Source organism: Equus quagga, chromosome 18 (assembly GCF_021613505.1).
Source record: "Equus quagga isolate Etosha38 chromosome 18, UCLA_HA_Equagga_1.0, whole genome shotgun sequence".
Classification (NCBI taxonomy): Eukaryota; Metazoa; Chordata; class Mammalia; order Perissodactyla; family Equidae; genus Equus; species Equus quagga.
The window spans coordinates 46935920-47007435 of NC_060284.1; the positions used below are offsets into that span (position 1 = coordinate 46935920).

General features: G+C 46.8%; 2 protein-coding genes and 1 long non-coding RNA gene across 8 annotated transcripts in view; all 3 read right to left on the reverse strand.

The window, feature by feature from the left end:
• Nucleotides 1-9554: 9554 nt before the first annotated feature.
• LOC124230096 (uncharacterized) lies at nt 9555-10829 on the reverse strand. Its single transcript, XR_006886065.1, has 2 exons — nt 10170-10829; nt 9555-9914 (listed from the first exon to the last, which is right to left on the reverse strand). It is a non-coding gene; the product is annotated as an uncharacterized LOC124230096 (long non-coding RNA).
• A 3093-nt stretch (nt 10830-13922) lies between these two features.
• Nucleotides 13923-48730, reverse strand: CD58 (CD58 molecule). Its single transcript, XM_046645365.1, has 6 exons — nt 48549-48730; nt 35346-35654; nt 27427-27693; nt 21102-21176; nt 18605-18668; nt 13923-14241 (listed from the first exon to the last, which is right to left on the reverse strand). The coding sequence occupies exons 1-5, from the start codon at nt 48616-48618 to the stop codon at nt 18643-18645; spliced, it is 747 nt and encodes a 248-aa protein (XP_046501321.1). The 5' UTR covers nt 48619-48730; the 3' UTR covers nt 13923-14241; nt 18605-18642.
• A 3546-nt stretch (nt 48731-52276) lies between these two features.
• Nucleotides 52277-71516, reverse strand: part of IGSF3 (immunoglobulin superfamily member 3) — a 93181-nt gene continuing 73941 nt past the window's right edge. For all 6 annotated transcript variants that reach the window (XM_046645182.1, XM_046645186.1, XM_046645184.1 and 3 more), the window contains 4 exons: nt 65440-65850; nt 61791-62198; nt 57493-57978; nt 52277-55388 (listed from right to left, as the gene is read on the reverse strand). In XM_046645182.1, coding sequence (XP_046501138.1) covers nt 55138-55388; nt 57493-57978; nt 61791-62198; nt 65440-65850 — 1556 coding nt within the window. In that variant the 3' untranslated portion in view covers nt 52277-55137. The remainder of the gene's footprint in view (nt 55389-57492; nt 57979-61790; nt 62199-65439; nt 65851-71516) is intronic.

The following is a 71516-nucleotide window of genomic DNA, read 5'->3' on the forward strand; positions in this document are numbered from 1 at the left end:
ACTGCAGTTTGACTCGGGCACAGCCAGGCTTGCTGGTTTTCGTGTTGTCTGTGGCCTCTGTCACTACCATAGCAGAGCTGAGCGCTTGCCATGGAGACTCGAAGGCCCACAACGCCTGAGATGGTCACTCTCTGGCTCTTTGCAGGACACATTTGCCAAGCCCCACTCTGAAGTACTAAGACAAATGACACAGGGGGTCCAGTTGTTTTTCTTTTTAGAAAGATTTTTTTTTTAAAGATTGACACCTGAGCTAACAACTGTTGCCAATCTTTTTTTTTTCCCTCCTTTACCTCCCCAAATCCCCCCAGCACATAGTTGTATATCTTAGTTGCAGGTCCTTCTAGTTGTGGCATGTGGGATGCCGCCTCAACATGGCCTGACGAGCGGTGCCATGTCGGCACCCAGGATCCGAACCAGCGAAACCCTGGGCCGCCGCAGTGGAGCACACGAACTTAACCACTCGGCCACGGGGCCAGCCCCAAAGGGGTCCAGTTTTTAACGTGTTTCACACACATTCGTATTTAACACTTGGAACAATTTTTGAGACTAGTATGTGTCCCATTTTACAGCTGAGGATACTGAGGACCAGAAGGTGACGGCTTGCCCAAGGTCACCCAGCTTGTAAGTGGCAGAAACAGAACTTAAACCAGATCTTTGGCCTCTAAGCTAGGATTTGTGGACCAGATAAAGCTGCTCCCAAAGGGCAATCCATGAAGCCTGGAACATACTCCTTATTCATCCCCATCAGGGAAGGCAATGCCAGCACCTTGGTGCCAGCGTCTGATACAGTCACCAGGCATGGAAAGCAACCGGGCCGACGTGTACAGAGACTCTTAAGAGTCTCATGAAATCCTAGTGTGCAGAGAATATCTCCAAGGCCTTTCTGTGCACAAGAAAGACTGCAGGCTGGCGGTCAGCAGGAGAGCTGTCCCTTAAAATCCAGGTTTGGCTTCTGTATATATTTAACAGGTAGTCACATCACTGTGAAGAGCACAGAGCCACGGCAATCCCCCCACGTAGGACTGGCCTGGCCTGGCAGCCTGCTGGGTCTCGGGCTTGCCATTTGCTGTGGAACTGGGGACAGCAATGCCATCATTTGTATGAGAGAGGCCCCCAGCGGACATTGGTGGTATTGCTGCCTTTAAGGCCTCTGTGGGCAGCTCCAGAAACGCCCTCCAGCTCCCAGGAGCTCACTTCCTGGGCTGGGAGTGTACAAAGCTGGTGTTGTCTTTGACTAATTGCCCCCATACGTGAAGCTAATGAGTGTTGTCCTCCTCAAAATCCTCCCTGAGGGAGGTTGCTGTCTGCATGTGCTAACAATGCTGCCATTTCACAGCTTCCCTAGGGCCTGCCTTCACGGCCTTTCCTGGGCTTTTAGAGTCCTATTTATGGGCAAATCTGACCCCTGAGAACAGCTGGCCTTTGTGAAGATTTGTTTTAGCGTCCTTAGTCCAGCTTTGTTCCAGGACTTATTTGGTGTGTCCCAGAATGCTGTTAGTTTTGCTTGTTATTTTTTGTGGGTTTTTATTTGACTTGAATACCACCATTATAAATTAGGATTCCTAGCATTTCTGGAAAAGTCAGACAACACTTGTTCTGAGTTCTCACCCAGCAGTCAGTGGCTGAAGCTGAGGAGCTGTGCCCCTCTTTGAGCAGGCAAGGATTCTCCAGTTTGCCACAGTCCCCACCACTCCCTATAGTCTCTTATTGCCTGCCCTGCTGTTGATTATATTACCTTGCTAGCCCCTATCGAAGCTTTATCACACATACAGAATAATTGCCATAATAATAGCTGCTGCCACAAGACCAGACAATATACCAAGCATGGTACATACATTCTCTCATTTAACCTAGTGAAATAGGTATCATTATTCCAACTCACAGATGCAGAAATTGGGGTTCACCATCCTTAAGCAACTTGCCTGTGACCCAACAGCAAGTATCTGTGCCATGCAGTTACCAGCTGTGGTCAGGCAGGCAGGCAGACCTGGATTTAATTCCACGAGAGAGTGGGAAGTCAGCTTACAGTGACATGAAATATCTCTATGAGCCACAGGGTTGAACTGAATTTTAGTTATGGGCACATGCATTTACCTTGTCAGATAATGGGCTCCTCCCATTGGATTAGGGGGTGTGACTGGCTCAGTAAAGGCCCCAAACGATCCCCAGGTTTTCCTCTTTTCCCACCCGTAATGTATTCAAGAATGGCTGATCCCAGTTATGCAGTAGGCTAAGTATCTTTGGTGTTAAAGACACTGGAATAGTACCCTTCTCTTCCTCAGGACTCCTGATGCCATGTGCCCAGTGCCCTGAGCTTCCCCAAGGGGCCCAGGGACCCTGCTGTGACATAGTGTCTAGGCCTCAACTCAGGCATCACTTCACCTTCCAGATTTTCCCCTATGCCCTTGGCTATCAAAACATCCTCTGCTATGTCCCAAGTTTTCAAGCTCTTGCTAAATGACCGACAACTTACTCTGATAAATGAACGGGGAGAGAAGGTGCTAATGGGCTCGTTCATTCTTCTGACAACTACCTATTGAGTGTCCATCTTCTCCTTTTAAAACCATTCCAGGGCTTCCCACTGCTCTTAGGAGACAAAATCCTGAGCAAGGCCTAAATAGCCCTACGTCTTCTGTCCCCTTCAGACACCCCGCTAACACACTCTCCACCCCACATTCCCAGTGCTCTTCTTCCAGTTCCTCCAACACTCCCCGTCCCCTCCTAGTACTGGTCTTTACACTGGCCCTGTCCTCTGCCTGGAATCTCTTCCAACCCGTCTTACCCAGTGATGCCTCCTTGTCCTTCAGATCTCTGTTCCGTGTGTTCTGGCTTCATCAGAAACATTCGCTGGCCTCTCTGACGAGGTCGAATCGCACCGTTAGACGCATGCGCACCAGAACCTCTCCATGGAGACCCCTCACCAGCGGAATTCTGCGCTTGTCTATTGAACAGATCTGTGCCTCACCAGAGATGAGTTCAATGACGCCATCATGGAGGGGTTTTATCTGTTTCTATTAGGCCTAGATGCCTAATTCATATTTGTTAAAGGAAAGTGGTGGCCAGGGAAGTAGGGAAGGGAAGAATTTCTAATACTTTTCTACAGTTGAAATAGCAAGAACCTAAATGGCTTGCCCAAGGACATAGAGTTAGTGACACAGCAGAAAGTTGGACTCAAGTTTCCAAGGCACGTTTCTTTTCTGCTCTATCATGCTTTCCTCTGGGGCCTCTGTGAGCCTCTGGGCTCTCTTGAATAATTGCGCCCTGAAAATTATTAGGGCTTTGGAGGCATGCCCAATCTGGCTCCAGACAGAGATGGTGCAGTAGAATTGGGCTGTAGCAGGGTCCCTCTGCCACACGCAGGGGCAGAGAGCTGCTGGCAATATCAGGACAGACCTCTGGGTCACATCCAGGTGGACTCCTGGGTCACTACAGCTGGACTTAGCAGGAGTGTAAGACCTGAAATAATCCACCTGCTAGAAGAGCGACCATCTGTTGTGCCCTCACAATGTGCAAAACCCTTTAAGGGACACTATTTGGCTGAGTCTGATGTGAGACCTACCAAAGACACATTATTCTCCCCATTTACAGATGAGGACACAGGTCCAGAGACTGAGCCCCTGAGTGACACAGCTAGTCAGTGGAAGAATTGGTTTCAAAGCCAGTGTGTCAGATTCCCAAGCAACTTCTTAATCCAAGATGCAGCACAGCCTCGAAAAAGAATAGAATGCTCAGGACCTTATGAAAGGATAGAATATGAGCGATCAACATAAGAAGCATAAGGAGAGAGCTAGAGGGAGCTGGAATGAACACTCATGGTGGAAGGTTCAGGGAGCAGGGGCTGAGGACCCAAGGAAGAAGGGCTGGTTGGTGGGCGGGAAGCACGAGTGCAGGAGCCAGCAGCCTGATGGCAGAGCTCTGACCTGGGGGACTGGGGAAGGAACTGGGGCCCAGGCAGCCCAGCACCTCGATTATAAGCTTGGAGCTCGGTGCAGTGTCCTGTTTCTCCAGGCTGCACGCTTCCTTCCTCTGGCTTTTTAGCAAAAGGATTTTTCAATTCCACTTTCTATGGAAACAATTTCTTAGCAATCAAATGTCCTAGATCTGGAAGAAGAAAGTGGCGGTCCAGTGGACCAACTGTCCAGTTCAAAGGAAAATGCAGTTCTGTGCCCCTGTCCTTAATGTTATGTCTCTGACACCTGCTTCTAGAAAGGGTCACAGAGAGGAAGAGGAGTAGCCTGTGCCTCCCAGGGAGGCGGGGGACTCAGGAAAGAGCGTGGGCTGGCACTTAGGAGCTCAGGCCTCGAACCGGGCGACTTTGGGCACTTGATGTTCTAGAATTCAGTTTCCTCCCCTCCAGAGGGAGGGGCTGGAGTGGATGGTCTCTGCAGTCTCTTGTACTCTGGTTTTATGCTTCTCCAACCTAGGCCTGGGGGTGCAGGCAGAGGGAGATAAGAAAAAGGACAGCGGTGACGGAGAGTCCTCCAAAAGATGACTCAGCAGGTGACAGCAGAGCAATCGAATGATATGAGGTTGTGTTTGAAACTTCTCTCGTCAGCGTGTATTTTGTACCTTGAGATTCTCTCACGTTGTCACTGAGAAAAATAATTGTAGATTTGAATAGATTGTGGGTGTTGGATTATATAAAGGGCATGGATTTTGATGTCAGGCCTAGGTTCAAAAGGTGAGACCTTGGGGAGACAAATTCCCCTCTCTGGGCACCAGATGCCTCATGTGTGAAAGAAGGATAATATTGCACCCCTCACAGGGTGGCTGGGAGCGTCGACGCGTTTCCATAGAGAGAGCACACAGCACAGCCCTGCGAGTTCCCATAAATCCTCTGTCCTCCTCCACTCGCCTTTCCCCTCCTCCCACCGCGGAGGGGAACAACAAAGGGGAGAATGGAGTTCACTGGTGAATTCAAATTCATCCAGTATTTATCCAGCACCAAATGTGTTCCGCACTATTCTTCATACATAGCATTCACAACAGCCACATGGAACAGGTAGTGCTTTTCTATTGTATGCCAAGGTCTGGGGTTGGCTTCTGCTCATAAATGGGAGAACTGAGATTCGAACCTCTGTCTGCTGAATTCAACCCCAAATCCTCTTTTCACAGATTCCCAGAGATACCTCAGGGGCAGACGCTCCGGTGGGGAATTCCATCGGGAGAGGATTAGTTTGGGGCTTGCTCTAGGAATCCTTGTTGTTTTATATACGGTCTTATTTAACATCCCCATATTCTCAGAGGTGGGGGGAGCCCTAGAGCGAGGTCCTGTCACCTTCTTTCTGGAACAGAACCAGCGTCACCAGGCCCCGGGGATGAGGGGTCCTCTCGAGGGCTTCCTATGGGTCCTCATGGCTTTTCTGTCAGTGCCCCTCCAACCCCTCGCAAATGGTACTATTTCTACAGTGCCTCCCTGTTTTACAACGATGTCACTCAGCCCCTGTGAGGCGCGCGGGGTGAGCATCATTATCCTTATTTTGCAGTTGGGAGCAGGCTCAGGGAGCTGCCCTCACTCCCATGACCTTCCACGGAGGTCATACAGCAGGCCAGGCGGGCACCTCGTGGCCCCTGCCACCACAGAATCCTTCCTCACCCCACTCGCCGGGTCTCAGAGTGTGGCTCCTCCAGTCCCCTAAGTCTGTTGTCTTCAGGGGTCTTGTCACCCGGAGGCTGAGGCGGGGAGGGCCTAGAGTCAAAGCGTTTGTGAATTCAGGGTTAACAAGGCTGTTCCTTCTCTCCAGGGACTGAGCTCGTCACGGTGCACTTCCTTCAACTTGCTGTGACACTTATTTCACCGTGATTCCCCGCCGAGGGTGCGGTGTGACATCAGGGTGAGTGAGTCACTTCATCCGGGGGCAGTGTTCTGGCGCCTGCCACCCCTCAGCACCCCGAACAGCCTTACAGGTTGAAACTTCCCCCAAAGGCCTCTCTGACCACACCAGTTCCTCAGGAAACCACCCAACCCCGGCTTCGACTTTTTTTGACTTCTCCTCACTTGCCTTGTAACCCCTTCCCAGGCCCAGCTGGGAACCCGAGCCTGGGCCCGAGCTCCTCAGTGCCAGCTTTGTCCACACATTTGCTCCTGGAGAGTTCTCAGGCCCAGTCACCCACCAGCTAAGGGCTTGGGGTCTAACTCCTGGTCTGCCGCTTACTAGCTAGCCATGTTCCTACACTGCTATGAGCCTCTGTTTCCCATCTCTATATACGGGAACACAGTACTACCTACCTCCCAGAGAAGAGAGCAGGCAACGCACTCAGCACCGTGACTGGCACACAGTAAATGGTCAGTGGACAGCAGTGTGTGCGTGCGTGCACGTGTGAATGTGTGGCCCTCCTGAGACTTGACTTTTCTGTACTGTGTTTTCTCTCCACAAATCAACTTGAGAACCACAAGATATATCATTTCTATCTTCTCAAGCATCCTGGTTTCTTATTCCCCCCTTCCTTTTGATTTTGGTTCTAATCTCTTCTTTTAGGTTAGAATGTTAGAATGGTTAAAAATGAATCATTTTTTTCAAAGCCTTGGCAGCTTTCATTTCCTCAGTTCATTTCAAATGATTTATGATACAACACATCAACATTTATAACATCTTTCAGTCTTATCCAATGGGACAGGGGATGGAAAATGATAGACTAGCTGCAAAAATTAATTGAAGCAATGATTTTTTTTAAAAAAAGAAGGAAAATTTGCAAAGAATGCAAATAGGCGATTCACAGAGAGCAAGTCTAGATGATCAAAAAACATAGGAAATGATTTCAGACTCTAGTAATCAGGGAAACGTAAATTTAAGTAGCAATGAGATACATCTTTACTTCTATCAGAATGACCAAATTTTTTTCTTTTTTAAAGATTGGTACCTGAGCTAACAACTGTTGCCAATCTTTTTTTTTTGTTCTTTCTGCTTTTTCTCCCCAAATTCCCCCAGTACATAGTTGTATATTTTAGTCGTGGGTCCTCCTAGTTGTGGCACGTGGGACGCCACCTCAGCATGGCCTGATGAGCGATGCCATGTCTGCGCCCAGGATCTGAACCAGCGAAGCCCTGGGCCACCACAGCGGAGTGCGCGAACTTAACCAGTTGTCCACGGGGCCGGCCCCCAGAATGACCAAACCTTTAAAAAACTGATAATACCTATTGCTAGTGGGGATGCAGAGAAAAGGTTACTTTCATCATTGCTCTGGGATGGCATAGCCTTTTGGAAAGCAATATGACAACACTACTAAAATCAAAATTAAAAATACATATACCTCTTGAAGTAGCAGTTCCACTCCCGGGAATCTACCCCATGGAAGTAAAAATACCAGAATGTGTGGATATATGCACAAGGATGTATAACGAATTGTTGTTTGTGGTGGGAAACGAACAAAACCTAGAAACGATGCAGACGTCCTTCAAAAGGGGGAACTACTGAATATATTATGACATGCCAGGGAATACTCTGCGGCCGTTAAAAAGAATTAAATTGGAGCTATATCAGGTGACTCATAGGGATTACCATGAACAATTGATGAGAAAAAGCAAAGTACAGGAAATTGGGTATAAAATTACCGCATTTTTAAGAGGAAATAATCCCCATGACGCCGCCCTCACGGTGTATGTGAGCCCACACACATGAGCATGGAGGAAAACATGGCAGGCTCAGACCCAGCTGGCATCTGGTTTTAGGGGATGGACAGTCATGTGGTAGGAGAGGGGGTGAGAGAAAGTAAGGGAGGATCCACTCAGAAGGAAAAAAAAAAAAGACTGCATTGAAATTAAAATAATATTTATAACAGAATCACATTTATGCACTAATGTAAAAGTCCACGAGTAGACATAAGAAGAAAATTTTACATTATATATACCCATCTTCAACATTTTTGTTAACCTAAAACATACAAATGTACATTCCTTCACCAATAATTTGACAGAGCCAAGATCTCTTCATTGAGAATGTCTATTTTTTGGAGTTCTGCCTCACCTGTCTTTTGTAAAAAAGCACACCCTTAATGCATTGTCTATAGTTTCTAAGTTCAGCTTCTGTGGAGTGAAGTGAGAACTTAAGACACTTGCCAAACAAGTTCAGTACAGGAGCCTCTTAGAGACGCTCCCCCTAATCTTCTCAATTGTCTTGCCTACACCCAGGAGAACAACAATCTTTTCAGATCTCTCCTTGATTAAGTCTTTCCAAAACTGTCAACTTGGTTCTTACAGAAACAGTAATTCTCTTACTTTTACATTCACATTTTCCCCAGTTTATTTGATATTTATTGAGGCACAAGAGGCATAAGGCTCGGGCACAAACACATTTCACTGTAGGTGACATTCACGTCAACAGGTAGACACAGTTTTATGTGGCAGCCTGGCATCAGTGTGCCCACCGGGAGGGAGCAGCAGTCAGCATGTCCCACAGAGAGAGTGCACAGGGTCACGTGACACGGTGAGTCAGTTACGAGAGGTAGAACTTCACTTATGTGCTGTGAATTGGTGAGTGGGTAGCTGGCCTGACAGGTCACAACCAGCTCTCTGATTATGTGACTGTCAATCATCCTGTGACTGAAACACCAAGAGTTCCGAGTGGGCCTGGGAGTCAGGAGGCGTGGAGGATTATATCTTTCAGTTTATAATACATCACGTAGCACTTTGCTACATGGTCAACATAGATGGTTAAAAGTAAGCCCTCTCTCTAGAGAATGCCTCAACTAAGAATAAATGCTTTCTTGGAGCAAACAGAAAACAAAACTTGGAGAAGAGTTTCAAAGGGCTCCCACCTCTACGTGGAAGATTGACTGCATGCATCTGTCTTCCCATAGTAAAGCTTGGTGCTCAGGAGGCCTCTGGGCCCACACTGCCTGGGGGTTTGAATCCTGGTTCTGCCACTTATGACTGACTGACTTTGGACAAGTGCCTGTTTCCTCATTTATGAAACAAGGAGAGCAATAGTGCAATAGCGCCTGCCTGACCCTTGGAGAGGGCTGCTAGTGGAGACAGAATCCTTGACAAGCACCAAGGGATGCAGAGAGATAGGTACTAAAACACAGAGATGAGGCTGAGGGTTGAGGGTGGAGGGTAGATTGCTGACTGTGCAAAGGGGGTCCCATTGGCTTTGGAAGAGGACATCCCCAGAAGGAGGAGCAGGACAGGAAGCACGGGGCAGTACAGGAATGGGAGCACAGAAGACAGATGGCCAGGGGACTTGCACACTGGGCAGAGCATGGCTAAGTCTGGCAGGGAGGAGAAACAGTGGGACGATCTGTGTCAAAATTCTGAGTTGAACTCTGGTTTAAGAGGCTTTCATAGACTCACTGGCTGGTGTCTAAGGCTACAGACATTGTTGTCCTCTGCTCAGACTCCAAATAGAACACTGCTCTGTGCCCTCGTCACTTTCAGCCACCAGCAGAGGGGAGAACTGTAGTGGGGTCCTGAGGGGAGGGTGGTCACCTGCATAGCCTTTCAGCCACCACAGAGCTCAGCCTGGCTGAAGAAGCTGACGGGGAGGGCCTGCTTCAGGACGGGGGCTCCAACTTTCCCAGTTGGAAAAGGCCTGGCCCCTCCTCTAATTCCTCAGTTCTTTTTTTTTTTTTTAATAACAGTTTTATTAGGACATAATTCACATACTATACAATCCAGCCATTCAAAGTGTGCAATTCAAAGGTTTTAGTCATTCACAGAGTTGTACAGTTACAACACTTTTAGAACATTTTCATCATCCCCAAAAGAAACCTTGGACTCATTAGAGTCACACCCTTACCCTCTACCCCCAACATCCTCCTCCCGGCCCTACACAACTACCTATCTACCTTTTGTCTCTATAGACTTGCCCATTCTGGACATTTTGTATAAATGCAGTTACATAACATGAGGTCTCTTTTGCATGGCTTCTTTTGCTTAGCATTTTAAATGTTCATCCATGTTGTAGCATGTATCAGACCTTCATTACTTTTTTTTTTTTTTTTTTTTTTTTTAAAGATTTTTTATTTTTTCCTTTTTCTCCCCAAAGCCCCCCGGTACATAGTTGTGTATTCTTCGTTGTGGGTTCCTCTAGTTGTAGCATGTGGGACGCTGCCTCAGCGTGGTCTGACGAGTGGTGCCATGTCCGTGCCCAGGATTCGAACCGACGAAACACTGGGCCGCCTGCAGCGGAGCGCGCGAACTTAACCACTCGGCCACGGGGCCAGCCCCAGACCTTCATTACTTTTTATAGCTTAATACTATTCCATTGTATGGATATACCACAGTTTATTTACCTGTTCATCAGTTGGTAGGCACTTGGATGGTTTCCACTATTTGGCTATTAGGAATAATGTTGCTATGAACATTCATGTACAAGTTTTTGTGTGGACATATGTTTTTATTTCTCTTGGGTATATACCTAGGAGTGGAATCGCTGGGTCATATGAGCATAATTCCTTAGTTCTTTGCATATACTTCTATTTTAGGACTTAGCACATTCATCACAAGTGCTCACAGGGCTTCTTGCCCTGTCATACTGAGCTTTCTTCATCTCACTTACCCTGTGGCACGTAGCACCCACAAACCATTAAATAATTATGTGTGAGGCCCTCCACCGCATTAAGCGCTGCTTATAAACAGAGTAAGACAAGGCCTGAGTACTAACCATCGGATATTATAATGAGGGAGTCATGCTAACCTTGACAAGTAGTGGGGGTGAAAGCCTGACTGAAGTGATTTCCGTAAAGAATGGAAGCACCCCCATGTTCGCTGCAGCATTATTTATAATAGCCAAGATATGGAAACAACCTAAATGTCTACTGATGGATGGATGGATAAAGCAGCTGTGGTATATATAGACAATGGAATACTACTCAGCCATAAAAGAAAGATGAAATCTTCCCATTTTTGAAAACAGGGATGGACCTTGAGGGTATTATGCTAAGGACAATAAGATAGCTGGAGAAAGTCAAATACCGTATGATTTCACTCATATACAGAAGATTAAAAAAACCAAAACAAATGAAAAAACAAAATAAAACAAAAACAAACTCATAGATACAGAGGACAGATTAGTGGTCACCAGAGGGGAAGGGGGTGGGAAGTGAGCGAAATGGGTGAAGGGGGTCAACTGTATGGCGATGGATGGTAACTGGACTGCAGTGGTGAGCAGACTGTAGTGTATGCAGATGTCACATTATAAAGCCATGCACCTGAAACCTACACAATAAAACACAATAAGGAATAAATAATAAAATAAAATGAGCGAAAGTGGTCAAAAAGGACAAACTTCCAGTTACAAGATTAATAAGTCACAAGGATGTAAGGTACAGCATGGTCATTATAGATACAATACTGTATTACATTTCTGAAAGGCGCTAAGAGAGCAGATCCTAAAAGTTCTCATCACAAGAAAAAAAACTAAACAAAAAAAAGAAGGGGAGAAGAATCAGAAAAAGGAAGTACAGATCATTCTTTCAAGGAACTTTTCCATAGAAGATAGCAGAGAAATGGGACAGGAGCTGGACAGGGAAGTGGAATCAAGAAGGTTTTGGTTTTCTGAAGATGAGAAATGACAATATGTTCATACGACACAGTAGAAAGGTAAAAGCTGATGATGGGGGAGAGGTGGACAGACAAGAAGGTGAGAGGAGGTGAGATCCTGTGCATAAGCAGTGTTATCAATGGAATGTTTTGTTCCCTACAGTTCATACGTTGAAGCTCTAACCCCAATGTGACTGTATTTGGAGACAGGGCCTGTGAGGAGGTGACAAAGGTTAACGAGGTCATAAGGATGGGGCCCTAATCCAATAGGGCTGGTGCCCTCATGAGAAGTAGAACAGACACCGAGCTCTTCTCCCTGCCATGTGAGGACATGGCGAGAAGGCCGATGTCTGCAAGCCAGGAAGAGGGCCCTCACCAGGAACTGAATCAGCCGACACCTTGATCACGGACTTCTAGCCTCTAGAACTGTGAGAAATAAATTTCTACTTTTTAAGCCACCCAGTCTTTGGTATTTTGTTACAGCAGCCCGAGCAGACTAAGACAAGTGGAGAAACCGGTTTAAGGAGCAAGGAGAGATCACCCACTGTAACAGGACAGGAGGCAAAGTCCATGAGTGCCAACACAGCTGGGTGTACAGGTGTTCGGGGGGAGCCCGAGGGGGTCTCCTCTGCTGTTCTTGCTTTCAGTGACATGGGAAGTAAGGTGAGCAGTTGGTAGTGAGGACACAGGGTTGCAGATCCAAGAAGAGAGGTGAGGAGACAGTGAACGGACCAGGGCAATGCGACGAAGAGCTCTGAAAAACACCGACTCCATCTGAGGTTTGTGGTCATTGAAGTGAAACCAATCACCGCTGGTGCATTTTTCTCCAGGGATGTCCAGCAGTTCGGGTGCAGGGAGGGAACAGGTAGAGGTGACTGTAACCATGGTTGGGATTTGGCCAAATGAAAATGACAGGTGAGGGGGTAAAAGAGTGCAGGTGAAGGCATAATTATCCTGATAGACAATGGGGATCCGAAGCAGGCAGGAAGGAGAAGGAGAATGCCAAGGGTTGAGGGCCAGGGAAAAGATGGTGGGATCACTGGCTTGCAGGTCCTGGTAGGGCTGCAGGATTTTTGGAGTTGGGGCCCTCAAGGGAATGATGGGGAAGACAGGGAGGGGAGAGGGGATGCCTATAACTGAGCCTATGGGGGCTGCGGGTATTGGAAACGGAAGGGGCAGGAACAGGGCAGTGGCTGCTGGGGGAGACCACGGCAGGGTATTGGGTTTGCAGGTTTTGAAAATACTCAGATTCTGAAAGGAGAAGTGTTAAGAGAGACAGATTTCAACCTAGTGCTAAAATCTTCATGGAATGAGGAACAAAGATAACTGAAAAAGGGATGTCAGGGGGTGGTGATCTGCTGGCATAAGCAACAAAGCTGAGGAAGGAGCAACGGTCTGGAAGCAGAGAGGAGAAAGGAGGACACACTCCCTCCCTGAGGCCCAGCAGGGGGCACAGGAGAGGCAGCAGCTCTCCCTCGAGAAGGCTGCGGGAAGCAGCATCCTCGGGGAGAGCCAGGCTTCAGTGAGCACAGAAAAGGGAAGGGAGCGTTCATAGAAGAGGACACTAGGAATCTTGTTGTGGATGGATGGGGCTGGAAAGGGCCATACAGAGTATATGGAGACGAGAGTCTGGAAGATGAAGGATGTTCCAGGAGTCCCAGGCTCCCTATAGGGCCCTGAATAAAAGGTTTGAAAGATTCGTCAGAGACACACTTTGATAGGAAGCTATGCCACCTGCAGGCAGGGGGACTCGGGAGAAGTAGGGATCTTCCCAGGAGTCCTCAGGGCTCCCAGGCCCCTGCCTCACTCTCGCTGACAGCTCTGGAGAGCTCAGATGGAGCCGTCTCACGGGGACTTGCTCACACACCTGCCTTGGAGTGAAAAAGCATTATTTCCTCTTTCAGGCTGAAGACTCTCATGGGACAGAAATTCCAGGAGGAGTGCAGGCTCAGGAGCTAAGCCCTCTGTGTGTTGACTGTGATTGATGGCTGCCCAGGGGACAGTGGGGCTATCCACTTCCTGATTCAGGAGAGGCGCTCTTCTGCATTGGTACACAACTTTACAGTTTGTGAGGAGTTCTCGGCTGCTCACCTGCCAGTGTGACAACTAACACAATATACTAAGTGGGTTAAGACATCTTGACGGGGTAAGTCTCCTGGCCCACCCAGGTTATACACCTGCATCTGGATGCTGCGGATTCAGTCTTTTCAAAAGCGACAGAAGACCCGTATGTTCTCCCTTCCTGTCAACAGCCACGGACTCAAGAAGCAACAGCACCTTTGTCCGCCTTCTCCCTCGCTCCACTAACCATCCTGCAATGAATTATTTTTCCTCTAAAACAAAACAGAAGTGGAGTACAGATTTCAGTGAAAAGCCTTCACTTCCTGAGGTATGTGACTCTTACTTTTCTAACTTAACAGGAAGAAAGAGCCAAACCACCCAGTCACTTATGTACGTATTTACAATTATGTACAAACGCTTCATCTCGCCAACCCACAATTTACAAGAAACAATCGATAGCCAAGTGAGCACCTAGTCACATAAAGTGTTGGTAACAGAGCAGAAGCTAATGCTTGTCTTTGTCGGTTGATATTTCTTGCAAAAAAAAAATTGGCCTCTGATGAACACTTCAAGTTACACTTCCAAAGTTTCTTCAAAGATCATGTAAAACACGAGTGGTAAATCCAACAGTTTTTCAAAGATATTTAAATAACTTAGTTACTACACATTGGATTTCATCTTCTATTACCAAGAAACTGGACCTATAAAAAAAAAGTCTCATATTAGTACCTTATAAAATGCAGTCAATCTGTGCTACAGACCAAGAGTCTTAACTACCCTCCTGTTCTAATGTGAATAGCCCTTTTGTAATAAAGCCATCAAAACCAAGGGTGCTAGGGAGAAGAGATGGAGGAGGATTTGTCTTGAGCCCTCACAGGATGGTAGCTGGTGTCCCACCTTCAGGGCACAGCACTCATTAACAGTCCCGTCTTCTCTTCCACTATGTGGAACTGAAATTTCCAAATAACAGAGCTGAGACCATAATCCACATATGTAAACTGTCACCCCTCTAGCAGCCACTTCCTTCTTTGCCACCTGAACCATGTGGGGATGGCTGACTTCCCACTTCAACTTCTCTTCCTTTCGGGTCACCTCTGCGGTGACGACAAAATCACCTCGGGTCATCTCAGTGGGAGTCAGCCCAAACACAAGGCTGCAGCCTTGCCTGAGAAGCTCCTTCAAACAGAGATTCTGTTTCTTGGCCTATGGCCTTCCCCACCATCTGTTTTTCCACAGACCAGGCCAAACTGGACTGCACTGGACTGGACCAGACCCGAGGGCCCAAAATATCTGCACTCCATTGGGAACAAGAATTCATTAAAAAAATTAGTGCTGTGCCCACAGGGGTGAGGCAAAGGAAACCGAATTAGGACTTTGCCTTATAAAGGACCTCACAGAACACGAAGATGGGTGCTGTGAATTTTGGAGGGGGACAAAGTGGGCGGTGTTTCTCAAACCAGACCCGCAGGCCCGGGACTCCTCCTGAGAGCAGTGCCTGGCGGGATCCGGCCCCTCCACTGGGCCGCCCTCTCCCCAGGGGCTTCCTCACCCACACACTCAGCCTCGGCCCCAGGCACACCAAGGACTCGGGCTGCCCCTTCATCACCTTCATGCCCAGATGCCATCTGTAAAGAATTCTTCCCAGAGAAATGGGGGACCCTGCTCCCTTTTTAGTTTGGCTGACTTCGTGATCTGTTTTCCAGACATTTACCAAAAATGAAGATGACCAGCACTCCCAGAAATTGCCTAAATGGAACTGTCTGGTGAGAAGGGGAATATTGTGTCCATCTGTCCTCAGACAGCTGAAATCCACTTGGCTGTCCTCGGATATTTGCACCTGGGTCTAACTCTTCCTGATACTGTCCTCATGGAGATGTGACAATTTTGCATTTGCTCCTGGTTGTACTTGTTCCCTCCCCAACTCCTCCCCCAACGCCTACCTGCCACCATATATGACAACCCTTTAATAACTGAGTTCAGGGAATGCAGCCACATTGGGCTCTTTAAATTTAAAAATTATTATTAAATAGGTAGGAAACACACAAAACACTAAATATGAATAGTAAACAAAAATATACTGAGAAAAGTAGGCTCCTCTCCCACACCTAGCCCCAAGCTCCCCAGATTGTTCCCCAGGATGTCACCCGAAGCTGTCAGTTTCACCTTTCTAGACTCATCATTCCCAAGCAGTGTTTTTCATGCAAAACTCTCCTACTCAAGAACCTACAATGGCTCCCTATTCCCATATCACCACATTTTAATGCCCCTACTTCCAAAGATTCCTTGCAAATATTCAGTGTCTTTTCTCAGTTCTTCAACTTGATGCTAAGCAGGCCAATCTCTGTATCAAATGACTCCAGTGGGTTTGGTTCCCCTCCATGTCCTCGCCTCTGCTGCTTCTCCAGCTGCGGTGCCTTTTCCACTCCACTCTTTGAAGACCTAGCTCACGTGGTGCTCCCTTCAAAGTCTTCCCGATCACTCTGGCCTCTCACCTCCCACTTGCTGGTGGTCCAGCCCTGACCATCCACATCACAAATTCTGGCCCATCACCACATGCTTCTTGCCTAAGTCCTTCTTTTTCTTGCACACTCGTCCACTCTCCCCAGTGTGACCATAAGCTTCTCAAGGGTAGGACCCTAATATACGCTTTCTCTGAATCCCACACAATGTCTAGCCTCACTGGGTACGTTGATCTCAAGCCATCAGCTAACACACTGCCTGACATTGAGTAATCTCCATAAATGTTTGTTGAATGAATAAAGGAACAGGTAAGGAATGAGTCCTGGGATACTCCATCAGCTTTCTCAGTGGCCCTAGATGACAGCCCTCCCTGAACATGTTCCCTATCACTGTTGGTGATGGCCGCACCTCCACTGTAAACATCTGGATCTCAGCAGAGGCCCACCTTGGATCTCGCTCTTACCTGGCACTCAAACATATGGCTTCAAATCCGAAACACCTCACCTCTGACCATGTGCCCCAGTCTCCTACCCCTCCCCACTTCACTGCTAGCACACCTGAGCCTCACCTCATCGAAGGCTGCTCAACTACACTCCACCCTCTCCACGTGGCCTCCTGGCCCACCAACCCCTCACAGCCTCCCCACTCCAGCCCAGCCTGTTCCCTACGCATGGTTAGCTGAGCTATCCCTTGGAATCCCTTGCCTTACACCTTCTGCCACAGCTGACTTCCCAGGTAACTTGGGCACTGTTCTGTCCGGTAGCTGGGGAGAAAGGAAACCTCATAGCCCACCCCTTGGTCCCACTTCCCCCAGGCCCTTGCTTCTGCACAGCAATCCTTTCTTCATCCCCACTCCAACCTCTCACCCAATAGCTCTGTTGAAAACCAGCAACTCGCTTAACAAAGCCAGAGGTCTCGACAGCCTTCCTCCTCCTTTGCCTCTCTGCAGCTAACCCGCAGCCTCCTCCCTTGGGAGCTCTAACAGGGCGCCACCCTGGCTCTCCTCCTGGACTTCTCCCATCCTGGCTCCTACCCTTCTTCCCACCACCCGCGGGCCCCTGGCTTCTCTTTCTAGGTGACCTCAGAGGCTTAGGGCACCAGTTACTGTCCTGATGAAGATGCTCCCCAATGTGTAACTCCAGCCCCATCTCCTAAAGCCACTGCTTCAGTTATGTGCTGGACATGCCTACCCGAGTCATGTGCCTGCAGCCCACACTCAGCCCGCCAAAGCACAAATTCATCTTCCCAAACAAGAGCCTGTCTGACTCCTCTGCTCTGCCTGCCAGAGCTATCATCTCCTGGGCACCAACGGTCAGAATTCCTGTCACTTTTGGCTTCTTTCCTGAATAATCACAATCATAATCATAATAGCTAAGATTTGTTGAGCACTATTATGAGCCAGCCATTATTCTTGGCATTTTACTTATATTAACTTGTCTGTACATGTTATTTCTATGCTATTATTGCCGACACTGTCATTATTATTTCTATATTATTGTTATACCCATTTTCCACAAGACAGCTGAGGCACAGACAGTTTAAGTGACTTGTCCGACACCTGGGAGGGATGGAACTGGCATTTAACGCTGAGGAGTCTGGCACCAGCCCCCGCACTCTCTGCCGAAACCTTTGTTAATATGATCTCCACACTCTCTCCCAAACCCAGCCCTCCATATTCACTTCTGCCACAGCCGCCCTGATTCGGGCCCTCTCCTCCGCTTGGCTGGATTATTTCCTTTATCCACTAACCAGCGTCCCCATCTCCAGCCTCTTGTCTATTAATTCACCCTATGTTTTGCCAGCAGAGTGACCTTTCTAAAGCATAGCTCTGCTCAAAAATCCTCAGTAGTTTCCCAGAAAAAGCCACCCAAACCTCTTGGCAACTCTGTTTCAGTATCTTTGCCTGGTCCAACCTGCCCCTCTAGCCCCATTGCCCTCTCTTCCACCAACATTTGCTGCCCCAAAGAGGATGACTCACTTCTCTATCCTGCCCTTTACCACCCTGGGCCTTTACTCTTCCCTTCATCCCTCAAAGCCCAGCTCCCAGGCCCCTGCCTCCTGACCACCAGGGGGATTTGCCAGGAGGGGGTCTTCCGGAGCCTCCTTATGGCAATTTACTTAATTGCCTTTGCTGCTGTTGACTGTGTTTGCGTCCTATCTTTTGTTCATGCTACAGGCCCAGCTCTGACCCCGGCTCCTGAAGAGAACCCAGTCCTTGGTCCAGTTTTCCTGGGATGGGAGAAGGAGGGAGTACATTGTGGTGGTTAACAAACAGGATAACCCTGGAGTCTGAAGACCTAGACGTGAATCCCAGCTCTACCACTGGGACTCAACATCTCTGAGTCTCACGTCTGCTGTCTCTAAGCAAGTGGTAATGAGACCCTCATGCAAGGTATCATCAAGAGGGTTCAAGGAGATGATATATGGAAAGCAGCTAGCAGGCGCCTGGCACACGATCTGTGCTTAATGAACCGTGGTTAGTATATCTGCTGACATTACTTATTACTGTTCAAGGCAACAGACAGATAAGTAGCGTCTGGCTCCCCAGGAAACAGGCCTTTACATCAGGGCTGTCCCGGCTCTAGTACACGATCTACAACTTACCCATTGCACAGTCTACAGGGAACTTAAGTGGTTCTGAATCATTCTGCTCTCCATCTCTGAAAAGCTACAAAAGAAGAAATGTTTATCTCAATTAAAGAACTGACAAGAGAGGCTGAAATCTGGAGTTACTGACAGCCTATCAGAGACCTGAATCTAGAAAACTCTCAACTGGAGCTCTGTCAAGCTGGGGTTTCCTACTCTCCTAAATGCCTAAATCATACTGGGTACCAAGTTGGTCCAATGAGTTGTTCAAAAATTGGTCATCAGAAGATAGAAAAACAAAAACTGTTGAGAAAATGGTTATTTCTGCAGCAGCCTGTGCATAAGGCTAAAGAGGAAGGGAGGGCTAAAATGGTTTGGACTAGCGCTGTCTAATAAGAGTATAACGTGAGCCACATAAGCAATTTTAAATTTTCAGTAGCCACATTACAAAGTACAAAGAAATAGGTGAAATTAATTTTCATAATATATTTTATTAGCCCAACATATCAAAAATACTATCATTTTAACATGTAATCAATATAAACATTGATATTTTACATGCCTTTTTTATAGCACTGTAATAACCAGGTTTTGCTATAAATTCCTTGTTAATTTTGTTTTTTAAAGGTGCTACATGCCTTTTTTTAATACTTATAAATCCAGTGGGTATTTTATACTTATGGTCCATCTCATTTTGGACTCCCACATTTCAAGGGTTCAACAGCCAGATGTGGCTTGTGGCTGCCATTTTGGACAGCACAGGTTTGGACGTTAAGATCCCACTCCCACACATGTACGCATGACTTTCCTCCCATAAAAGGCATCAGCCCTAAGCTGGAGCCACACTAGTGGTCCAGCAGCCTAGTCCATAGGTTTAAGTGAGCTTGTAAAGGTGTTTGTCAACCACAACCAGCCACTGGAGCCACATTCAACTCTCTCCCCTTCTGAAGGCTCCATAATGCCTCACTTTCCCAATTAATGGCTTTAGGGTTGAGATGCCTGCTGAAGAACAAGCATTTTTTTTTTTCAGGTTCTACGGTGCTACCAGCACTGACCACTGGAGTAATTTTCTGTCTTTTGCATTAGTAATTTTCTAACTTTTTCTCAGCTAAATCAACCAGTTGTTTTGGAGTTGTATGGGCACTCGGTGCCGCCTTTCTCTGGTTCAGGTGTTCTGGTGATAGATCCACAACCCTGAGTGGAAAATGATTTTGGTTTCTGCAGACCAATCTCTTAAAGAGATGATTAACTATAATACAGCTATTTGGGGATTAAAAATAAGTTTTTTAAATGAACATTTGAGCTCCCAAAATATTTTACTCATTGGTAATGATGCCTCAAAGCTTTCTTCAGCTGACTTTTATATCTTGCTTAGAGGAGAGTCAATTGACTCATAATCTATCACTTAGGGAGCTTCAGGGAATTTGCAACCTATAATATGGAAACGGTATCCTCGGGAAATCATATTCTAGTGCCAACAACCAAAATAATCCAGGTCAGCACCGACCAACAGAACTTTCTGCAATGATGGAACTGCTTCATATCTGGGACGTCCAGTTATGGTAGCCACGAGCTTTATGTGGCTAGTGCAAACAAGGAACTGAATTTTAAATTTTAGTTTAATTAATTAAGTTTTATATTTTTAAACCACTACATGTGGCTAGGGCCTACTGTACTGAACAGTGCAGGTCTTCAAAAACTCAAATCTAGTTGGCAAACTTGGTTCAAGACACAAGTGAGAAATGACATGGACCCTAGATGCTGTCACCCTGCAGAAAGCTTACCCTTTAGCATTGCCTGTGGGAGTGACAAATGAGTCTCGCAAATTTCCTTTCAGTGAAGGCTGATATGGAAACTGTTGGGGCCTCAAGAACATCTACTCTTCACGTTTACAGCCTGGTTGATGTCCTCTGGGACTTGAGGAGCGGTTTCTTGTCATCAGGAAAGAACAGGCTGGGTACAAGTCATCAGTTCTCCAGGGCATATGGGTTGCTTTCTAGTTTGGCTCAAGATCTCAGGCAACTGAGGAAGGCTCAGGAAGGCAACCCAGGTAATACTAGGTAAATTTTACCCATTCCACGTGACCCAACTCAACAAAAGCACCTTCCTACTTGGGACCTCCTTCTGGGCTATAATACATGGAAATTATGACCACAGCAGTCAAGACCAAAGGGTCTTCTGCAAATCTGGCTTAGAGAGCAGAAGTATAACTGTATGTTGAAGCAAATCACAGATAAACGAAGGCTGTGGAACAGTCCCGGGTATATTTGGCTGTGTTCCTACACCTAGAAAGCACTCTATGGCCTGAGGATTCATTCTACCTTAAGACAATACAGAATCTTGGGGACCTGGCACACTCAGTAGCCCCAGACAACAAGTAAAACAAAAAAGATTTTGTTTCTTTGGAAACGTCTAAAATTTAAAACTTTATTTTCATCTTCAAACTATTCATTTTCTGGCTGTTGAAAACTCAATTTGAGTTTGAAAACTTTTTTTTAAAAGAAAGTATACATACCTCCTAGAAGAATAACTATTAGAACTATTACCAACAGTGGTACTGCAAGAAGCACATATCTGTGCCTTGAATGATCTGTAACAAAAGGCAAGAAATAGAATTAGCTGAATTGATCAAAACAGAGATACAGTCAATCCTTCTTATTTGTAGACTCAGTATTTGCAATTTACCTACTTGCTGAAATTTATTTGTAGTCCCCAAATCAACACTCCCAGCACTTTCGAGGTCTCGCGGACATGCGCAGCAGAATGTGAAAAATTTGAGTTGCCCGAGGCCCACGTCCCCAGCTGAGGCCAGACAAGGCAATGCTCTGCCCTCTTGTTTGGTTCTCATACTATGAACAAGTGTCCTATTTAGCGCCATGTTTTCACATTTCAGTGCTTTTTGTTGGCTATTTCACTGTTTAAATGGCCCCCAAGGATAGTGCTGAAGTGCCGTCTAGTGTTCCTCAGCACAAGAAGGCTGCAATGTGCCTTGAGGAGAAAATGCCTGTGTTAGATGAGCTTTATTTGGGCATGGGTTACAGTGCTGTTGACCATGCGTTCAATGTTAATGAATCAACATATTTGTACATATATATACACTAGATAAGGTGTCTTTAAATAGAAACACACATAAAACAAGGTTATGTATTGACATTTTGCCAAAAATGTTGTGACCAGAGGCTGGCAGGAACCTAACCTTATATTTCCCCTGGGAGCTATATAGTTCAGAATTCGTTAATTCCTTGTTTACAGTGACTTTATAGAACACAACTACCGTGTATGAAGAGAACAGATGGTATTTCTAAATAAACTTATATGCACAGGGTTGATACATATCAGGCCCAGTGTTATTTCCTGAAAGAAGCAAATATTCCACTAGAAGTTTTGCTTTTGGCACTGCCAGTGGAAGCATAACTTGGCCTCGTGTGTTCGGTAGGGCAATGCAGCAGTGGAGCATAACAAGCCTTAACAATGCTCATCACCCAGCAGCCAGACACTGCTAAGCGAGGTGCCTGCAGTCTCGCTGAAGCATTATGACAGTGTCAGGTGAGTGCTTCACACCTGTGTTTCGGTCTCCTCCTGGGGTTAACCGTAATGGGACTGAGAAATATGACTGACTCATAGGGCAGTTGTGAGCATTAATTGAGTCAATACGCTTAAAAAAACAGCTATTAGCTACTAGCATTGACCTACTGAGTGGATGCTCTTGGTAACTCTGCTAGTCCTTTGACCCTGCAATTCCATTTCTAAGAAGTTAACTTACAGAAACCATCGGTGATCTGCCCCTCTCCTCCCTCTAAAAATTGCACAAAGATATTTCCTGCAGCCTTATTTACAACATCAAAAAGGTAAAACAGGTGCCGGCCTGTGGCGTGGTGGTTGAGTTCCTGCGCTCTACTTTGGTGGCCTGGGGTTCTCAGGTTCAGATCCTGGGTGTGGACCTACACACCACTCATCAAGACACGCTGTGGTGGTGTCCCATATACAGAATAGAGAAAGATCGGTACACATGTTAGCTCAGGGCCAATCTTCACCCCCCAAAAAACTAAAACAACCCAAGTGTCCTCAACAGAAAAGTATAGTACGTTCATGAGGTGGTCTCTATCCAGTTACTAAAAATCCAAAGGCAGATTACTTAAGGATATGGTGAAATGACCACAATGCACTACTAAGGTGGGTCGAGGGGTCACTAACAGCAAGTACAACACAGATAAAAGTGCAGGAAGAGGACAGGAGGGGAGGGGAGAAAGAAAATGAATGAGAATATGAACACATACCCTTTCCTCTTATTAGGAACACAAGTGGGTTAGAACAAATAGGCAGGAATTCTTGTTTTGATTTGAAAGTCCCCTGACCAGAAACTGCTAGTTGCCCCCCCCCCCCCCACATCCATTCTCCCCTCTTTAGTAAGAGACTTGATATTTTCAGCTGGGCATACTAGCACTCACTAAAAGCTTAATTTCTCAGCCTTTCTTGCCGCCAGGTTTGACCATGTGAAAAGTGTTGGGCAATGAGAGGCAGGAAGGGTCATGTGGTACTTCTCAGAAGTCTCCCTGAAAGGGTAAGGCGCACTGTTCTGCCCTTTGTAGACCCTGCCACCTGAACCAGCAGGGAGCTGCGGGAGCGGACGGCACCTGGGCTCTGACAGCTTCGTAAAGCAGCAATGTGCCCAGGGCTGCCCACCTCCAATTTTTTTTTTTAACGTAAAAGAAGTAATCTACATTTTTAAGCCACTGATACTTTTAAAAAAATTTTAAACAGCTGAATCTGATGCTACTTGATAGAGTCTCTTCCAAAAACCTTTATCCCATGGGATAATGCCAGATGCTGTCATTATTTTGGGACAGCAGATTTTTAGGGGACCTGACAACAATTCAAGTGCTTAATTCTGTTCTTCCTTCTTGACCTGCCCATTTGTTGACAGTTGCTCACTCCCTCTTCACTTGGCTTCTGAGAAACCACATTCTGGAGTTTTATTCCTATCTCCCTAGTGGTCTTTTTCAGTCCCCTTTGCTGGATCCTCTTCCTCTTGACAGCATCTAAATGCTGGAGTCCCCACAACTCAGTTCCAGGACACCTCTCTCCAACATCTACTCTCTCTAGGTGATCTCATCTAGTCCCATGGCTGTAAATGCCTATTATGCTGTGATTATGCCCAAATTTATACCTCCAGCCCTAACTACTCACTAGAGACCTAGACTCATAAATCAAAGTGCCTTACTTGATGTCCCCATTTGAAATCTAACAGGTATCTCAACATGTCCCAAACCAAACTTCGTGTTTCCTCCACATACCTGCTGTCCCCCTGCTTGCCAGTCTCCATAAATAGGAACACCATTCATCCAGGTGCTTGGGGCAGAAATCTAGAAGTCATTTGGATACTTCTTATTAGACATCCTGATTGCCCATCCAAACCATTAGAAAATCCTCTTGGTTCTATTTTCAAAACGTATCCTAACCTGAACCACTTCTCCCAACCTCCACTGCTATCACTCTGGTCCAAGACACCATACTCTCCCACTTAGACCAAGAGTTTCCAAATTCAGGGAGTACATAAGATGATCAATTGGGGCAAAAAAAAAAAAAAACACACCAGAATCTCCATGATATTTACTATTTATATCATTCTTTAAATTTTTTCAATTTTGTATATGTTTTAAAATGGTACAAGTTACATTCATTTAGTGGTACACTATTGTCCCCAATATCCAATCTCTCCTTTATCCTTTGGCAACAGAACCCCTGTGTTTTAAATGGGCATGTGGCCAGCCAGCCAAAGATGACATTTCCCAGCCTCCCTCAGCTGGGTGTGGCTGTGAACTCAGCCTGGCCAAGGGGGTGTGAATGGAAGGGGCGCAAGCTATGCTGGGGTGCCTTTAAAGGGAGGGTCCGTGCCCTATCCTCCTTCTCCTCTGCTTTCCCACTGGCTATGAAGCAGGAAGAGACGTAGACTCTTGTCTGCTTGACTCCAGAGAATCCAGGTTTTAAGCCATAAATATTTCAGTATATATTTCCAAAAGACAAGGATTATTTGTAAAAGATAACCATGCTATTATGATACCTAAAAAACTGTTGAATATAATCAAATAGGCAGTCACTGTTTAAATTTCTCCTATTTTTTACTTTTTTCTGTTTGAATCAGGATCAAATAAAGTCCATATATTGCAATTAATTGAGATGTCTTTAAATCTCTTTAACCTCTAAGTTCCCCATCACCTCTTTTTCTTCCCCTTGTAATTTATTGCTTGAAGAAACCTGCTTCTGTAGAATTCCCCACAGTCTGTACTATCACTTAACGTGGTATGGTTTTCACCAGCCAATTCCTGTGAATCAGTCAAAATTTTTTCTTAATTTGATTTATTTGGAGACATGTAAAGAGTCAGGATGGTGTCACAGGAAAAAAACTCTGGAATTCAGAAGACCTAAATTTTAATTCTATCTCCATTACTTAAGTGACCTTGGGGAAATTACTCCAGCTGGTTGAATCTGTTCCTCACCCTTAAAAAGTAAATAATCCTAGTCCAGCCAGGCGACAACAGTGGTGGAGAGGAGCAAACTAGACAGTTATTCGGAAGAGTTTCCCAAAGAAAAGCAGGCTGGTCAATGTGAGTTGCTTCACTGAAAAAGCACTAGAAAGGCTGGATAAAAAACCAACACTTGAAAAAGTAAGATCGCGTATTTAACTGTCACACCTTCACGGATTTATATCCCTTATGACACATGCAACTCCAAAGAAAAGTATTCAAAAATCATCGCAGAGAAGAAGACACCTTAGACTTCTATTGTTGAAAAGAACCCTTAAGGTCATTAAGTTCAGGCCCCAGATTTGCAGAAAAGAAAAAGGTCTTCCAGCATTTGGTTAGTGGAGACCAAGGACGGGACCCCAGAGGTACGTCTGAAACATCAACACTACTCCAGGACTTAAACAACCGAGGGACTATCGAGCAATGTCTCTCCAATGCTGAAAATCTACAATGTGATGTGAACTATCAATTTAGGGGAAAACGTCAAAGAAAGATGGACCATAATTACTCAATTTAAAAAAAGGTTGTTTTCAAATTTATAACACTCATTTCATGTCAACAAGAGGGATGTTATCTTGATGCTCTTTTCTCATGGTATCTACAGAGAAGAGCATCTTCCTTGGGCATTCGATTTTAATGGAAGAGGTTAAACAAAAACTGTGCAAGGACAAAAATGCTTGAAAATCTCTTAAAATATTTCATATAATTCTATAGAAGATCTTATTTAGACATTATCTCCAAGTATTTTGCCTCTTGGAACACCTGCAGCTTTTCAAGATTTCACCCTGCTTGTTCCTTCTGTACATGGTCATCTTCTTTCTCCTTGTCGGTTGTGTTTGCTGCACACACACCAAAGCCAAAAGCACACTGGTTTTGTTTGTGGCTATCCCCACTGGAAAGCAACTATCCACTAGCACACTATATGCCTTGGGTTTATGCAACACCCAATAAGTGGAATTAATAAAGGAATGTTTGCTCCAAGCATAAAAATTGTCATTAACTTTGCAGCTGGTTTTTGGCAATTGTTTGACTTGTGCAAATGGTGCCACTTTGAATGACACCTCTATGGGTTTGGTCTTTTCTATGTCTTTAGGGACCAAATCCATCAGTTATGAATCAGAACTCATTCTGCACTTTTTCTGGAAATATTTCTTTTCTTTACCCAAGAAGTCACTCTACTTTGTCTGAAAATAACCTTAATGGCTTTATGTCATCATGTGAAAAGTTTCAGAAAGTACAATATACAGGAGACCTAGGCAGAGCAGTTCACCAATCAAATAAAATTCAAGTTTTTTATATTCATTATATTTACTAATTGCCCTTTTCTGTTTCAGTTGCTTGTTCAGAAAAAAAGTTTATTCACAGAATCATGTCACCCCAGCCCAAAGAGACTCATATTCTCCATTTGCCTTGGAATCCTGTTCACTATTTACAATTATATTATTGTGAATTACAGTATTTACTATTTCTATCTCTTCTTTTATGTTTTTGTGAACCACTTTCAAATCACTGATCCTTTTGTTTGCAAATTGGGAGTATAATGTAAAAATAGATAATAAAAATTGTAAATTACAAATGTACATGATAATACTCAAACAACATAAGAAGACCACAGATGAGATGGACTGTCATGCTATTAATCGAGTGCTAGCCCATCAAATGTTTTGAATGCACATTCGTGTACCACACGTACAGCCTTTAAGAACACAATGGTTATTAAGAGTATTATGAGGCAGTATGATGAACAATTAAGAGCACGGACCCTGGAGCCAAACGGCGTGATTTCAAAACCAGGCTCTGCCACTTACTAGCTGTTGACCTTGGGCGAACAACTTAAATGCCTTGTGTCTTGTTTTCTCTCCATAAAATAAGGAAAATTACTAGTATCCAATTCATTGGGTTGTGAGGATTGAATTAATTAACACGTGTTAGAATGGTGCTTGACACAGAAAGTGCTAAAAAAATGTTAGTTTTACAAACACACGGACAAAGAGAACTGTTTAGTGTTTACCAGGGGGAGGCGGGGTGGGGGGCGGGCACAAAGGCTGAAGGGGCACACCTATATGGTGACTGACAAATAATAATGTACAACTGAAATTTTACAAAGTTATAAACTATCACAACCTCAATAAAAAAAAATGTTAGTTTTGTATCTATCATGGAAGTGTGTGAAAATTGTAACCGTTTTACATTTCAAATTTGTGAAATGTATGTTAGCCACTATATCTGCGGTTTGAAACCCACAAACCACCACTGATCAGTGGAACCCACTTGTATGCAGCATCTCTGCCATAACACATTTAGTTATTTACTCACCAGCTGGGAGACAGGTTCTCAAAACAAGTGATGATGTACTATTCAGTAATGCGTTGCTAATAGTGCACTGTATTTCCTGTGAGAGATCATTTTCCGTTTTAACATACAATATTGGTGATCCTGGGCCATCGTCACACCCTGCTAAAGGGCAATACCACGAGTACGTTATAAGGTCTCTATGGCTGCTGTAAACTTCAGGGATCCCGCATTGGACCATAATGGTTTCATTAATCAATATACAGTTTAGTGTCGGAGATGGAAGAGGCTCTGGAAAAAAAAGTAATAATTAGTACAGAAAAGAGTAATATTTAGACTCATCATCTGCACATTTATGTAGAGCTCCCAACTTCCTTAAGAGTTTGAAAAGACGAGCAGACTAACTCTTTGAGCACCAACAGGAGAGAATTCTCTCTCTGAGTCAGATTTACCTACTCAAATTCAGAACACATACAGGCCTCAAATCCCTTATCCTCATTCTGAAAGCCAAAAGATTTTACACGAGATGGTAGCAAAGTCATTTAGCTGCAAATCCGGATCTGAACTGACATGAGGATTTCTCGTTTTTATTTTTCTCACTTACTCCAAATATTCACTATTGTGTTTTACTAAAAACAGTCACGTGCTTGAGTATAGGGCACTCCCCATAACTAAGTGGGGTGCTTCTTAACACACACAGAAGAAAGAGTCTATATTACCTTTCTAAAATCCGAAAAATGTTTAACTTCAAAACATCAGACTCAAAGGGTTTTGCAAAAGGTACTGTGGAGCTGTACTGTGGGCTGGCCCTGCTAGTAGGTAAAGGAGGGTGTGGCATGTGTCACAGACCTGCCAGTCTAGAAGCCTCACTCCCAGCTTTCCTCTAGGAAGTGCCTCCTGCTGGCTAAGGCAGCCTGGACTTGCAAGGCTGGGTTAAGACACCCACACGTCACCTTACACCGTTCTTGCCCTCTAAGACCTCAATGTAACTAGTTTGTCCCATTAGTCACATGTTTATCTGTTAATTCATATGCCTTCTTGCATCTGTACTTTCCCCCAACAACTAATCATAACAGAATTAAGAAAACATGTAAAAATACATTGAATATACAAAAATGGCCATGGCAGCATTCAGATAATGGAATTTCAGTATGTTATAAACATCTGCTAAAAAGTGAATTACAGTTCATTGAGATGATGGAATACTATGCTGTCACTTAAAACAATCTTTTCTAAGACAAAGGAATGCTTTAACTCCAATTAATAATCTAAAAAATGAAAGCATTTATCTTTCGCCCTATCTTCTCCTCCTGAATTCTTTCTCGCTCAGCTAAATGCCTCACCCAGCCTGCCTTGTTAGAGGCCTGAGTCACATGTGACTTCCCTTTCTACTTGGGGCTTCCTCCGTTTTTAGGTTTAATCTAGCTCACATAAGTCATTACATGCTGCCTTAAAGTTTTTCTTTAGTTAAAAGAACTTTTAATCTTTTTTTTTTAAGCAGTGGAAGCCTCTCTCCAATGAAATCTTAAGCAGCAGACCAATATCCTTCAAAAGGACCCGAAGTTACTGCAGTTGACTTAACATTGGAGAGCCCGGAGCCCTCTTCCCGCAGCTTCCTTGGCCCATCCTGCCCACCGCACCCCCACAGCAGCCCCTCAGGCACTTCCAAGGAGCCCCACGTGTCTCCAGAACAGCTGAGAAATGGAAATGACTGCTCTAGGTAATGCGTGCAACTGGGCTGGACCCTTCTCAGGGGCAGGACATCGAACTTTCTACTTCCTTGGAAATGTTCCGTAGAAGCATTTCTCAAATATCAATGTGTATAAAAGTCACCTAGGGTGTGTGTTAAAAATACAGATTCCTTGTCCCACCGCCCCAGGTGACTTTGACGTGGGTGCTGCAAGTGTTCTGCTACAGGCTCCAGTTTATTGACCTAGTTCAGCCAATGTCTACTACTCCATCAAACACCTTCTAAACTGAACAGAGGGGCAGCACGAGTCCCTCCAACTGTGTGTCTCTGGAGGTTACAGACGATGGACCAGTCACCTCTTCACCACAGCATCTGACATAACACAAGGCACACAGCTGGCCCCTCAATGACGACAGATGTTGGACAGGTGGAGGAAAGGATGGATAGATGGATAAATTCAGGGAGACAGTCTTCAGGTTACTCTCTCCACTCTATAAAACAGAAATTCTTTAATCAGCTCCCCTCCAAAAAGGAATGCTACGGTGGTTAAGAACGTGGACTCAGGGGTCTGACTGCCTGGGTTCATATCCCAGCTCTATCACTAGGAGCCACTTCACCTTGGACGAGTCACTTAATCCCCCTGTGCACAGGTTTCCTCTCCCGTACAATAAGGAGACAAAGAGTACCTACCCTACAGAACTGTGATGAGGATGAAATGAGTTGATACAGATAATAATTAATACATGAATTAACATGCAGTGCCTGGCATAGCTTAAGTGTTTAACAAATGCTAGCTGTAATAGAGCATAAGGCTAGGAAGCCAAGGCTCCCAGGAGGGTGTGAGATAGGACACGAGTCACTGACCAGGACTTGGAAGGTATGAGCTTTAGGCTTGGCTTGCTGTGTGACCTTGGACCACAGTTCTCATAGTAGACTTTTAAGAAATCATCCAGCCCAGGCCTCTTGTTCTACGTTACTAAATCTGTCTCAATTTTATCTGTAAAAGGGAAAATAATGCTTTATAAGGTCATTGCAAAGGTCAGGTGGAATATGAAAATAATTTAGGGGAAACACATGGCAATGCAAGTATCACCGTCTCTATTGTTAGGGCCCTAACCACATGGAAGCTCTTTCTGGAGGACTTCTTACACCACTGTGGCCAGACAGCAAACCTGAGTCTCAAAGTAGGCAAGCCTTCCTGCAGTGCCTGAGTCAGAGCCTCTACGCCTCACATCTTTCCATCTGGAATCTTCCATTTTCTCTCCCTGCCCCTGGGACTTAGTATGGCTATATCTAACAATTATTAATTACATCTGTACCTTAAGCAGCATTAACTGGCAAGAAACATGCCTACCTCGTCTCTAAGATAGCTTAGTCAATTTATAAATAATGAACTGAGCTCACTACTCTATAAAGAAATGAGATTTCTTATCCGTGTCTGATGACATTTGTATATTTCCATTAACTTTAATAAAAGTCACATACCAGTCCAGAATATTTAAGGATAGAGCAGTTAATTCTACTTACATGAAGCTTACCATCTTCAAAGCAACAAAGATTCTATGGGGATTGGAAAGAACTAATAAACATTAATGGTGGAAATTTTAAGGGGACTTTGGGGAAGGGAGGAAAGCCATATCTCAACTTAACACACAGAAGGAAGTGGATGCCCCAAATGTAGGAGATGCCAGGAAATCCCCTTGTCTAAATAACCTTTCCGAAAGTCTTCCGTTAGGTCTGGTGTCTCCGGAAGATTACCAAATCACTTAGACAAGTCTTAACATTCCCTCAAAGAAGTATGACTTCCTCATTTCTAGAAAAAAAAAAGTATGACCAATTGTTTTTGTTATTCAGGTGTGAAACCTTGAGTCATCTTACTTATTTTAACAACCAAAATCTAAATCTTGTTGACTCTTTCTTGCAAGTATATTTTGATTCTTTCCTTCCCAACATTTACTAACAACACGTCTGGCTATGTGGAGGATTACAGTAGCTTCTAACCTGGCATCTCCTGTCATCCATCAGAAATACTATCTAATTAATATTCCAAAAACATATTTCATCAAGTCACTTCCCTGCTCCAGCATTGGATACAGCAGCTCTCCACTGCCACGGCTAAAATCCAGACTCCCAAACCAGGACTTGAAGTCCCGCATTTAAACCTGCCAGTATCACCACCTCCAGATAGAAACTCACCTCCCTGTACTATGCTCCTCTGCAGGCCTCCAGGAAGCTTCCCGAGAGCTAACCAGTTGATCTGACTACCAAAATCAAGTACCTTTGTTGAGTCACCATAGAATTTTATGAATTAAATTATTTTTTAAACATTTCATCAAGTATAAAAAGAGAAACATATTCAAATGTTTTTTTGTTTTTGAGAAAGATTAGACCTGAGCTAACATCTGCCACCAATCCTCCTCTTTTTGCTGAGGGAGACCGACCCTGAGCTAACATATGTGCCCATCTTCCTCTACTTTGTATGTGGGACGCTTGTCACAGGATGGCTTGACAAGCAGTGCATAGGTCCACACTGGGGATCTGAACCGGCGAACCCCAGGCCACTGAAGCAGAACGTGCAAACTTAACCACTGTGCAACTGGGCCAGGCCCCATATTCAAATGTTTGGAACTCAGTTTTACAAACTCTATAAAAGGGCTCTTAAAATGTATCCCATTGCTATCTTAAATTCTGGATCAATCTTTTTGTTTGCTTGCCCTATCAACTGCCAGATCCCCAATGACCAGGTTTTAAAGATTCTGCTGCTTCAAAGGGATCTATTGGCTCTTCTAATAGGATGGCTGGACACCTTAACAAGCGTCACTTGTCTAAATGGAGCTCAACATCTTCCAGACAAACCAGCCACCCAGTCTGAGAGCCCCTGTTTCTGTCAATTGTACCACCCACCTCCCAGTCACCCAGTTGGATGGCTTTCATTGATGCAGCAAGTACTTATTGAGTGCCTGTTACCTATTCAAGTCCTTTGCTGAGCTCTGGGACTACCATGGTGAACAAGAAAGAAATTCTCTCTTCCTCCCAATGTCTCTAGTGGACCAGGCAGGTGAACTGGTAAGTAACGGCTTTTGTCCAACACTTGTCATCCAGCTAGTCATCACATCCCATTCCACTGAGACCACCTCAAACAGGACTTGAGGAGCGCAGACCTGAACTGCTAGATTGGACTTGCTGCCTCTTCTCCATCCCCTGGAAAACATCTTACATGCTTTGCTGCCAGTTGAGTCTTCCTAAAACAGCCTTGGTCATAAAGCAGGCCTAGATCTCCACCCACTTCTGGGATAGAACAAGTGAACCTAAGACTCAGCGGAGGGGAGAGATGGACAGACCCAGCTGTGAATGCTGGTAGGGAGTGCAGAAAAGGCAGCTCTGAGGCAAGGGCGGTACTAGGACATCTAAGAACAGCAAGGGGAGGTCATGCGGGCCAGATCTCACACAGCCTTGCAGGCCACTGCAAAGATTTCAGCTTTAACTCAAAGTTAGATGGGGCCACTAGAAAGTTCTAAGCAGATTAGTGTCATGATCTGACTTATGTTTCAAGAAGATCACTAAGGTTTCTTAAAAATAAACTGCAGGGGGCAAGGGTGGAAGCTGGGACACCAATTCAAATGCTACTGCAATCCTCCAGACAAGGATGAAGCAGCCCTGGATCACCACCAGCAGTGGTGAGAGGTGGTCAGATTCTCGCTATATTTTGAAGGTAGAACCAATGAAATTTCCTGGTGGAGTGTACATGGTGTTCAAGAGAAAGAGAAGTGTCACAAGATGACATCAAGGGTTTAGCCTGAGCAATTGAAACGATGGAGCTGCCATTAACCAAGAGGGCAAAGATTGGGGGAGGAACAGGTTGAAGGGAAAGATCATGAGCTCCCATTTGGAAACGTGATCCTTGAGAGGCGAGTTAGATAGCTGAGTGGAAATATTGAGTAGGCAGTCAGACACACGCATAGGGAGCTCAGTGGGCATCTGGGCCAGAGCTTTCAATCTGTGCATTATCAGCATCAAGATGATATTTACGCCCTCACACAGGATGAACTCACCACCTGGGTATGAATGTAGGCAGAGAAGGGAAGTGGCCTGAGACTTAAGTCTTGAGATCCCCTGTGTTTAAGAGGCTGGGGAGATGAGGGAACAGCAAAGGAAACTGAGAAGGAACAGTGAGTGAGTCACAGGCAACCTAGTCACAGGAAACCAGGGTGGAGTCCAGGTGCCCAGTGAAGGCAGCGTTTCAAAGAGGAAGGAATGATCAGCCAGTGTCAGAAGCTGCTGAGTGGTGGAGAAAGATGTGGATGGAGAATGGACCACTGGATTTATCAAGGAGGTCAAGAGGCATTTGGGTGCATTAGTGAGGATGAAAGCCTGTTCAGAGTGGGTTGAAAGTAAACAGGAGAAAAGAGGTTATAAAGAGCGAATATAGGCAATTTCTTCAAGATTTTCTATAAACTGAAGACAGTGGGCGGTAGCTAGAGCAGTAGAAGGGCCATGAGAGGGCTTTCAATGACGGTAAAAATAACCACATATTTGTGCGCTGACGGGAATGAGCTGTCGGCTCGTGGGGGAAACTACTGTAAGGAGAGAGTGGGTGGAATTAGTGATATCCCTGAGTGCAGTGGGAGCAGGTGGAACCAGGGCACGAGTGGAGGGTGTGGCCTCAGGTAAGAACTGAGAAGTTCAGAATGGGAACTTCCGAATGGGAACTGGACAGAACATGGTACACAGGCTCAGGTACAGGTAGGCAGGCAGGCTAGTGGGGAGAGCTTGTAGAAATTCTCTCCTGATTGTGCCTTTTCCTCAGTGGAACAAGAAGTAAAGGCTTCAGCTGAGTAGTGGGTCTGGAGAAGGAGGTATCTGAGGTTTGAGGGGAGGAAAGATAACTGCCCGGAGACTGCATGAGTGAGGACACTAGGAACACATCGGATTTAGTTGAGGTATGTGGTCAGAAATTTAAAGTGTGGGGCTGTGTGGGGTGATGTGTTTTTCTGCAGCTACAAGTGTGTGAGCACAGCATAGGCAGACCATTGGATTGAACGTGGTTGCACTGGCCACATGACATGACCAAGCAAGGAAGGAGCCAGGAAGCTGAGTGTTCTGCAACAGAGTGAGCCCAGAGAGTGACCATGGCACTTGGGCTGCATACGGAGGGCAGGGAGGACATCAGGTGGGTGAAGGACTGTCAGAGTCATATGGCAGAGGAAGTGAGCTTCAAATAGAGGAGGCGGGACACCTGACACTGAGATAATGTAGGGATTAGAATCACTGGTCATGACAAGTTCTAGGGCATGTCCATGGGGAGAGGTAAGGTGGAGTGGAGGCCAAGATCATTGCAGCAAGCGAGCTCAAGGACTGAGAAGTCAGGATATGAGAAAGAACTTTCATTTATCTACCCAATCAAGAATTACCACAGCAGGAACATCAGAAACAGTGAAAATGAACCAGGCACTGAAATGGTCACAAAACACTGGGGTGCACCCCTGGCCTAGAGATGACTACAACAAGAAAGGGGCTTTAGAGATGAGGTCAGGAAAATAACTTGGATGCATCAATGAGAAGCACAGAGGAACCTGTATCCTATCTCTAGTTCCAGTTTAAAATGATACAGGAGAAAATAAAATCCGCCTCCTGGGTGGGCTGCAGGAGGAAGCAGGAACTCTAAATCAGAGAATACCATCTATCAGTGGAGTTCTGAGTTTATTGCTGCCACTATATCCCTTTCCAGAACATTCCTAGCAAGACAAGTGATGCTGCTGGCAGCAGCTCTGCCCAGTTGATGCTATTCTCCCCACCTTAGTCACATCTTCTCCTCACCCAGAGAATGACGAGGGAACTCTAAGTGGCTCTGGCTACCAGAAAGAGAGGAAAGCCCTGACAACATGTGATATCTAATTATTTTATTCCTCATAAACCAGTAATTTGTATTAGTCTTTTAAAATAGAAGGACATGGGGCTGGCCTGGTAGCGCAGTGGTCAAGTTTGTGTGCTCCAATTCGGTGGCCTGGAGTTCGCTGGTTTGGAGCCCCAGCAAGGATCTATGCACGGCTTGGCAAGCCACACTGTGGCAGGCATCCCACATATAAAGTAGAGGAAGACGGGCACAAATGTTAGCTCAGAGCCAATCTTCCTCAGCAAAAAGAGGAGGACTGGGGGCGGATGTCAGCTCAGTGCTAATCTTCCTAAAAAAAAAATAAAAATAAAATAGTAGGACATTTGCCATTTTAAACAAACCAATTTATGGAATACTCACCAAACACCGTGAGAAAGAATTTGATGCTATCTTTAATGCTTGTGGATTCAAATTCATACTCATCTTCATCTGAGGATGATAAATTGAAGATGGTGAGGTCACCCGTCACAATGTTTAAAAGAATTCTCTCTCTAAAAGGTGGGTAAATGCTTTCATCAAGGTTTTCTTCCTTTTCTACAACTTTATCCTTTCTTTTTTTCCACAGAATGTCTTTAACGGGTATAGAGCTTGCTGTAAGGAAAGTTACACTCTTGTTCACAACTCCAAACACTGATTGGGCTGATGACAGCTGCTCACAGCTGATGACATCTAGGAGGGAAAACAAATTGGTTAGGAAAAACAACATGACTTTATTGAAAATAGAAAACCATCTTCCAAGATGCTCTTTGGAAAAAAAAGTTAAATTTCATAGTAAAAATTATTCACCAGCTACTTTTTGTGCTAAGCTAATACACTGCTGACAGAAAGTACTGGAAGTACAACATGCTTGACCATGTGGAGTTTACTCTTTAATGGGGAATTAGGACCCACATAAACCCAAGAATGGGATTCAACACTTATGGAGCACCCACTACGTGCCAGGTACTGTGGGCAATGCTTGGAATATGGCAGCAAATAAGACAGGACGGTACTGCTCCAGGCCCTGAAGAAGTCTACTTTGTGGAGAAGACAGTGAGCAGGCAAGGAGGGCCACCAAGTCAAGGGCCTTCTCCAGGAAGTCATGTTGAAACTGACACGGGACAGCAAATCACTGAAGGATGAGAGCAGCCAGCCAGCTGAGGGCTGAGTAAGAAGGGGGAGGAGAGGTGACATACAGACAGAAGCAGCAGCACCTCTGAAGGCAGGCCCTGAGTCAAGGAGCCTGGAGTATTTGAGGAAATAAAAGCAGTTCCAAAGGGCTAGAATGAAGAGAGCAAGGGAGTGACAGGTAAGGAATGAAGCTGGAGAGGCTGGCAGGGGCCAGATCCCAATGTATGTGAGTCGGGGGCTGGGGTGTGTCAGGTAAGATATGCTAAGGGTTTGGAACTTATCCTAATGGCAAGAGAAAACTATAGGAAGGTATTAAACAAAAGACTGGCAGGACATAACTTAAGTTTCAGCAAGCTGACCCTGTCTGCAGAACGGACAGTGGTTGATAGGGGCAAGTATGGAGGCAGAGAAACCAGAATAGAGGCCAGGGATATAGCAATGAGAGTGATGAACCAGGAGACTAGACCAGGGTGTTGGCAGTAGGGGTGGACAAGTGGACAGATGCAAGAGACATTTGAGAGGGAAATCAACAGGATTTAGTGACTGGGTGTGGGGGATGAGGGAGAGAGAAGAGTTGATGGTGACCGTCAAGCCTCTTTCTTGACTGACTGAGGTGCCATTAATTGAGATCAGAAACAACGATGGGGAAGCAAGTGAGGGGTATGATGGAGATTAAGGAGTCAGGGACTGGATACAGTGGCGAGCTGGAGCTGGCTCAAATCATCTCTCACGAGCCAACTGTTGGCATCTCTGCCCAACTCCATTCAGTGAAGTCTGGTTGATAGCTTGAAATCCACTATGGTGGGAGTATTTACAGCAAAAAAACTGACTAATGCTTCTAATCAGAGCCTCCCACCTCCTCCACATCAATCCGGTTGTTAAACATTTACTACCACCACTAGATGGAATTTTCTTGACACCGCCAAATGGGTTTAAATACATCTTGCTCCAGACTTGACTTTCATGTTAAGAGAGAAGATCAGCTCTTAAGGGAAAGACATTAAAGATAAATTTGACTGAAGTTTTTGCCTAGTAGCAATCAGAGTAATTGAAAGAGCACAGGAAAAATCAGGAACATTAAATAGACCAATTGTAGGCAATTGTGTTCAGCAATTTCAGTAAGAAGCAAATATCCCCCATTTATCTATCTGCAAGGATTTTTAGAATCCACCTCCCTTAATTAAGAGAGACTGCCCTCAAAAATACATCAACATCCTTCTGCTGCTTTGCTGATCATGCACTCTCTCTTCTACTCGACCAGAGCACGTGGGAAGGCAGATGACAAGCAACAGGATTTGAGGGGTCCACACATGATAGTGGAGATTCAAAATGTCTTGTAAACGAATAAATGAATGAACGAATGAGAGTGGATAGGGTGGTGAAGGAATACAAGAGGTATGAGGTGCACTGCCACACCTGGCTGTGTACAGATGGCTTCTGTCTTTCCTAGGGATGTTTCAGAGGCAATGTTTCCTGGGCTTGAGAACAGGAAGAAGAAAGAAGTCAGGAATGGAGCTAGCAGTGGAGAGAAGAATGGGTGGAGAAATGGAGAGACCAGCTCAGAAAAAAATCACAGTAATTTTGAGCTGGAAGAAACTCTAAAAATTGTTTAGTCAAATTACCCCCATTTCACAGGTAAAGTGACAACACACCAAGAAAAATGAAGGAAAATGTTACTGAAGGCCTACCCTCTGCCAGTTATGTATTCACATACCCTTGTGTCCCCTTTTAGCCCCCTCCACATTCGTGTGTAGTAGGGTTGCTAACTCCACTGCACAGATAAGGAAACAGGCTCTGAGAGGCGTATCAATTGCTCAATGTCACTCAGCAAGTTTATGGCAGCAGAGGGACCAGAACACAGATTTTCTGGATCTTTATTCAGCTCCTGTTTCACAACAGCATGGTACTGTCATCAAGGCATTCCAGAAATATTCATTGGGCATCTCCACTATGCGGGACCCCCGAGAAGAAGACAGACACAGTCCCTGCCCTCTTACTGCTTACTTCCTTTTAGGGAAGTCAGACTTTTTACAAATAATTAGACAAACATCCAATTGCAACTGTGATAAGTGCCACCGGATAGAAGCATAGGGTGTCACTAAGAGGACCTACTTAAGGGAACCAACAAAGGGTCAGGGAAGGCTCCCTGAGTTCTGAAGACTGAGCAGCAGTGAGCTCTGCAAGCAGTGTGGCAGGTCCACGTTGAGACAATGACTCCCGAGGTAGAAGAGCGATGACATGAGACGAGAGGTGTGAGCAGGTAGCCCATGACAGGGTCCTTCTCAGTCTTTGCTGGCTCCCCACAGCCTGCACATGAAGGACACTCCACAAAAAAGATTTGTTGACTGAATTAACTAAACTGATTTAAATACAACATAAATGTAGTCCAAAAGGCAGGCCCTCCTGATAGAACCACAAAATTTGACAGTCACACCAAACCCTGAGCTTTGCAAGACCTCAGATTGTTGGGAACCCAGTTGAAGAATCGATTCGTCAAGGACAGGTGGAGACATTTAACTGGCACTGAAGAATAACGGGCCTGGGACCCCTCATATGCAGTTAAAACAGACTCGTTTCCTCCCCACTGCCTGCCTCCAGCACCAAAGCACAGCTGGAGAGTCTGCTGGACTCCCCATCCCCATCCCACTGCTGTTCCTTTTGAGATGTTCTCCTTTGTCTCCTGCCTCCCGTTCAAGTTTAACTAGGTCTCATCTACTTAGACAGACTCAGTCCTACTAAGTGGTGGGGGCTTCAGGGCACTGCACCAGATACACTTGCACCCACTCAGGATGTCAGCCCCTAACCAAAGTTCACAGCCTGTCTGAGGTTTGAGGAGAGGCAACTTGTTCACTGATGTCATTTCTTAGAGACAAGCCAGCCACTCTTCTGGGATTGGGAGGGAAGGGTTTTTGAGTTTTTTCTTAGAAATTAACAATGTGATTTTTTTTCTCCCCAGAGCCCCAGCACATAGTCGCATATCCTAGTTGTAAGTCCTTCCAGTTCCTCTGTGTGGGACGCTGCCATGGCACGGCCTGATGAGCAGTGTGTAGGTCCACACCCAGGATCCGAACTGGAGAACCCTGGGCCGCCAAAGCAGAGCATGAATTTAACCACTGGGCCAAGGGGCTGGCCCCTGAACCACAATGTGATTTTAAAATACTTCTTTCTCTCTCTAAAATATTTTTAAGTTCCATATAGCCTGCAGGTTTTAGCAGTTAAGTGAAAGATTCATTTGATGAAAAGAAAAAAATCCCCTAAAAGTTTCAGTACCCAAATATATAAACCTTGGTATTTCCCCCATATGAACGACATTCTAATGGTGATTTGGTTCAAGCCTCGAGAGCAGCGTCCTGAGGCATTTTTGTACCCAAGTGAACAGCTAGGTTTCTCCTCTCTACGGGGGCTTGTGACTCCCATCTTGCTCCTCTCACTTCTCTCCTGCATCACAGCACCTGCAGTGACACCTACCTGAGAGTCTGGGAGTCCAAGTCTGGAAGCAAAGCCTCTATCGACACACACACATTTACAGTCCAGAGGAGCAGCCACGCTCCTAAAATGTCTGGGCCCGTGCTGATATCAGATAATCTGTCCTATCAAGGCCATAAATATGCTCGTATTAGTCAGCACTCACGTCCCAGTTTTGGGGGCGGAAGTCTGCTCCCCAGGTATGCAGACAATGAAGAAGACAGTCTTCTTTACTCAAGAAGGTGTAGTGTAAGGAGTTTCTTTCACCTACCTCTTCAGAAATCCATGCAAATGAGCCCTAGGCCAGCTCAGCCTCAATAATAATATCTAACAGCAGCAGCAGCAGCGTTTCCTATTTTGAAGTTTACATGAGCCAAGCACGTGTTCTAGGGCTAGATACATACATATGTATATTCATTCATTTCATCCTCAACTTGGCTCTGTGAGGTAGCCTTATTCTTCACATATCCATTCATCAAAGATCTATGGAGTCCCTCCGATGTCCCTGGCACTGTAATAAGCTGTCAGGAAACGGCAGTACACAAAACAGAGACAAACGCCAGCCAGCCCTCTTAGAGTTTACGTTACACCCGGGGAGGAACACAATAGATGGAAGAGAATGTTATCTTCTGTGCTGGGTGGTGTTAAGTGCTATCGAGAAGAATGAAGCAGAGTATGGGGGAGGAGGACTCACCAGGAGGGGATTGCTACTCTATGTGACGTGGTCATAGTTGTCATGGGAGCAGAGCCTGGAAAAAGTGAGGGACTGAGCTTGAGAATATGGGGAAGAGCATTCTAGAGAGTGAGAACCGCCAGGTTACAGATGAGGACACTGAGGCTCAGAGAGGTTCAGAAGCTGACCGAGGTCACTCAGCTGATCCAGGACAAGCTGGTGTCCAGACACAGGCAGCCAGCTCCAGCCCTGCACTGTTAGCCACAACGTGAGGAGATGCCTCAGTCTTTCCTTGTCGATTCTACCCTCACCCAGGCCCAGTTTGCGATTTCTGATCCCATGAGTGCTGAAGGCAGAAATCTCCAGATCTCAGCGATACCACCACTGCTTCCCCGTCTCCATCTATTTCAGACTGAAACTGCAGCCACCTGACTCCCAACAGGCAGTAAACTCCCTGGTTCCCAGGCCCAGAAATTCCCCAGAACTAGCCTCACACATGCTCTCATGTCAAGCTACTCCTTGCCCCCTGGATGAGCTCATTCAGAATTAAGATGCTGGTTCTCTAAATCAACTTCCTTTTGCGCTTTCCTGTTTCCTGTCATGCTAAAATACTCTCCTTTTCATTCCTTGTTCTTGTACTTAAAGTCCTTCTCCCTTTCTAAGTTGTTTCCCTCCCAACCTGAACAGCACAATCCAGTAGCCACTAGCCACACGTGAGCTCATGAAATGTGGTTGGTCCGAAATGTGTGAGATGTGTGGTGAGAGTAAAATACATACCAGACTTTGAAGATTTAGAATGAAAAAGGGAACATAAAAATCTCTCATTGATTTTTTTTATATCAACTACAGGTTGAAACGAAAATATTGTGGGTATATTAGGTTAAATAAAATACATTATTAAAATTAATTTCACCTGTTTAGTGAAATATCACCTGTTTAGTGTTTAATGTTATATTTCTCTTGGACAGCACTATTCTCTGTCCTTTCAAGAAACCCACCTCCCATCACACTCAAAAGCCATATTTGCCTTTGACTGTTCTTGTCTTAGACAGGATATATCCGAGACCTACAGCACGCTTTGGGGAATAAGGTTCTTAAGAGAGCTATTTAAGACTGTGAGTCTTTTTAAAAATCTATTCTCCAAAGTCTGATTCAAGGTATTTCAATACACTATCGATCATTTCATGAAAAATTTCTTTATAACCCCTGTTACTTTTCAGGTATTCAGTTCATTGTTGAGAAACTCTATTATAACTAATTTATGATGACATATAGCCTTATTAGTTTCTTAGTAAACTGAGTATCTTATTATTTTCTGAATGGGTATATTAAATTCCATTTTTTTCTAGCTTTTAACTGTTACATGGGAAAAAAATTCAAGAAACTACAGACCAGTGAGCCTGATGGACATTCAGACACTAATCTCAACAGACATTTTGGGGAACATTATGAAAAGGAAGTGAAGGTCACTAGGACCCAAAATGGATTCTTTTCCTGAGAACAAGTCTATCAAGGTAATTGGGTTCCCTCAGATGGATAATTGGTTCAAGGTTACAAAGGACAGAACTTTGAACTAATGGCTCCCAATTGGGGGCAAGAGGCAGACATAACTTTATTTCAGTGACTCTGGGCAAAAGGCCCGCTCATTTCCACTGGTTTCATTTTGAGCCTCACAGCTGTCAGGCTAAAAGGTCATCAGCATAGGCACCAGCAGCACTGAGAAGGGTTCGGCCAAAGGGCACAAGGGAAAGGAATAAAAAAAGGTTAGAGGCCACAGGAGAGGATCCCGTGCTGGTACAGTGGCTGAAAGACTTTCCTTTGAGGCTGGTGGAGGGCGCTGACAGTCAGCTCCAAAGAGAACCGGCTGAAATGCTCTCAGCACTTTTCTGGGGAGGGACTCTATCTCTTATCTAAAGGTGACTATCTAACCAACACATTTCATATTCAAACCTCGACTTGTGTAAGCGAACAGAAAATGTGTCATCCTGGTTTCACTTTCAGTCTCAAGAAAGGAGGTATGATTTGCGATTGCAGAATGCAAGAGTCTGCGTCCTCAAGAAAAAGCTTCAAGAAGCCTTCTGCATTCGAGAAGAAGCAACATGAAAAGAAATCAAAAGTCGGAAAACTCATGCAAATAAGGGCTGATGCACGCAGGCTAACTTTCTGTTTTTAAACAGAGAAATCAATATCTACCCTCCAAGCCTGTATTTATCAAAGGAATGTTAGAGTGAGAAAGAGGGCAATAAATCAAACTCGTAGATCTAGTTCCAAAAAAGTGGTTTCTAAGACTCTTTCAAAATTTTAAAGATGCTTATCAAAATTAAACCAAAAACATAGTGACAAATGCAATGTGTGAAACTTCATTAGATCCTATTTTTTTAAAAAAATAGACATTCTTGTGACAACTGGGGAAATCTGAAGGGTTAGGTGATGTTATGAGAATCCTGCTAATTTTCATAAATATTATAATATTATTGGGATTATGCAGAAGTATTTAGGAGTGAAGTGTGGGTATATAGTGAGTGTATAACTATGGCAAAATGTCAATAAATAAATATGTAAATAAACTCCCATTCTGAATTCTATGGCCCCAATTTTCCCTCCCGCCTATTGTAGATTATGATACTGAATACAATTTTAGGTGATTGGCAATTGTGCTGTCCTATACAATTCCACATGCCTTAGCAAAATTATATGGGACAATGTCTACACCTCACATATAAGAGACCACCCATGGCTCCACCAATCTTCAGAGTCACTTCTCTAACCTCAGGCTCAGAATGCATGCACTTTGAGTCAAATGGACTTGCCTTCTAGCCCACTCTGCCACTTATTTGCTGTTTGAACTTGGACAAGGTGCTTAACCTAAGCTTTGTTTTCTGCTTTAACAGTTCCTACCTAATAAAACTGGTATTGACAATTAAATGAAAACAAAAATCTAAAATAGCACAGGGCCTGGCACAGAGCATGTGCTTGATTCATGGCAGCTATTATTATTTACACCCCATTATGATACTGGGTCTAGTTTTCCAGTAGGAATATACAACACTAATTGACTTGGAATATCTTTCTTAAATAAAAACACAGATCTCTGAATCTTAATTGCAGCAAAGCATATGAACAAGTCTCATGTAATAACGTGAGATAACGTAATAATTAAAAATGGTGAAATGCTTTATCACCTAATGTCCAGATTTAGCAATCTGTACTGGTAAAAACATTAAAACAAGACAATGAAAGGAATTTTTTAAGAAGCTGGATACGAGTTGGTTCCTACGTACAAGGAACTAAACCGTAGTTGAGGAGACAGTTGGCAAGATGAAGGGTCTACTAAAGGTCAACAGCAGCACAATAAGGCAGGCTCTGCTACAAAGAGCTAACTAATGCCACAGTTCCTTTTTTTGAGCTTGCTACTTGCCCAGCACCACCTGGGTCCTGAGCACATGTTATCCCACTGAAGCAACCCAGAGCCCAATCCTGCCGGCTCCACCTTCAAAACACAGCGCACATCTCCCATTTCTCACCTCCTCCCCTTCTTACCTAGTCATTTCTCACCTGCATTGCTCCTGCAGCCTCCTAACTGGTGTCCCTGCTTCTCCTTTGTCCCCTCTACAGACATGCTCCACCCAGCAGCCAGAATAATTCATGTAAACACTCAAGCTGTCATAATTTCCCTCCTGTTCTAAGCTCTCCAAAACTTCCCATTTCACTGGAAATGAAAAAGTCTGGTGTTTAACGGGCCCACAAAACTTTCTCTCTCGGCTCCAGCCCTGACTCCTTTTACAACATCATTTCTCCTGGAATTTCCTTAAATGCGTGATGCCTATCTCAAGGCTTTTGATGCCATCCTCTCTGCCTGGAGTACCACTCCCTCAGACAGTCACCTGGGCTGCTCCCTCACGTTCTTAAGTCTACACTCAATGGTCACACTTTTAAAGAGACCGCCCCTGACCACTATATAAAATACTAACCACCAGAGGGAGGCTGAATGAAATATCATTCCTTCACCCCATGGAGTACCATGCAGCTCTAAAAAAGAATGAGGATGATCTCTATGACTCATATGAATGATTTTCCAGACGGTTAATTGACAAAAGCAAGGTACAAAAGAATTACATAATGTTACCTGTTGTTTAACAAAGGGAGTTAGAAAAAACATAGTATCTGTTTATATATACAAAAAGAAACAAGAAAGATAAAACAGAAACAAATTACATCTTATGGGGGGAGGAGGGAAGGAATAGGATTTCTCTGAGCATATTTTTTATATAGTTTTTATTTGAACCATGTTAATATTTTACACATTTAAAAATTAAATCGAGGGGGAAAACCCCTAAAATTGAATAGAAACAGAAACAAATTAATGCAATAAATATCAAATTGCAAACCACACAGGAGAAAAAAATTAATCCGAGTAACTTTAGAATACAGTATTCTATGCATATTCAGTGGGATATATGGAAGAATAAAAAGAACTGCAAAGAAATCTTGAACTATATTTAGTGAAGGTTGTGCTTGGTCGTGGTACTGGTATAGCAATTATGAAACTATTTTGTGTTTAATGTCCATTAGGAAAATACGCTGGTGCTAATAAGAACAGAGCTCTCACTGTGGAGAAGGGAGCTACAAATACGGAATGAAGGAAGGGGACGAAGAACCAGGTTGTTGGGTTAGCCTTAGTGATAACAAGATAAACTCTCAACTTTATGAAAACTCCATTTCCTAGCTCTGAAAACCGAAAGGCCCTAGAAGGCAAGACTCCAGCAGCCTCGAGCACACCTAGCATGCAGATCTTGCTTTCTAAATACCATCCCCCACAAAAAGGAAAAAGGGAGTCTAATGAGTCCAAGGCGGAGGCAGGAAAGGTACAAAATGAGTCCAGAACATCTTCAGTGCTGGAAAGTAAGGGAGTGCTCAAAAACTGATAGAAAAATGGCAAAAGGACACTGAAGGTTGGAGAGGCTCCTCTTTGCCAAATTTAGCATCACTGAGCATCAAAATGGATAATCACAGGAATGCCATCTTAAAAATATCCATGAGTCCATACTAGGACTAAAATAATAAAATTAAAAAGAGAGGTGCGAAAGCTCATTACTAAAGAATGTCAATAATGTAGGGAAAAAAATGCCATCTACAAATATTTTGGTGATAATGGACTCAGGGAAGAATCACCACTGGATGCTAAAACAGTGGGTGGAAGATTGTTGGAGAACAAGATTGTCACACAATCTCAGTGTCACTTAAAAAAAAATCACAGATTATTTACACAGGAGTAAGGTACTTCTACCCTGGAACAATCTGGCAAACCTCACCTTAAGCAAACAACAGGAGTTAACGACTCCAGTCATGGGACAAAGGGGCTGCATCTGCCCCCAAGGAGATGCACTGAGGACACACACACCCATGAAAAAGTCCTGCCCTTGGAAGTGTTAACCAGAATCTAATCATGAGGAAAGGGACAATCCAAACAGTGGGACATCGCAGCAAACAACTGACCCAGACCCTTCAAACACAGCCATGTCATAAAGCACAAAATGAAACAAAATTGGCAACAGTTTTAGATGAAAGGAGGTTAGGAGGCACACTACTAAATGCAGGATGTGATCCAGGATTGGCTTCCGGTCTGTCAGAAAAGAGTACTGTAACAACGCTGTATTTCCTGACTGTGTTAACCGGTCTGTGGCTTACTAGAGACTTATTATTCTTAGAAGAGATATTTGAAATATTTAGGAGTAAGGCATGATAAAATCTGCAACTCTCAAGTGGTTTAGCAAAATAAAATAAAATAAAATAAAATGTAAGCATGTGTATGACAGAGAAGTAAACCAAATATAACAAAATGATAACTGGTGATTCAAGGAGAAAAGTGTGTAAGCGTTCATTGTACTATTTTTGCAACTATTCTAAAGATTCTATATGTTGCAAAGTTTTAAAAAATTCAGAATAAATATTAACCACTCCCACTCCCCTTTCCTGCCTTACTAATCTCTGTATTAGCAAATGTTTTCTTTACCACCACCCGTCTACATATTTCCTCATTTATTTATTTACCATTTCTCTCCCCCACTGTAATGTGAGCTGCAGAGAGGCTGGGAAGAGTCTGTTCCTTGTATCCCCAGGCCCTTGTACCGTGCCTGACACAGAGCTGACGCTCGGTAAGTATTTGGTGAACGATTGATGTTCATAGTCATTCTATGATGAGATACTATTTTATCCTTTCACGTGAGTGGCTCTCTCTCTCTCTTCAAAGGCAAAGATACTGAGACATATGGAAGTTAAGTAACCTACAGAAGTTCCTAACTGAGACGAGGGGCAGGGCCAGGGTCTGAAGCCAGGCATCTGACTCGAGCTGATGCTGTTAGTCTGTGTTAGGCAGCTTCCCTAGTGAAGCAGGCTCAGCCCCCAAAGGGTTCACCTTGCAAAGGGCTGCACCATTCATTCATCCTTGTCCTTAGCGCAGGGCCTATTCAGAGCAGGTGTATTCACGCTTGCTGAATGAAATGAGCTCTGAATGAATACATGAGTGGTGAGAGAGACACCATGAGGAGACCGTTCAGAGAATCTTCCTGGAGGAGGTGGGGCTGGAGGGCTAAACTGGGTTTTCAGTGGAAGACAGGGCACAGGTACAGGCAGCAGTGACAACAGGTGCATTCTGGGACCAGAGGGAGACCAGCTCATCTGGAGGAGAGAGAGCCCAGCCATTCAACCTCTGCATGTCTTTCTCACCCTTTCCCACAGCCACCAGCATATGAAACCTCCCAGCTTTTTGGGCCCCGTGACGGGAGTCTGCCCTCGCCTCTCTGCTTCCAATGCCTCTCGACTGGAATCCTCCCTCTTTACTGCGGCCAGATGACTCTTCCTAAACGGATGCTCTGATCCGGAAACAGTTCTCCTTGCCCTCAGAAGAGCATCTAAACTCCCAAAGGGGACCTTCAGGGCTCCACCCGGGGCCTCAAGCTCCTGTGGCCACACTACTCTCCAGTGACACTGAAGGACTCCCTATGGCCCCAGGCTCACCCTGTACCCTGCTGCCCCCGTCTTTTGGACCTGATCTCCTCCTCTCCTCCTCTTGGAGTCTTTTCCCACATCACAGTGTGTCCACAAACCACCTGTCCTGGGAGGCTGGGTTCAAATACCCTCCCTCTGTAAAGTCTTTGCTTCACAAAAGATATTTGCATTCGTCCAAAGGTATTGCTTTCTTCCCTCTGCAGGCCCAGAGCACTTCGTTTAACCTCTCTTACCGCACTTAACTTGTGTGCATTACAAGGGAGGTATTTTTGAGCATAACTCAACACCCCCCCACCCCCACCCCAGCTGTCCTCCATGATGTATGTACCCCACAGGCACTCAATAAACGCTGAATGCAGAATGGAGAAGGAAGATCGGTCTGGTAGTATGTGCAAGGGGGCCAATGGGAAACACCCAAGGAAAGGAGAACTAGGTAAGGGGGTTACTGCTGCACTCCAAGGGTTTGGCTAGGACTTAACTAGGGGCCTGTGTGTGGAGGGGTCTTTGAGGGTGGGGAGGTAAAAATGGAGACAGATACCTATCGCATGAGGTTGTTGTGACGATTTAGCTTAAGAAGTGTGAGGGATGAAGTCAGTTCTAGACACTCACATGTTAGTTCTTTTCTGTTTGGAAGGGAGGGGGAAGAAGCAGCCGCCGCACTACTTAGGGATCCCGAAGCGAGGCCACCGCCGCCTCCGACCCTTCTCTCCCGCTCCTTTCCCCGTCCAGCTGCGGGGCAATCCTGAAACGCGTCTTCGCCTGCGGAGAAGGCCCGCAGCGGCGCGGCTGGAAATCCCTGGCTCTGGGAGCTGGCCCTCCCGGCGGGGAGGACCGACGCGCTGGCGACCAGCTGCCCAGACCCCGGGTCCGGCGAGGTCACAAGCCGAGGAGGCAGCGATAAGGTCCGCCCGATAGTCGCTCGGGAGGCCCGAGAAGTAACTCAGCAGGCCCAGGAGTCTCACGGAACAGGCGCACCCTTCCGGAGAACACTGGGCGGGGGTGAGAGGGCGCGCTGGGAAGTGGGCAGGAGGCATCCCCAGAGAGGAAACAGCGCAGGACAGGGAGCGCGCTGCAGCCCCGCGCTCTTGTCCCGGAACACGACTCCGGCGCCTCCGCTCAGTCTCTTCCCGATCGCCCAAGGGAGACTCGGGGACGAGCTGACAACTTTCTCTCCCCGACAAGGGCCCGCCGGCCGCGTTCCTACTGCCGCCCAACCCAGCTCGCGACCTCCTCGAGCCCCGCCCTTCCACCCAGGAGCCCTCGGGTCACGGTCACCCCCGGGGACCCCGGAGAGGGCCTCCACTCACCGAACCAGAGCACCAGGCAGAACGCGCCGAGGACCCCCGCGGCCAGCCCAGGGGCGCTCGCTGCGGCCATGGCGCGTCGGGCGGCCTCTGAGCCCCGCGGCCCCGGCCGAACCGACGCACCCTCAGTTCGCGGCACCGCCCCGCCCCGGAGGCCCCGCCCCGCTCCTCCGTGCCCGGCCCGCACCGCCCCGCCCCGACCCCCCGCCCCGCTCCTCTGTGCCCGGCCCGCCCCCCCAGTACCCCCAGCCCCCCTCAGCCCCCCCGGCCCGCTCCTCTGTGCCCGGCCGGCCCCCCCCCGCCCCCCCCGCCCCCCGCGCCCTGCGCCCCCCCCGCCCCGCTCCTCTGTGCCCGGCCCGCCCCCAGCGCAGCTTCTTTCCCGGGAAAGCAGCCACTGAGTCGCTCCTTGGCCCGGTGTCTGCCCGCTCCTTCCTCTTTCCCCGGAACACAGGCCGGTCCCCCGGCCCTGTGCCTCCGGCCACCCCGCCGCCCAGCCTCTGCTCCGTGGAGCTCTCCCCTAAAAGCGCATGCGTTTTTAAAAACGAGTTCCTCTTCGTTCCTCCCGCACTTTTTTTGACGTTTGCAAAGTGCTGGAGGCAGCTCCGTCGCTAGGGTGTCTGTTGGGAAGTGGGGACGGAGGCTGTTGCTCCCCGGAAGTGCGCGCCACTTTGGCTGGCCCCCGAAGTGACAGGAGAACCCTGTCAAAGGCCAGGGAGGCTCCGAAGTCTTGTATTCTTCCAGCGCTTTCTAGAAACGGCACAGAGCTTGCTTTTCCTGCATGTTGCTCAGCTATAGGGACCCCGGACTAGACAGTCTCTTTGAACCACTCTTTCCTCAAATATTAAAACAACCGGAAACGGAACATTTTAGACAACCCCTAGAATGTGTGGGATTGCCTGGTGCAGCGCCCCCGCCCCAAGACCTTGTCTTTCCTCATTCAAGTGCACACCAGCTCATATGCCTCGCCCCCACCCCCATAGCTCCCTCAAACCGGAGCTGGAATTTCCAGCCTGTGATTTCTTCCATCTCAAGTTTCCCATTTTCCTCTTCCTCTCAACCATGGACTTTCCCTCAGGCTGAGTTGTCAAGTCCCTTCACTCCCTTACCGTTTTTGGCCTCCCCACATCTCTGTCGCCCAAGCTGCAACAGGCACTTGGAACTCTCCATCTGCCGGGTTAGTCTTCTTGATGGGCTTGCCCTCCCCTCAAATGCATCAGATCCCAGACCAAATTACTCCCTGTCTGCCTCCTTTCTTTCAGAGAGAAGCGCCAGGATTGCCCCTGCCCAGCTGTGGGGTGGAGGGAACTCTTAGTGATCGTCTTCCCATGAGCAGGATTCCCTGTTGTCTTAATAAACACCAGCATGAAAGTGAGTGGAAATGAGCTTTCTTGTTGCTGTCATCTCCTTCCTCCCAAACCACTCAAGACATTTGACCCATACTGTCAGAATTCATGAATTATTTAAATTGGCCATAAAATTTTAATAGGAATCTCTATCAGTGAAATTTCTGGGACCAATGTCCTGCACCATGAAGCCTGCTACCTTGAGACATTCTCCATCACCTATAGACACTGGGAACACAGGCAGGTGCAGCGGGTAGCGCAAAATGTGAGAAATCAAGTGTCTCCTCTGCCCCGGGCTGGTAGGAACTCAGGTCGACTTGGAAAGGAAGGATGGGTGGGGTGAGACCTTTAGACACTGGGAGCCCCTGAAAGTTTTTGAACTGGGAAGTGACATAACAGCAAACATCTGTTGAGCACTTACTATGAGCCAGGCCCTGTGTTAAGTGCATTAACTGGATTAATTTAACCTTATTGTCCCTGTTTTTACAGATGAGGAAACAGACTCAGAGAAGGTAAATGACTTGCCCAAGGACACACTGTAATGGGCAGAACTGGGAGTCCAAATAAGGTCAAGTCCAAAACGCCATGCTTACCTTTCATACAGGAGTAGGATGCATATTTTGGAGCAGCACCCATGCTGCAGTTTGGATTGACCAGCAGGAGCTGCCAACCCCGTCAAGAGGAGGGCTGAGGAGAGGACTGCCCAGTCACTTGTGGCTGGGAAGTACCACCCAGGCCATGGTGTCCAGCCGCTGGGGGAGGAATGAGTCATTAGGTCTTCCTTGGTTGGATGCTTCTCTAACCAGCAAGCAGTGCCAGCTCTTTCATTAAGAGAAATGCTGTGCTTCCATCAAGCATTTTTAGAAACGCTTATATGCCTTAGTTTAGCAGACTTCATGAATCAAAAGTGGCTCACAAAGGCTGGACCCGCAGTGCGTTAGGCAGACAGCCAAAACGTTCCTTTCATATACTGGGAACTTACCACCAAAAGGAGAGCTGTACCATTTTTCATCCTGTGACCAGTGTTGAGACAGCCAGTTTTATCTGCTTGTCACTGTAGATAATCACGGACTAGCAGGTAAGAAAGAAGGCCTCATTCAGCCTGCTCATGTGGCATGGGGCTGCTGCTCTTCCTGGCATGCCAGTTTCTGGTTCTCTGGCTCTACTTCTTGCCAACCCTGGAACCACCCCCAGGAAGCGTAGGAATCTGAGCACAGAGAGAGCAAAACACTGCTCCTAAGCCCACATACATGAAAATCATCCTTGCCTCCTGTGGAAAGGTATTCACTTCATTTATGAGCACGGGGCATATTCGCTCCAGGGCACGGAGGGGTGATGTTATTCCATAACACTCTATTTCCTGTTTCAAAATGTTCCCTGGCAGAAAGAGAGCATTCGGAAAAAATTAGGCAAAAATAATACATGACTTAACATGGAACCATTCTGGGTATCCAAGGGATAAACGGTCACATATCAACTCCGGGCCAAACCAACAGCTGCACGAAGTTGATAAGAATGCAGCAAATGGGGCTGACGAAAACACACAGTCAAGCCTTTGAAAGGCTTGGGTTTGAAAAAGACAAAGAAAAGGAAGCACCTCCTTCTGCTTTCTACCCTCTGTCTAGTTCCTTTTGCATATTCTTCTGTGAATTTTAAAGAATTACAGATGGGTTCTGACTAATGTCACGCTGCTACGGCTCTCATCGTTCCCTCATGCTTCTCACTTTGCAGATGTGGTGAACTCCTCCCAAACATACCAGCAGTTGAGGTGTGCAGGGAACAGAGACTGGTGTGTTGCATGGTCTCACGGAACAGGAATGCACAGCTCCTGCTCTTTCCTCCATTCTGGAAATGCTTGCTGAATATTTCACAGTCGGGGCAATACTACACGGTTTGAGAAAGATTGTGTGGTCGGTCTTGCTGCCAAGACCAAGGAGAAAGTTGTCCTATATTCCTGCTCTCCTTCTCCATCAGTCTCCTCTCACCCAATCCTGCCCACTCCCTCCCCCCTAAAAAAGAAAGCTAGCGGTCATAACCCCTGCCTTTTGAACTTGCCTATCAGGCCTCCAGGTGTGTTGTGTGTTGCACAATTCTAGGGACAGCAATGCCTTGACAGTCAGGTAGCTGTGTACGTTTATTAGGATACACTTCCAGCAGGTGGCAGTAAAGCGTCTTGAGTAAGGGGTGTTCTCCATCTTTTGTACAAAGGCACCATTTAGGCTGGGGGTGGGGCGTGATGATAAGGGCTGCAATTTACAAACCTTGAGCCTAGCAGGCCAGTGTCAGGGACAGATCTCCAGGCCTCCTGGGTCAAAGTTCCACAGAGGAGAGTGGCTGATTATGTGAGGAGAAAGAAGGACAGCGGACTCCAGTCAATGCAAACAGCCATATTTTCAACATAATTTACTACAGGTCTCTGAAGTGTATATAAAACATTTTAGTGCAACATCTTACAAATAGTTTTCCTTAAAAAAAACAAACAAAATCAAATCAACAGCTCTCTACATCATGCATGGGTAGTTTTCTTACCCCATTTCTTTTTTTTCTCTTCAACAATTAACGCAGAGAAACCATTGTTTGTAAAGAATATGAAAACTTGCTACAGAAACACCCTGGTGAAAGAGGGTGTGGTCATATCCAAGTCCTGGAACGGGCCTCACACAGTGTAGTTTTTCATGAATGCAACATGGTAGATGTCGATAAGTCAAGAGAGCAGTCAGCAGTTTTCTGCTCCCGTCTCAGAGGACAAAAGCTCCAGGAGGCGAGGTGCAGTGAGGTCTTGCAGCCACTGGGGGGCACCATTACCATTCTTCTGACACCACATTTCCATAGAAATGGCCAAAGAAACAAGGTCCTGGGGATTTTCACTGAAAGCTGGAAAAGCTGCCCCTTGGAGGGTATCCCCCAGCCCAATAGAAAATACACAGAAAAAGCAATTATTAAAATACTGGCTTCGGTTTCTTCTTTCAAGTTTCCCACAACTGCTTCACATAATTATGTGCAATGCCTACTTTTCTACGGCTGTGAACTAATTCAAACTCGAACCTTCATTACCCATCCCAGTCCCAGCCAGCCCTCCAGCATCATTCCACTCAGAGGAAAAATCAGTCATCTTCCCCCAGTGACTCATTCTATCAATTAGGGGTCAGCAATTTCCCACTGAAAGCCCACACCCCAGAAATGAAGAAATGGGGCAAAAGACTGCTTTCTCTCCTCACCACTGAGCTGACTGATTCTGTACCCCTAAAGCACGGCTGCAGCATAAGAAATGAAAATGAGCATGTTAGGCAGCAGCGGGGCTGAGGCTGGCACCCACACTGTCTCCTAAGAGTACTGGAAGCCTATGCAAACGCGGCTGAGCAATCGCCGTGCCTCCCCTCAGCTGTGGTGCACAACGCATCCACTGAGCCCCGAGGCCACCTGCACGCCTGCAGACCCCGACAAGATCAGCGCCCACACGGCCTGGGGAACCCCAGAGCCTGCTCCGGAGTCTGTTCAGTCTCAGAACAGAGTTTTGCGGCCATCTCTCTAGTCACACTTAGTTCCAGAAGGCCTAGTGGCTTTTTCCAAATTGAGAAATCATTTGGGATTCAAGAGGCAAGTTCACAGAGGAAGGGAGCTGCCACCCTTGGCCAGCAAAATATGGGAAATCCAGGGCATAGAAACATCTTCAGGGAGTGAGCAAAAGGAAATACTGGCAACTGATGATGCTCCAAGGGAGCCAAGCATCTCGCCCAACAGTGTAAAATAACAGGATGATATCAGCCCTTGTTGGGCTTTAAGGGTATTCAAATGAAAAGCTGCCATCACAATGAACTGAATCACTAAAAACCACAAACAAGATCTAACAAAGGGCAAAAAACCCACACACAACAGCAGGTGATCACTTTCTGCTGAGACTAGGTAAGCCGAAAGGATTACAAAGGGCTGCATCTGGACCTCCTCTGGGCTGATATTCTCATGGCAGTGAGATGCAGGGAGAGAGAAATGGTGAACAAGGAAGACAGAATTATCTTTGAGGAAAATCTAAGTGGAAGGAAGAAAAACCTAGTCGTCATACCTCCAGAGAGGCAATTATTCCTCCCCACTCTCCGACGTCAGGCCCGGGAAACCCCCCTCCCACCCCTGGCTGGCCCACTCTTCAAGGAACAGCTGTCAGCCCCAGTGCCCTCCATCAGTGCACACAGTGGCTGCTTGGGCCCCGTGTGTTCAGCTCGGAGATGTCCCCCTTCCAGGTTCAGTGGCCACTTCCACTTTAGAGTTTGGCAAAGCACCTTAAAATAGAAGCCACCTGCTCGCAGTTATCAGAGACTGTCCGTGCAGAACACATCAAGCCAACAACCAGCCTTCTCTCTCCTTCCTTCACTAATCACTGGCTTTGATGGATCCGAAAGTTGGGAGCTGCTAAAAGCAGCCTCTGCCTCCTTTCACTTGGAAAGTGTGTGCTGTTTGGAGCTTCTGACTTGTTCTCCAAGAAAGTTTTCTTGTTTTTTGGCAAGGTTGGGATGAAGCCTTTTTTTGCCTCCCTAACACATAGTCTGGCCGGGCACCATCTACTCCTAATGGGGTTATGCAGGATTTCTCTTGTACAGACAGTTCTTTGAAGCAAAATTCAATGCTTTCATTTCGGTTCCAAAGTGGTTCCAAGAACTCCAGCTGAGGGAAAAGATAAGATACAAATTGGGCCCACATTACACATAATTTTCAAGTCTTGTTAAGAAAGTAAAAAATGTTTGGGTATATTTTGATCCACAGGCGGCATTTTCAAGTGTGCAAAAACGAAAAGTCTTGGAAGAGATTCCTTTGCGCTATAAAGTTTGTCCTTCCTTTTGCCATCAGTTGTATGTAAGAGAAGTTCGTCCACAACATTACAGAAAAAAGGGGAAGCCAAAGGGATTTAAAAAGAGTCCATTACAAAGAAGAAGAGCCCCTGTAACATCGATCTGAGAATACTATCTAAGTCAGTGAGTAGATGTGGCACCTGGAGCTACTCAGTACGCTACCAAAAATAAAAACAAACCTAATTCCGCAGGATGACGGCATCTGCTCAAAAATAGCTAACCACCAGGACTGCCGCCTAAAGGCAGTCTGTCTCTGTGACTGACGGGGACTTGAAACACTTCTCAAGTCTGACAATTCTCTGCGCGAGCACTCCCGAGTTTGGGTGCTATCCGCCGTCTGACTGCAGAGCAAGAGGCAGCAAGGGAGCTCCTCTGCTCCTCCGTGGCCGATGTCTTCTTAGGACCCCCTTAGTCTATGGCTCCTGGGTGGATACTGAGCACAGGGGGCTCCAGGCAAGTGGGGGAGTAGTTGAGGTGTGGTTCTTTGATCCACAACAGCGGCACCCCATTCTTCCCATCAGAGTTCTTGCTGGAGTTCCGGCTCTTGAAGCGCACCAGCAGGATGGTGATGATAAGGATGCCAAAGATGGGGAAAGGGTAGAAGAAGATGAAGTAGAAGAGAGCGTCGTTGGAGCAGATGACGGACTGCAGGGTGGAACCTGAAAAGGGCCACAAGGGAGACAAGACAGTGAGGGCTGAGAACTGGGATGCTGACTTTTGTTCCTCATGACCTCGCTCAACCCAACGGAAGTGACTGGGTGGAACTCCGGCGCCCATCCTGTCTCTCCACTACTGCCACTCGCGGTGGGGGGACTGCCCTTCTCTTCTTGTTCCCACAACAGCCCCTCTTCCAATTCACAGCCGTCAGTTCAAACAAAGCAGTGCTTCCATTTCCCCCTGAGAGCCAGGATTAGTGCTTGGAAAGCCACATCCTAAAAGGTGGTGTATGGATTGTGAACTCAGCTGCTTCTAGGATGGGGAAGGAGCTGACTCCAGCTCAGCCTGAACCTCCTGCACAGCTCTGTTTCTCGTGTCCCTCTCTGCTTAGTTCTACTCCGAAGGTTCCTCTTTGGGATATAACACGTTCCCTCCCCACCAGCTTCTGAGAGCAGTTTTACCAGAAATGATGCTTAGTTGACTAACATTATCAATGACAATGTCATTATGGACCATTTACAAATGTCCGCAGTGTCTGTGGCTGCACAGAACGCAGTGTTAATTATTCCTGGATATGGAGGAGAATGCAACCCCGTGCCCCAGACTCGGTGGAGAACTGCTCTATGACCTCTGAGACCTCGGCGGGAGCTCAGCCTCTGGAGTCTGCATCTTCTCTGTAAAGTAAGGCTGCCGGATGCTGTCTCTGTTCTATGAAGCTTAATAAACATGGATGTCCACAGTGGACAGATAAAATGTGGCCTAACCCCCTGCCCTTTTGGACAGTGCACTTTTATTCAGTAGCTTGTTAGGGGGTCTGAGTACGATTTAGGTCTTTTTCTGCTCTCCCTCCTACTCGTGCTGTTGCTCATCAGTATGACTAAGAAAATTTAACATACACTTATTAGATTTCCAAAGCGTATGAAATTGCTGATAGTCAACCACTTGTGATCTACAAAAGCTCAATTTCATACGGTTCTCTCTAACACAGTGTAAACAGGAGGTAATCAAAGAAAAGCAGCAGCTTGTGACAAAACTCAAAAACTCAAATCAAAATGGTCTGGTAAGGGGCCTGCCTGGTAGCACAGTGGTTCGCATGTTCCACTTCTCGGTGGCCCAGGTCTCGCCAGCTCGGATCCCAGGTGCGGACATGGCACCGCTTGGCACACCATGCTGTGGTAGGCGTCCCACGTATAAAGCAGAGGGAGATGGGAACGGATGTTAGCTCAGGGCCAGTCTTCCTCAGCAAAAAGAGGAGGACTGGCAGTAGTTAGCTCAGGGTTACTCTTCCTCAAAAAAAAAAAAAAGATCTGGCAAAATGTTTTGACTGAAAAGAAACTGAAATTTCAAGCAAATTTTTAATTTCTACACTATACGCTAATGCACTATAACAAACACCATTTTCAGTCTGATATACTCCACATTTTGACAGAGGGCTAACCAAAAGAGTGCCTTGTTAGAACAAGTAATTCAGGTCAGCAAGTATTTCCTGCAGTCTCTGTTCACAGAGTCCCTCAGAATGATGAAAACTGAGTTCTGGACTATTCTGCAGCAACAGCTGATGGGAGTGGGGTGTGTGAAGCTCTTCCCAGATGCCCTGTAACATCACTGGCCTTCTAGGCTGGTCTTCCCAACGAACTGTGCAAAATCCACCCAAACCTCCAAGTTACCCTCCAAAATAAAAACGACCCAGGAATTTGAGAAGAAGAAAGACTGACAGTGAGGTATTCAGGCTTCAATTTTTTTCTTTCCCTTATGAGTCCGAAGCACTTACTAATTAGTGCTAAAGAGAGACTAGGTTGGATATTCTAAAGAGTAACAAAGTAGCATCTAACGATGTGCTTGTATAATGAAATCTTACTAAAATAGAATCTGGTGGAGCATCAAGTTGATTATGAAGATTAGGTGGGATATGATGGCTTTAACTCTATCCCTACTTTTTTGCATGAGCTATCAAGGGTCAATTATATAAGATGGTTGGTCAAATCCTAAGTGCCCGTGACAGGTAAGAAAACTGCTTATTAACCCATAATCAAGGTCTGAATTTATCCCCCAGACACAGTTGGAATCAACAGTCACATCCTTCCTCTGTAAATTGGGAAAACTCACTTGTGTCCAGAACACGGATGCCGATGGGAGCGGACTCCTCCTCCGTGAGCCGGTACCATTCCTTCTGCGGGCTGGGCAGCCACTCCTCCACGCGGCAGGAGTAGTTGCCCGTGTCTCGGGGGCTTGCCTGCAGCACCGTGAGCCGGTAGAGCAATGGGGAGAGCCTCTGGAAGCGAAGCCTGCCCTCCCAGGGGCTGCCCTCTGGGCCAAAGACAGCATCTGGGCCCACGCTCAGCAGGGCCATCCGCTCCATTGGGTTCTCCTCCTCCCCCTCCTCCGCCTCCGCTCCCTCCTCCCCCTCCTCCTCTTGTTCTTCCAGGCCAGGGCTGCCCCTTTTCCCTCCAGCTTTAGTCCTCAGGGAATACCAGGCCACGGCAAAGCGGGAGTCCTGGCTTGAGCGAGACACAATGCTACAGTCCAGCTGGAAAGCTGCCTTCTCGGACACCGTGGCGTTGGGGACCACCGTATCCACCTGCAGGGCGGCATCTGGGGGCAATGAAGGACAAAGAAGGAAGAAAAGGCTGTTTTAATTTCTTTGCTCAAAACAACTTAAATGTCCATCACTAAATACATTATAGTAACATCCATACAATAGAATGCTATGCACTTATTGAGAGGAATGAGGTGGTGCTATGTGCAGAGACATGGGAGGAGACTCAAGAAACATTGTTAAGAAACATTGTTAGAGGACAGAACACTGCGTAGTCCACCTATCATTGTATGCAGAAGAAATACATTTTATTCTGACATTCTTCTGTGGAAGAATTCACAAGAAGCTGGTAACGTGGCTGCTTATGGGGAATCCAGGGAGGGAGGGACACATTTTCACTGTAACCCGTTGGTGGCTGAACAGTGTCTCCCCAAAATTCATGTCCCTCTGGAACCTCAGAACATAACCTTAATTGTAAACAGGGTCATTGCAGATGTAATTAAGATGAGCTCATACTAGATTAGGGTAAATCCAATGATGGGTGTCCTTATAAGTAGAGAAGGGAACACACTGAGAGGAGGACATGTGAGGATGGAGGCAGAGGCTGTTGTGATGCAGCTACAGACCAAGGAAGGCCAGACAACACCCGGGGCCATGAGAAGCTGGAAGAGGCAAGGAAGCCTTCTTCCCTAGAGACTTCGGGGGGAGCATGGCCCTGCTGACACCTTGATTTCAGACTCGGAGCCTCCAGAACTGTGAGAGAATACATTTCTGTTGTTTTAAGCTATCAAGTTTGTGCTAATTTGTTATGGCAGCCCTGGGAAACAAATTCACTCCTCGGCAGCTCTTGAATTTAAACTGTGTGCACGTAGATTGTTGCTCATGCCTTAGTGAACCCAAGGAGCTAAATATTCTCCAAGGACTGAAGCCAAACAGCCAAAAGACCTAAAAGGGCCCCTCGCCCTCAGCGTGGCTCTGCCAGGAGGATGACATGGACAGTGTCCTCCCAACTGAGCCATGGAGAGCAACCCGAGCAGGTGAGTCACATCTCACAGACGCCACCAGACAGGCTGTAATCTGTTTCTTTATTTTGTTGCCTTCTTTTTGGCTCACTGGGGTAGGTCCTAAACAAATAATTCATTCACTAGCTCCTAAAAGGCCTCCCTTCGGCTCTGTTTATGAAATGCTCATGAAAGATGCCAACGTAACATCAAGAAAACTACAGATACTAAATTGGATTCTACTTGGATGAAGACCAATTAGGAGCATTTCCCAAGTATTATCCTGGGCTTTCAATGAATTGGCTTAATGTCACTCGCAGGTGAGCACAAAGCTGGGGTTCCTACCACTTTGTGGGGCTCTGCCAAGCCCCTCCACATCCCCCTCGGCCCATCTGGAATCTCGGTGTGCACCGCTGGCACACAGAGGCTTAGGAACTGGCTACAAGTGGCGGGCATGGTGCATCAGCTCAGCTCTCGTGGGGGAGAAGATGCTGGAAGGCAGAACAGCAGGACAGAGAAGACGAAATCAGTTTAGGCGACTCAAACTGCCTTGCTCATCAGCTTCTCCTTCCAGAGAGCACGGCTGATGTGGAACCCCCAAAGCCATTAGAGAGAAATGCTGCAGACCAAGGGCGGTCTAGATGCTTTTTTGCCCTCCAGAGTCCAACAGTGTCCCTAAAGCTCCTAGTGGCCAGTGTGTCACAGGAGGTGGCCCTGGGTAACGTGCGCAATGGATCCATCATGGCAAGGTGGTCAGAGACCATTAGGACATTTCATTTCCCCAGAAGGAACTCTTTCCCCCATCTACTCTCCCCTTGCTTTCTTCTATTCTAACCACTTAAAATTTTTTCTGGCCCGTTCAAGTGCCTTGTCCGCATGAATGACTCGATATAAGTTTTTTGAATGAAATTAATTTCCACCTTCCCACAACACCCCTCCTCTACCAGTTTGGTTCCTCACGTCTGTCCCCTTCTAGAAAAGGCCAAATCATCTCCCTGTTCAGACTTTAACACACTTTCCTTTTGCAGGTGTAAGCGACAGGAAGGCAGCTCATCTCGGCCCCTCCCTCTACATCATGCTATCTGCTCCCATGGCCGTTACCTGGACTACCGACTCGTGTCTGGTCTGTATGTGATGAGTTGTGTTGAGCCAAACACAACCTCTCGGCTATAGTCTCACTGAGGGGAGCCGGTCTTTGATGTACTTCATACTATGGTTGACCCTAAACACGCAAGGCAATGATTTTCTTAACATAACTATTAGAGCTATATTATTTCAAGTCTTCTATATGTTCAACTTATACCTCAGAAAAAAATCTTTGAATACATCTGCATAAAGCAGTGAGATCTTGACTTCAACAAGAGAGACAGAGGGAATATGAAGACACATAGGTAGTGAGATTATAGATAACTTTGCTTTTCCTATACTTTTCTGTTTCCCAAATGTTTTGTTATTAACATGATCAGCTTATACAATCAGGGAAGGAAGGAAGGGAGGGAGGGAGGAAGATCGATCCAGGCTGCTCCTTTGGCTGAAAGGTGAGACAGGCTGGGGTTATAGGTTTGGGCCACGCCGGGAGCGCAGAGCGTGCAGGAGGGACAGCTGGGGGACCCGTGCAGTCTGCTCGCACTAGCGTGTGGTGCTTCCCTTCAGTTCGCTCCTTAGTAAGATCTACCCGTCGGGGTTGTTGTGAGGACTGAACATAAATCGCCTAACTGTGGCTGGGATGCAGCTGGCACTCCATAAACATCTGTCTCTTCCCACTCCACTCAGGGGCCTCAGTGTGGTGATCTGCAAAATGGGTGGGAGGTGGCAGAGGAGGGTGTTCAGTGTCTGTATTTGTAAAGTTTTACCTTTGCAAACAGACAAGCAGCAGTTTTTAGGCAAGATAAAAACAAGAAAGAGAAAGGTCATGGGAAATGTGAGTAACTCAAAGTAGAGGTGACTTCCCTCCAGCTTGGCAAGACACAGGGGAGTGAGACAATGCCCCTTCCTGCTACAGAGGGTGTGTCCGCTCCCAGAAGTGTGTCCTGCGACCTGCGGGGCTGGCGCGATGTGAAGCGCCCATGTCCCACCAACCAAAACAGCTGCTCTGCTCAGACGTGAAGACAGTACAAAGGCTTCCAACAGTACCAACGAGCGCGAACAAGAACCTCGGGATGCTCAGAAAGCAGACAAGACAGAGCATGCACACTGACGTGGCTCACAAGTTCATTGCTGCTCCACGTCCTTTTGCTCCGATACGGATGAACGATGGTGTGATGCTGCAAAGGACACAGGGATCCTGCAATCTTAGCTTTAATAATGTGCTTTAATGTGTAACAATAGTTACACCTATTACACGCATTGAGGTACTTTAGAAACAACAATAGAGACAAGCAAAGCAAAAGGCCACACAGAACAGTCATTAGTACCAGGAAAATTAGTAGGAAGTGAGAGAGTGAAGGCTGCAGACACTTCATCTTTTTCTATTTAAAGCGTGTGAATCAATTCTTTTCCACTGAAAATCCACAAACTTAAGTTTTTGAACCACACGGCTGCTGTTTCAAGATTTTTGCATAAACACCACTTGTCCAAATCTGAAGGTATTTTTTAAAAAGAAAATAGCCTGTGCTCTGGAATAACTGACACATGTTATTCTAGTTAAGACACAGAATCGCCTTAGGCCAAAGCCAGATGTGCAATTTTGCATTCATTAGAAAAAAAAAATGGAGACAATTTCGAATGCAAATGCAAAATGTAAATGCTCATATATTGAACTGCAAACAATTTATTAACTAACAAATTAATTGTATGCAGTGCATAAAATATTACACTCACAGGGGAAGCACTGACTGCCGTGGAGACGGGGGGACATTAACTCTCACCTGGTCGCATGACCGTAACAGCCGTCTGCCCAGCAGTATCCTCTGCCCGCTTATACCACACACCACTGGGGCTGGGCAGCCACTCCTCCACGCGGCAGCTGTAGGTGCCGCTGTCCTGCACTGCCACGTTCTGGATGAAGAGCCGGTACACGCCCGAGGAAGGACTCTCCAAGTGCAGCCTCCCCTCCAGGTTGTTTTTCGCTGCCTGCTCTCCATAGTGGAAGGTGGCCTCGCGGCTCAGGCGGGCCACGGTCTCCCGCTCCGGGTGGTTGGGCTTCCACACAAACCACTCCACCACGAGCTGGGAGGCCACGCGGGTGCGGTTCACGACCACACACTCCAGCTGCACCTGCTGCGTCTCCAGAACCGACAGGTTCCCCTGTGCTTGGCTGAGCTTCAGGCGGCTATCTGGAAAGGCGAGCAAAGAGATATCAGCAACAAGAAAATAAGCAGCTTGCACGTACCCTTTCCAAGCACAGGTGAAGGGGGGCCTTCCAAATACAGAAGGACAGCAGTACACTCGAGTAGCAGAAACACTTCTCAGGCGTGGCACCCCAAACATGCTGAGTCCCTTGACCCTGTGTCCGAGGGTCTGAGTTTCGAGGAGTTCACTGTTACATTAACAGCTGCACGTCCCCCAGTCTATAACCCCATCAGTTCAGACGCCTGGAGAGGAAAAGCAGGAGCTGTAGATGCCTGTACATCCCAATGACAGCTGACCATGACACGTACGGCTGACTGGAGGGGTGGCTGGGAAGGGACAGGAAAGGGCATGTGGCAAACCCTCTCAAAGCATGAGCAAATTTTCAAAACTGACCATGTGACGGCTGGAATATGCTGGGCTGTCAACCAGCTGCAGAGGAAACCCAGTTTAATATGTCCACGAGCTGGCCCTAAGAATCGCAGTTCTTACCTTCCTACAAAAAACCCACACAGGTTCTCGCTCAAGGTGGGAACCGAGCTGATCTGACATCAGTCAAGAAAGGACTGACACTGATGAAACTGGTGGTTTGAAAACTCAGCCAGGGAGGTCCTCCGGGGGAAGTGTCGTGAACGACGGTGTGTCCTGATGGCAGAAACCTAGCTTCATCAAAGGCCCCAACGAGGCCTTTGTACACTTGAAAGTGTACACTTCATACATTTAAAAACTGTCAGAGTGCTTTATTGTGCACGTGATTATGCTTGTAATTACAAAGTCAAAAAATTAGAAATAACAATATATATTTTAAACCAGTTAACTCTGGTTGTCTCTGGACTGAAATATGATTTTCTTCTTTTTGTGGTTTTTTTGTACTTTCCAAAAGTTCCATAAGGGTATGATTTCTCATCAGAAAAAAAAAGAGGGGGTGGGGGGGCGGGGAGAAAAAGAACTAGAAGCAGAGAAAAAGAAAAAACGAAGAAAAACATATCAACCAAAAATCTCAGCTGAAAAGGGGAACATGCTGATTTAATCTGTGCCCTGTGAGACTCCTGTTTATAGCGCTAACAGTCCCCATAAACAGAGATTTCCCTGAATGTGTGTTGATGAGGATCCTCACAGCCCCTCTGCACTGCCCCAGTTCGCCAACGTGAGTCTGCAGTCTCGGATGGGGAGATTCCCTCTGTCAATTCAGGCTCCACCAAGAAGTTCTTGGTTTTGGAACAAACAAAAGGGAAAGGCTAGACGGCGATGAAGCAGGACGGCCGGGCAGGAGGGTTGTCCTGTTCTCCCAGGAGAGAAACGTTCAGAACTGAAAACAGAGGAAGAACAGAAACCCAAAAGAGCATCTGTGGGCCAAATGACAACCTCCCGTCGAAAGTCCCAGGGACTGGCCTGAAGGTCACTGGAAATACCAACAGGAACCATGTAGACCAGAGCTTCCTTCTTAATGTGCCGGAAGGGCTGGCATGGAAGGTAGCTGGGAGGCCGATGAGAATCCCTGGATTGGGGCGGTTTTAGAAATACAGTATCCTGAGGAAAAGGAGGGAACGGTCCCAGGCAGTCAGTGCAGGCCAGGCTGCACGTGGACCTGTGTGTGGCTCCGTTTGCTTACTGAACAAACGTTCATGGAGGCCTCCTGGGAGACAAGTGGTGGGAAGAAAATAGTGAAGAAAACCAAGTCCTGTGCTCACTTAGAGGGCTTCTAGTCCAGGGGAAGAGATAGACAACAAATGTATAGATATGAGAATATATAAATGAATAAGTAATAAATAAATGATAAGAACTGAACTTCCATATGTATAAATATGATTAAGTAGTTCCTAACTACTTCCATACGGAGAGGTAAATAAACAAGATGCCAGGTGGTGTATGTGCTATGGAGGGGATGGGGAAGGGGATGCAGAGGCACTACGGTGCTATTTTAGTTAAAATAAGCCAGAACGCCTCTCTGAGGAAGAACGAGACAAATGAAATGAATATCTATGGTCAACATGTTCCAGGCTAAGAGGACAGCAAGTACAAAGGCCCTGGGGCATTCAAGGAAAGCAACCATTCATTCCTTATTCAACCACTATGTATGAAGGGTGCCATGCCAGTGGCTGAAGATACAAAGACACAGCCCTGTCCTCAGAGTGCCTACAGTATAGTGAAGAACAAATATAAATGAGCAGTTATTACACTATGTGTTTTATAAGGAGCCCCTGGTATTACAGGAGAGATCAGGCAAGGCTTCCTGGAGGCGGTACTAAGTGAAGTCTTGGGGATGGAGTGAAGACAGGCAAGAAGCAGCAGGAGAGGCGCATTCCAGGTGGAGAGGGCAGCATAAGCAGAGGCATGGAGATAGGACTTGGGGTGACAATACAGCATCCCACAGTGGCCTGTCAGGAAGCACAGGCAATGACAACAAATTGTAGGGCATGCAGAATGATAGAGTGGGAGCTTAAGGCCACATTATGTTCAAAGAACCAGAGTTCTTTAACAAGGAGGATGGAAGACTGACAGGGGCATCCAAGAGCTCCCTTCACATATTTGAAAGGAAATGACCCAAATTTGTCTCAGGTTGTTCTAGGTGCAGACCCAAAACCCGAGAGGGGAATTACAGGGAGGGGGACTTCTCAATGACCAGGGCCATCCAAAAGTGGAACTGAGGCCTGCGGAGGTAGGCAGCTCGCCCTCCCTGGAAGCTTTCCGGCCATGGTCAGATGCCATCTGTCTGGAGCAGAATAAGGCTGCACCCACAAGGACTGAGAGGGGGAGGGGGAGACTCAGTTTGGGGACAGGAAGGCCTCATCCCTGGGCAGGGGATGGGTGGTAAGGCAGAGGGGGAGGCAGATGAGGGAAACCAGAAAATGCCTTCTGGGCAGGAAACCTGGGGATGGAGCTGGCACCAGCCCGAGATGCAGGGTATAAACTACAAACCCAGAAAGAGATGCAGGAGCTGCCAGGAATTCTGCCTTGCCATATCCTCCCAGCCAGCTGCCCCTCAGGCCTCTCCGGGGAAGATGCTGCCCATAATAGCAGAGTCAGGGATGCTTTTCCAAGTTTGCCATCAGCACCAGGACCCACTACAGGAAGGTGGGTGGGCCCGCAGTGCAGCAGGATGATGGTCTGTGTACCTGCATCCACATGCAGCATGGACCTCGCAGAGCCCTGCGTGCCCCCTCCCCGCTGGGCAGTCTCTCTACACTAAACTCACTGACCCAGGATGGCTGTACCCTCTATCCTTACCTGGCTGCTTCACAGTGACTTCCGTGCGCCCTGAAACCTCCTCTGCCAGCTTGTACCAGGCGTAGTTGGGGCTCAGCAGCCACTCCTCCACATGGCAGTAGTAGCTGCCGCTGTCGCTGACTTCAGCTCTCTGGACAGTGAGGCTGAACAGGCCCCCAGACACGTGCCTCTCAAACTGGAGCCTGGCTCTCAGGCCCTCCTCCTCCGCATAGGTGCCGTACTCGAAGGCCGAGTTGTGGGTGGTCTTGAGGATGAGCTTGCCGTCGGCATCCGAGGGCTTGTGGACATACCAGAGCACAGCGAAGTGGGAGTTCTGGCTGGTCTGAGACTTGACCGAGCAGTTCAGCTGGATGGGCCTGTCTTCCACCAGGGTGAGGGTCCTCTTTGATTTGCTCACCTGCAGCTTTGTCACTGCAGAGGAAAAGAGAGCAGTCAGCAGAATCACCATACCCTCCTGGAAATGGGGCCCATCCCAAATCTCACCTTTGTCCAGCACAGTTCCTAGAGGATTGGACAGTGCTGGGTTCCCTTCACACAATGGCTCAGTGTGAGGAAAACAGCATGGAGCCGATTCCACTCCAGACATCCCTCCATCTGCCTCCTCCTTGCCTCGCCCCCGGCTTCGGCCCTCACCATCTCTCCTGCTCTCCTGATTGCTCTCCTTGCCATCACATGGCCTCCAGGGGGATCCAGCTAAAACACCACTCTGCCTATATCATTTCCCTGCTTAAAAAGTTTAATGGCTCCCAACGGCTTATAGGTTATAAAGAAAAAAAATTCCTTTTTCCACGACCAAGTCCCTCCAGGATCTGGCCCTCATCCGACTGTCCTCACTCATCTCCATGACTCACCTCCCACACCCACACCCACACCCGCCCAGGGAGTTTCTCCCTGACCTCTGCTCTCTGCTCAGCTGCCCTTTCTGCCTGTCTCCTTCCACCATCTCCCCTCCGACCCTTCTTTCTACTCCTCGTCAGTCCTCGCTCCCTTGTTCCCACCTCCCTGGGCCAAATGGCCCTCCTCTGTGCTTTCATCGGCACCCTCTCTATGTATCCAGGCTGCTTTTCCTTCCCCTAGCCTGTGAGCTCCCCCAGGGCAGAGATCAAGCTTTCTCCATTCAATCTGCAAATATCTAGAGTGTGCCACTCTGTGCCCCTCATGATGCTAAGTGCTGAGGATGCCCTGAAGAAGACAGTCTTGCCTTGTGGATGTTCTCCTCCCCACACCCCCTGAGCACGGCACAGTGCCTGGGCTTCAGAAAGTGTTCAATCAATGTTTGCTGAGATATGTAAGTGGGTGAGCGAGTGAGAGTGTGCTGCAGAAATATGGTAGCAGGTAGTTAGGATGCTGGGGTGATCTTCCTGGGGGGAGAGGGGGGAGAGGCTGAGAAGACAATGACAAGCAATAGGACAGAACAGAGTCCCCCCTTGCTATCCTGCTCCAAAACCAGAAGGGAGGGCAGACTCTGGAGCGCCACCCTACCTGCTAACTAATGACTACGCTCACCCTTAAGGTGGCAAGAAGCCAAGATCTAATGAAATATATCCGACGAAGGAATACATATATTACGAAGGTAATGTGAGACCTCACCCACTCCATCATGATTACACTCGGCTCTGCTTCCCCCTACCCTCCGCCCTCCCCCTACTGAAAAAGAAAAAAAGGAAAAAAGACACAACTCCAAGTTCCTCTTAGGGAGCTAATAATAAAAGCACCATCCCACCTCCAGCCCTCTTTGCACTTCGATTTTCAGGGACTAAGCCACTCACCAGCTGAGAAGGAGACCCAGGGCAAGGCAGAGAGGCGGCAGAGAGAGCGAGTCGCGCCTCCTGCGACGCGCCTGCCTGGAGGGAGGCCCGGCAGGTTTGCCTGAGCCCCAGTCTGCACCCCTGCTGGTCAGTCTCTTGATCCAGACCAGGACTGAGCCCACCAGTCCTGCCTGGGCCTCCTCTGGCAGGGCGGCTGGCTGGCTCGCTTAGAGCGTGGTGTAGAAAGACAGCATGAAGGTCTGGGTCCCATGCGCCAAGGCAACTGAAACTTCTGAAAGGCAGAGACTGTCACTTGGGCGCCTGGACACAACCACATAGACAAAAGTTCTGAGTGGCTGAGAGGAGTGGCAGGATCTGATACCCAACACCACTACTGCAAAAGCAACTCTGAGGACGCCTCCCGTGGTAAATGAGGTGACGCTGTACACAAAGGATGGCTGAATTCACATACCTACAGGCCCTCTCAAGCCATCAAGAACACACCAAGCACAGGTTCGAGAGAAACCCCACATCCCAGGCCCCTCCCTTCTGGTTTCAATTATTTTGTGAAAAGCCCAGTCTCCTGCCTTCTCCCTTCTTCAAACGCACAAAGTTCCCAGGGGCACACTGGTCCAGGGCAGGGTTTACCAGTAAGCTACCAAGCTCTGGAGACTAGATTCCCATTAGCCTGCCAGCCGACTTTTCAGATCGGATTCCTATAGTACTTGAAACAACCAGCTCCCTTTTCCTTCCTTTCCAACCCAATTCACCGCATGCAAATGACATCTATATCAGTGCAAATGACACCACCTGAATTCTCTGGTTCTTGGCCAAAAAAACTGGGTTGTTCAGTGTAGAGTAGAAAGAGCTTTAAAATGTATTATTAATTGGGGCCAGATTATTTTTGCAACTGTTACTAAGGAAACCTCAATTGCTATAGTAACTGCATATGTTAAACGGGAGTCCTATGACTAAACTTCAATACAGTCACATGGTCTCAGGACAAGAATCCAAGGAGGAGAAATGTTTCAAAGCATTTCCATTTCTCCCCTTCCCATGTCAAAATATTGTGAAGTGTTGAAAAGCTTGAAAGAGAGGTATTTTTGAAATTTGGTGCATGTCTGACAGGTGGGCGAGGGGTCAGCTGCTATTCTACGCTCTGAATTTCCTCCCACATCTCAAGGGCAGGGAGGACCTTTCCTGAAGCCCAGGGGAGACTGGAGCCTCCAGGACTAATTAAGAAGCACTCATGCATCCTGCCCAGTACTGCCCTGGGCAGCGTGATACGGATCACCTTCCGCCAGAGCTAGGAGAGCCCAGCCCCCTTCAGGACTGTAGGTGTCTTCATCTCCAAGATGAAGACAGTCATAGTACTACCTCATCGGGGTGTTGGGCAGATTAAAAGCAAGAGTCCACAGAAAGAGTTTAGCAACAAGGCTGGGGTATCATAAACACGCAATACATTTTCACTGCTCCCATTTCTTTTGGTTTCTGGGCTCAGGCCCACAGTCAAAGCTCAGCATCAGAGAACCATCAAACATCAGTGGCAAACTTGCTATGAACAGTGCTGTCCATGGACCAACAGCATCAGTGTCACCTGGAAGCTTGTTAGAAATGCAGACTCTGAGCCCCCACCCCGGACCTCCAAAATCAGAATCTGCCTTTTAACAAGATCCCCAGGTGATTCACATGCACCTTAAAGAAAGCCTGAGAGGGGGCCAGCCCCGTGGCCAAGTGGTTAAGTTTGCATGCTCCGCTGCGGCGGCCCAGGGTTTCGCCAGTTCGGATCCTGGGCATGGACATGGCGCCGCTCATCAGGCCACGTTGAGGCAGCGTTCCATATGCCACAACTAGAAGGACCCACAACTAAAAGTACACAACTATGTACTGGGGGGCTTTGGGGAGATAAAGCAGGAAAAAAAACAAAACAAAAAGAAAGCCCGAGAAACCGTGGACTTGGCTGTGTGAGTGAATGGACTTAGGCAATAAACACAGAGGTGAAAGAAAAGATGCTGAGGACTGAGGCTTGATTAATCCCCAACAATGAATCAGCAGGAGAAGAGGCAGGAAAAGGGTAAGAGAGGCTGCAGACAGACAAGGCCTCACCTGTGAGAGCCCTACCTGTAAGAGCGCCACCTGTGAGCCCAGACTCCGGCTCACACCAGCAGCTCCCTTCTCGGACACTCCCAGAGCCGGGCTGTACCCTGTTTAAGGAAAGGATCCTTTCTTTTTGCATCTGGAGTTTCCTTCCTAGGCCTCTGATCAAAATGTGGTAATGGGGCTGGCCCTGTGGCCGAGTGGTTAAGTTCGCACACTCTGCTTCGGCAGCCCAGTGTTTCGCCAATTCAAATCCTGGGTGGTGACGTGGCACCGCTCATCAAGTCATGCTGAGGTGGCATCCCACATGCCACAACTAGAAGGACCCACAACTAAAAATACACAACTATGTACCAGGGGGCTTTGGGAGAAAAAAATAAAATAAAATCTTTAAAAATAAAGCATGGTGAATGGTGTGTTTTGCATTATCGGAGGGGCTGCTGTGTTCCAGCAGGGACAGGGGGTAGGAAGGCGAGAAACAGCAGGAGGGAGGAGGAGCTCGGCAGCAGAGAAGAGCGGCTGCTTCGTCAACCTACCCATCCTGCGGATTCCGCTTTGTGTGTGTGCTTCTCACTCAAAACTCATTCCTTCCACCAATAAAGGATTCCCTAAACCCTGCTAGAGCTGCTACAGGCTGCCTTATGTTGAAGTTAAATTCTTTTTAAATTTTTTCCAGAGATTGGCACCTGAGCTAATATCTGTTGATAATCTTTTTTTTCTTCTTCTCCACAAAGCCCCCCAGTACATAGTTGTGTATTTTAGTTATGCGTCCTTCTAGTTCTGCTATGTGGGATGCTGCCTCAGCGTGGCCTGATGAGCAGTGCTAGGTCCACACCCAGGATCTGAACCGGTGAAACCCTGGGTTGCTGAAGCGGAATGCGCGAACCACTTGGCTGCAGGGCCGGCCCCTGAAGTTAATTTTTTAAAGGTCTTATCTTTCCTACTAAATTATAAGCAACCGAAGGGCAGAGACTATGACCCAATCATTTGCTGAACAAATTAATAAATGGAGGATTGAATAAATGTGATTTATCTTTTATTGCAGGTATGGGAACATTAAGGAAAGGCATTTAATTCTGATTGTGCCAGGAGGGAGGGAATGTGTTGAAAATATGTGACATCTGAGCTGGGCCCTGAAAAACAAGGGAGGAGGTGTTCGCCGGGCAGAGGAGGCGAGTGAAGGGCACCCTGGAGACAGGGGACAGGTGAGCTGAGGTGAGAACTTCTCTGTGCACAGTATTCAGGGACAAGAAGCGGTCAGGAGCAGGAGATGAAGTTAGAAAGAAAGCTTCGGCCAGATTGCGAGGGGCCTGGAGCGTGTACCTGTGACCCTCCAGACCAGATCCCGACCACCTGTGGCTCTCAGGGCGCCATCGGTGGACCTGCAGCACCAGCATCACCAGAGGACTTACTGCAACCACTGAATCAGAACGCTGCTGGTGGAGCCCAGCGACCTGCGTTAGCCCTCCAGGTGATTCTGCTGCACACTATGTTCAGAAGCCACAGGTGTGGTGGTGAGGGGGCTGCGGGTCACTCTGGAGACAGCAGTTTCCGTGCAGTGGTGCGAGCAGAAGCCAGAGGGTAGCTGGTGAGGAGACAGGGGCAGTGAGGGAGGAGAGGGGGAGAAGGAAGACACTAGTTCTTCATTAAAGATCTGTGATAGTAATCAGTAATGTCAGGAATGCGGGGGCAGTGGCTAGACAGCAGAAATTTTTCAAATTGAGGGAAATAAGTCAGCCAAGAGACTGGGAGAGAATGAAGGGAGAGCCGCCTGGGAAGCTCCCACCACCCACATCGTGCCCCATTCTCAGGGAAGGAGGTGGCAAAGGCATCTGCCAGTCCAGTACTTACTCCACCTTAGAGACCCTACATCCTTAACACGGCCCTCAGCCCCCCGGCTCCTCTCTCCCCGCGGACACGGGCTATTTGAGCCCCTAATGATCTCTTTCTCAGGCCTCCAGCTTAGCCCCCACCTGGGAGAGCTTCCTAAACTGCCAGCAGAAGCTTGTTGCTCCCATCTTAGAGCCTGCCAGCAGCTCCCCACCACAATTTTCAACTGAGGCGGCCACGCCCCAGGACCAGCATGGAAATCTGTGGGCAGGTCTTTCATGGCCACATGGACAAGGCAGGAGGGGGAGGTATTTAAGGGACTAGAACCCGTGATGGATGTAAACTCACATCTGGGATGACTCCATGCAACACATCTCTGCCTCGTGTCCTGCGTGGCTTTCA

Excerpts from the sequence above, each read along its gene's own strand:
- CD58 (XM_046645365.1), bottom strand. The coding sequence starts at position 48,618 with ATGGCCGCAGCGAGCGCCCCTGGGCTGGCCGCGGGGGTCCTCGGCGCG. Across the intron at positions 21,177-27,426 it reads GAGAACCTGTCTCCCAGCTG|ATCATTCAAGGCACAGATAT; the intron begins GTGAGTAAATAA and ends CTTTTGTTACAG. Across the intron at positions 18,669-21,101 it reads AATAGTTATTCTTCTAGGAG|CTTTTCAGAGATGGAGAGCA; the intron begins GTATGTATACTT and ends CTTCTTTTGTAG.